Source organism: Lathyrus oleraceus, chromosome 2 (assembly GCF_024323335.1).
Source record: "Lathyrus oleraceus cultivar Zhongwan6 chromosome 2, CAAS_Psat_ZW6_1.0, whole genome shotgun sequence".
Taxonomy (NCBI): domain Eukaryota; kingdom Viridiplantae; phylum Streptophyta; class Magnoliopsida; order Fabales; family Fabaceae; genus Lathyrus; species Lathyrus oleraceus.
Window position 1 is genome coordinate 121,117,236 of NC_066580.1, and position 72,089 is coordinate 121,189,324.

A 72,089-nucleotide genomic window follows, 5' to 3' on the forward strand; every position below is an offset into this window, starting at 1 on the left:
ACAAAAACCTAAAAGTTTTATCAAATCAAAAACTAGTAAAAATGTCAGAGATCTGGGTAAGGGGGTTGGTTATGCAATGGGAAGGTTTTAAGCACCCAAAACATCCTAGGTACTCCTAGGGAGCCCTTTTCATACTTGTTGTAAGGTTGGTATTTGGTGAAAATTTGTTTGTGCAAACATGATTGAAGAGATGAGAAGAGAAGATACAAGTTTATTTACATTTTGTGTTTGGATGGATAAACCCATTGCCTACGTACCATCTTAAAAAAGATTAGGATCAAAACCTCGTAGTTCGGGGTAAAAATCTCAAAATGAGTTGGTGAATTGATTGGTCCAAAAGCCTTAAGGTCTTTTGTTATCCAAGGGAGAAAACTCAACCTAAAACCACAAATCCACCATGTGAGGATAGCTTCAACATGCTAGTGAGGGGTTAACCCTATAATAAGCATGGAAGACTCATTGTCCATCACTAAGGATACAGATGAGTATTACATCTACCTCAAGGATAACTCAAACCTAATAGCTAAAGGTTATGAAAAAGTTTTAATTGAGAGAGTGGCCATTGAAACCACAAAATACATTTGAATGGGTTATATTTACCAATAGGAAGTATTTACAGAATATGGTCAAAGTTGATTTAAAAGTTCAATTCAAAATAAGTGTTAAGAAAAGAAAGTTTGAAAAATCAAAAGCATAAGGCTTAGGTTTCTAATGTTTGAAAAGAATGTTAAATGTTTGCACAAAAGTTTTGGCTTGGGTTAGAGTGGAGGGAAGAAGAAGAAAGGCTAAAGTCCTAATCATACAAGAGGTAAGAGATAAGAAACAAAACCACAAATGGAGTTCCTCTCTTGAGATCATATTGATGATCCAAGTAGCTCCCATCCTTTGGAATATGCAAGTAAAATAATAGTAAGCTCAAGCAATCAACAATCAATTTAGCTCTTAGAAAGTTCCTCAATGGCTCTTAGATCTCTCTCTTCTTGGAAGCTCATGGCAATGGTTCCTCACTTAGGCTCAATGTTGGAATCCCTAGCACAAGAACACACACATTAAAAAGTTCCATAATGCAATCAAAGAATGGACAAGAGTGAGTTTAGAGGTTTAGTCCTTTTAATCCATCTTCACATTAAGATCCTTTTACTCCAATTTGCATAGGGAAAGTCCTAGAAACTAAGTCCATTTGTCCATTTCTTTGCATTTTGGTCCACAACAAACAAAACAAAAGCACAAGCACAATAATATATACACAATTATGTGCTCAAGTGAGCAAAAGGCAAATTGCATTAACATAAACATGTGCTCAAGTGAGCAAAGGGCAAATTGCATTAACATAAACATGTGCTCAAGTGAGCAAAGGAAAAAGCAAACGAATAATATGTACAAGAATAGTAAATTGCATGAAAGTAAAGACCAAAAAGTAAATGTTAATAGTTAATGGTTAATGTTAGTAGTTAGTGTGCCATAAGGCAAATTTAGCGCTATGTTAAGCAATCGTAATTGGTTTATGTAGAAGTCACAACTATTTGAGGCCGGTCAATAATAATGTAGGCAACAACACAAGTTAGAAGTCTTGATTAGTGAACCAAGTTCCAACAACTTGCCATGCCAAAAAAGAAGAAGAGAAATGATCTTGTATTGGTTTAAGTCCTTTGCATGATTTAGAAGGCAACCTATCCTTAATGCAAAGCCATTCACTTGATCATTTGATCAAGATGAATTAGATTTGAATCAAGGAATATTAAACCTCCCTAATCAATGTTAACTTATCAACCTTTAACTCATGGATCCAAAAGAAAAGAAGAAGAAGGAGAAGAAGATGGATAATGGAAATGAAGAACATAAGGTGCATTAAGTAAAATGGAATGTACCAATCAACAAGTGTTGACCAATGACATTGAGGATCATGGTCAAACTATCAAAAACATAAGTGGGATGAAGATTGGAAGTCAAGAAATGAACAAAATATTTTTTGGCATTTTAATATTTGAAAATGAAATTGAATTAATATATTAAAGAAAGGTCAAACTTCAAATTCACTTCAAATCAACTTTAAAAAGTCCAAGTGAATTATCCCAAGTTCAACAAGGTCAAACAAAGTTTGACAAAAAATTTCAGCATTTTTAAAAGTTAGAAACTATTTTTAATCAATAAAAAATGAATAAAAATGACCTAATTGAACTAAAATCTCAAATAAATCTCAAATCAATTAAAAAATTGATGAGAATATTTTTCATAGATCTATCATCATTCAAATAGGTTAAGAAAATATTTTTGTATTTTTTGAATATCAAAAACTATTTAAAATGAATTAAAAATAACCAGAAAAGAGAAAATTCACAAAAAATATCAAATGATAAAATAAAAAATATTAAAAATCATTTTTAGAAACTAGAATTAACAAGAGAAATAATGCAATTGGTCCCATATTTTTTGAAATTAAAATGAGAGAGTTATGAATTTTTGAAGTTAAATGAAATAAAAGAAATAAAATGGAAATTATAAAAATCAGAAAAAACTACAGCGCTTGGATGGAACCTCATTAATTGACGTGTCCAATCTGATGGTCATGAAACGCGCGCGTACCAAAGGCTCAAGTCAATGCAACCACACACTGAATTAAAATAAGTCATATCATTGGAGGGTGGAGATTAGTTCTGGGAATCAAATCCAAGGGCTCACATGCAATCTGGCAATGAGACGGTGGCCAGCGCCACCGTCTTCTCCGATGAGCTTCGGCGAAGGTCAAAAAACACAGAGTTTCAAATGCTAACTAAAATGAGCGATCTAGGCACCGTTCGAAAGAGGAAGTGATGTACATCACTCCTGTACCACTCACTTCCACTCTAGATTCCTATTAAGAGAGAAATCAGAGATGGAAGCTTGGTGGTGTTCATCATGAACTTGCTCGATTTCAAAAATTAAACATACAGCAATGATGCCTCTATAGAGAGGACTTCAGACAACACAATATCAAGGCCAATAGATCAAAGAATAAAGAGATTCAAAGCAAAAACCACTTGATCCACACCTTTGGATTGTGGAGCTTTGAGTCCTTTTCCTTGGTTCCTTTTGCAAAACAGAACTTCAATGCATCAAATGATGAAGGTTTATGAACTTTAGATCTGAAAATTCAACCAAATGCAATTGAATTTCATATCTGAATTTTTGGAGAAAATTGAACTTAGTTCCTTTGGTATGGTTGAGGATTCACTCTTGCAGCATTTCAGGCGCCCTTAGGTTGGTTAATTATGAAGCATATCACATGTATTTATAGCTGGAATTGGCTGAGCAAGTGAGTTTACTCGTGTGCATGGCAAATGGATTTCTTCTTGCATGGGCTTATGTGATCATATAGAAGGCCCAATGAAGATTGGAATGACCTGCTGAGCTCATATGAATTGCAAATGGTCGTGTACAAGAAGTGTAAACAGCTCATGCATGGCAATTTGAATGGAATTTCACAAAATGCACTTAATCTTCATGCCTTCGAAAACAGTGCTTCCAAACTCCAAATGCTACCTCATGAGTAATGGTTAGAAAGCTCATTTTATAAGGAACAAATGATATGTTGATCAAAATTTCAATTGGACCTTGGAAATTAGTGAATTTTGAGTTTAAAGTGTAAGGTGCATAAGTGAAGTTTCCAAAATTGGCCAATGTTCAAACCCTTATGTCTCAATGATGCAAGCTCCAAATGGAAACACCTCCAACATGAAAGTTGTAGATATTTTCAAGACAATCAAGTTGGACTTACATTTTGCATCATTTTGATTTTTTATGAAGAAGTTATGGGCACTTGAAGTTGGACTTTTTTCCATTTTAATGCATTTGGTCCAAAGTGACCTATAATGTTTTGCATTATCACATGTATTTCTTTTGAGATTTTGAAATTTTGCTCAACATAACATTTGAAGTAGACACAATACGATTTCCAATTCATTTGGTTACACCTCAAAATCATTAAAAATGAATGAGTTATGTTCTTGGGAAGTTGACCCAAAATTAGGGTTTCAGTCAAAATGACCTATAATGTCTTGGAATGTATGATGACCTTCCAAGCTTCAAATAACTTTTGATGAACTTAAACGTTGTTCATATTGTCCCTAAGAATATTTTTGCTCTTGGGATCATCTCCATTTGACCAACACATAAAAAGTTAGGTCTCAGTGTATTTCAAATTAGTCAGATGAATTGACTGATCAACTTCTCAAGTCCACAACTCATATCTTGATGATTGAGGGCACTCAAATAAGTTCAAATATGCATGGAATGATGAATTTAAGAACTTCCCTTGATTGTATTTGACCATGGGCTAAGGTTGCTTCAAGAGCAAGGTATAGTTGATGAATAGATGAATTAGGGTTTCCTTGGGAAACAAGCCTCAAACCCCTTGACTTGCTTTGATCAAAATGATGAATTGAGATACTAGGGAGACATATTTGATGGATGAGGGATTTGGGAACCTTTGCCATGCTTGCTTTCATCTTCTTTTGACTTTATCATTGCACAAAGGATCTCCTAGAAGCTTTGGACCTTGTGATTGCTCAAGCTACAAACAAAAGATGTTAGTGGCATATTTTTGTGCTTTTGATTAGTAAGAAATGAGAAAAAGCAATGATATACAATTCAAGCATGCTTGGTGAGCCCAAACCACTCACAAGAGGTCCCAACTCAAAGGCAAAGGGAACCAAGATGCTTAAGATCCTTGAGGCTATGCAAATGCAATGTTATGATGCCATGAGGGATCTTAGGGTCAAAATTAGGGTCTTACAGATGCGCCTATTTAAGGTCATTCTAGCCGGAGAAGTGAAGGTTAAAATCTTTATCTCGACGAGGTAGAATGGACTTAAATAATAACAAAGAGACGAATTTTGGTCCCTAAGAGACCTCATGATGAAAATGCATGCAAAAAGGGTAATACTTCGTGGGGATATGTGTCCACAAAGAGAAAAGAAACCCGGAGAAAATGACAATCCATATGAGTGACACACTCCATGGGACAGAGACACTGGGACTCTTATGGGGATAGAAAAGGGGATAAATTGCATGAGCAGGGCACGACTCAAAGCTTGGCGAGCAGAATTCCAAAAGAATAAAATCAATGGAGAGACCCGAGCTGACTCAAAGGCGCATGTAATGGGGAATATGCCAATACAACGGAATTATCCACAAAGGGATACTTCGGACGAAAATCCGGGCTCAGATGGGGAGAATCTACTAAAGGATCTCGCTGGGGAACATCCAAACAGGATTCCTCTGGGGAAGCGACAGAATGAGGTATTACCGGATACTGGGTAATAAGCTCAAGGAGACATGTGATCAAAACACCGGTATAAGGGTAAGAGAACAACATGCTCGGGGAGAATGACTATCTAAGACCGATATAAGGGTGAGAGATATCAAACATCTCACAATCATCTGAGGAAAACCTAAAGGTATATTTCAACTCAGGAAAATCTGACTCCACAGGGGGACAAAAGTCATAATAGGGAGCAGAGAGGAAGGAACACCAGGGATACCGATTACTGGGTATATAATAGGTGACCGACCAGGGTGTGAATTGAGGAATATTTCCAATACACTCATCATCCAAAAGGGGGTTAACAGCAAACTCGACTACAGGATGGGCATTCGATTCCATAAAGGGGATACGAATCTTACTCGACTGGGGAAGATCAAGGACTTCCACCGAAGAGTGCATGAGATATATTATCTATTACCGTCAGAACGTAGATAACATACCCGCATGGAGGATTATCCTCAACCGGCTACTGGGTTAATAAAGGATAAATCGACCGAAAAGAAAGGACATTGGGATACCGCGAACTAGGTACAAAAATGATGACCATTCGAAGGGAGAAACGATCATTACCGACAAACGGTGCATGAAAGATGACTCACTGAGGATACATTAACGAAGGTAATGATCCGGGAGATATACTCAAAAAAAGGGAAAGGGCTATCAATACCGAATATTGGATAATAATGACCGTCAAGGAGGGGATTACACCTACCAGATACTGGGTAAGAAACCACGGAAAAGTAGCCGTCATCGGTTAGGATGAATAAAAGGCTAACCCTGCCAAAGGGATAAAAATAGGGTTTACAACTACCGGTATGAGGGTAGAAAACCAAAGAAATGGGACTTATAACTACTGGTATGAGGGTAGAAGGCCACAGACTCCGCCGGGGAAGGGATGGAAAATTACTGGTTAATGAGCAACTATTCATCTAAGCTACGGGGGAGCGCGGGGAGCGGACACAAGAAACCAATCTGGGATCAAACCAGAGAAGCAATGATGAAACAAGACTTGTCCCTATGAGAATATAACTCAATAGGAAGTTCCATCCCAAGATATGTGTTGGGGAGGAAGACAAAAACAACCATCATCCACGAGGACATAACTCGGTGGGGAATATGGAAGAAAGGATAAACATTTTCTGCTTATGGGGCTGACTCTACATGGGGAGATCAGACACAGACATCTGCTTGGGAGTATATTTCCAACTAGCAGAAGATAACAGACAAATGTATATGGCAAAGGATGCAACATGAATATCTGAATGTTAAAAATTATGCATGTATGTATGGTTCATGTATGATGAATGCTGACAAACAGACATTTCTAACACGACCAAATCCACCGAACGATTGAGTACCCATCCGGTACTACGTCTCAGGAGAGAAAGCCAGGCTCAAAGGAGAACATCCTATCTGCTAGGGATCAAGAACAAAAAAATCTCTGCAGGGGACTGATCAACAACCAATCCAACTAGGAACGGGATTACTGCACAGACGAATTCCATTCGGGAAGCTACTCCACCGGGGAAAATATCAAAGGGGATGATGGATCTTCGTGGGAAAAAACACCAATCAAAAGCTTCCATGGGTCGACCGAACCAAGAGCTTACGCCTGCTGAGGAGGAAGGAGGCGAAACTACCTTTATTACGCATCCTGCTTGAGGGGGGAAAGCCACAAAAGGTTCCGGAGGAAGAGGATATAAACACGCCGAGAATATGAACAAATGTCTTACCCTGTTGAGAATCATACCATCTTTGGGGGAGCACTGAAGACATCCCCAGTGTCCTTTCGTCATTGTGAATGTTCACTTTGTTTAAAAACAAGTTATGAAAGGTTTGTTTATTTAAAAACAATGATATTCCCCAATTAAAACATGCAAAACATTTGTTGAATAGAAACAAATAAGAGTGTAAATAATTGGATAAAGGCTCAAATTTATTTGATGGAATGGTAGTCTGCAAATGGCAAGACTCCATGGATCTTTACAAATTTGAAATTGGTGATATATATTGGAAAAGGGCTACATTGAACATAATGACCATTTCTCCACCAATTCTGAATTCGATGTATTTGAAGCTTCAGTTGATGATGACTGAGCGAGAATCTCGGACAGATGACAGTTTGTAGAACAGTGTCTTGTCAGGACGCAGTTACTTGCCAAATCCCTTATTTTTGCCTAGATTTCCCCAGGACGAGGTACTCAATCCAGCGGGATACATATTCATTTTTTATGTCTCTAAATTTTGCCTGGATCGCCCTTTTAGGTTTTCAATCCACCGAGACGCTCATTTTTTGCCTAAGTCGCCCTTTCGGGTTTTCAACTTAGCAAGCTATTCTGTTTTTATCTTAGGCGAAGTATTTCTTGACTGCATCTGAATTCACAGGACGAGTGAAATCATCCCCATCCATAGTTGTAAGTATCAAAGCACCGCCTGAAAAGGCTCTCTTGACAACATATGGACCTTCATAGTTCGGAGTCCACTTGCCCCTGGAATCGGGCGCGAAAGACAAGACTTTTTTGAGCACAAGGTCACCCTCTCGGAACACACGAGGCTTGACCTTCTTATCAAAGGCTTTCTTCATCCTTTGTTGATATAACTGACCATGGCACATGGCCGTCAATCTCTTCTCTTCAATCAAGTTCAGCTGGTCAACTTGGCCTCCATCAAGACTCTCATTGATGGGATCTCCACCTCTACTAGGAGCACAACCTCCATGCCGTAAACAAGAGAAAAAGGGGTTGCCCCTTTTGAAGTGCGGACGGATGTACGATATCCATGTAAAGCAAATGGCAGCATCTCATGCTAATCTTTGTACGTAACAACCATCTTCTGGATAATTTTCTTGATATTCTTATTAGCAGCTTCAACAGCCCCATTCATCTTGGGCCTGTAAGGAGAAGAATTATGATGTGCAATCTTGAACTCGCTACACAGCTCTTTCATCATCTTGTTGTTCAAGTTAGATCCATTATCAGTAATGATCTTATCTGGCACACCATACCGGCATATGAGTTGATTCTTGATAAATTTCACGACCACTTTCCTGGTCACGTTTGCATATGATGCCGCTTCCACCCATTTGGTGAAGTAATCAATTGCTACGAGAATATATCTGTGACCGTTGGACGCTTTCGGTTCTATCATGCCGATCATGTCGATTCCCCACATGGAGAAGGGCCATGGTGATGAGATCATATTCATAAGCGTCGGGGGAATATGAATCTTATCCGCATAAGTCTGACACTTATGGCATTTCTTCACATATTTGCAGTAGTCAGACTCCATTGTCAGCCAATAGTAGCCGGCTGTCAACATCTTTCTAGCCATGGCATGTCCATTGGAATGAGTACCAAATGAACCCTCATGGATCTCAGTCATTAACAAGTCTGCTCCGTGTCTATCCACGCATCTGAGCAGCACCATGTCAAAGTTTCTCTTATAGAGCACATCGCCATTGAGGTAGAAACTGCCTGACAATCTCCTCAAAGTCTTCCTATCTTTCACAGATGCCCCAGGCGGGTAAATCTGGCCTTGAAGGAAACACTTGATATCATAATACCACGGCTTATCATCTTGCACCTCCTCTACTGCAAATACATGGGCCGGTCTGTCCAAACGCATCACAGTGATATTGGGAACTTCATTCCAAAGTCTGACCATAATCATTGAAGCCAGTGTAGCGAGAGCGTCTGCCATCCGATTCTCATCTCGAGGAATATGATGGAAGTCAACCTCAGTAAAGAACGTTGAAATCCTCCTCACATAATCTCTATATAGAATGAGGCCAGGCTGATTCGTTTCCCATTCACCCTTAATCTGATTAACAACGAGGGCCAAATCACCATAAACATCAAGATGCTTGATCCTTAGATCAATGCATTCTTCCAATCCCATAATACAGGCCTCATACTCAGCCATATTATTCGTGCATTTGAAGGTTAGCCTTGCTGTAAAAGGAAAATGTGTGCCCTGAGGAGTGATAATCACTGCCCCAATACCATTTCCATACTGGTTTACAGCGCCATCAAACACCATACTCCATCTGGAACCAGGCTCTGGCCCTTCATCGAGCGTAGGCTCATCGCAATCTTTCATTTTCAAATACAAAATCTCCTCATCTGGGAAGTCAAACTGAACTGACTGATAATCTTCGATTGGTTGATGTGCCAAGTGGTCAGCCAAGATACTACCTTTTATCGCCTTCTGAGCTCGATACTCGATGTCATACTCAGATAACAACATCTGCCAACGGGCAATCCTCCCAGTTAAAGCAGGCTTCTCAAAGATATACTTGATTGGATCCATTTTGGATATCAACCAAGTCGTATGATTCAATATATACTGGCGTAAGCGCTTAGCAGCCCAAGCCAAAGCACAACATGTCTTCTCAAGCATTGAGTATCGAGACTCACAATCAGTAAACTTCTTACTCAAGTAGTAAATACATATTCTTTCTTCCCAGATTCATCTTGCTGACGAAGGACGCAACCCATTGAGTCTTCGAGGACTGTCAGATACATAATCAACGGTCTTCCTTCCACAGGCGGAGACAAAATCGGAGGCTCAGACAAATACTCTTTAATGCTATCAAAAGCTTTTTGGCAATCCTCGGTCCAATCATGAGACTGATCTTTCCGGAGGAGCTTGAATATTGGCGCACATGTGGCAGTCATGTGGGAAATGAATCTGGAGATATAATTCAAGCGGCCAAGAAAACCTCGGACTTGTTTCTCAGTTTTGGGCGCAGGCATCTCTTGTATTGCTCTGACCTTTGCAGGATCAACCTCAATACCTCTTTCACTGACGATAAAGCCCAATAACTTGCCGGAACGGACTCCAAATGTACACTTATTGGGATTCAGACGAAGCTTATATTTTCTCAAATGCTGAAAAAGCTTCAACAGGTGCTCTACATGTTCAACTTCCGTTCTTGACTTTGCAATCATATCATCAACATATACCTCGATCTCCTTGTGCATCATATCATGAAACAAGGTGGTCATAGCTCATTGATACGTGGCTCCGGCGTTCTTCAAACCGAAAGGCATCACTCGATAACAGAATGTTCCCCAAGGTGTGATGAATGTTGTCTTCTCCATATCCTCGGGTGCCATCTTAATCTGATTATATCCGGAAAATCCGTCCATAAATGAGAAGACATTGAATTTAGCTGTATTGTCTACCAACATATCAATATGTGGTAGAGGGAAATCATCTTTCGGACTAGCTTTATTCAAGTCTCTATAGTCCACACACATTCGGACTTTTCCATCTTTCTTAGGCACATGCACAATATTGGCCACCCATTGAGGATATGTAGAAGTCACCAGAAACCCCGCATCAATTTGCTTCTGAACTTCTTCCTTGATCTTTACTGCCATGTCGGGATGAGTTCTTTTGAGCTTCTGTTTCACAGGCACGCACTCAGGCTTCAAAGGAAGGAAATGTTGCACAATATATGTATCTAGACCAGGCATGTCTTCATATGACCAGGCAAAGACGTCAACATATTCTCGTAGCAACTCAATCAACCCCTTCTTAACGGATTCTTCCAGGAGTGCCCCAATCTTTACTTCTCGCACACAATCTTCAGACCCCAAGTTGACTGTTTCCAGATTCTCGAGATGCGGCTGAATGACCTTCTCTTCATGCTCAAGTAGACGGGTAATCTCATCAGGAATCTCTTCAACATCATCTTCTTCCGCCTCAAATACATGGTATTCAAAGTTGGGAGATGGTGTTGGATCATTATGTTCAATGGGTTTGATTAACCTGCATAATGATTTTGGATATAAAAGAAATTTTAGAACTCAAGCAAAGCCAATCATTATGCAGATGAAAAGATTGATTTTGTTCTTATTTTTAGGGTTTTATGTCATCACCAATTTCATGCAAAAGTGAAAAGGGAAAATAATTGGAAAAACAAACATTTAACATGAATTTATTGAATGAAAATATCATTGTATTTATGCGCCAACAATGTCATCACTTCTCCTTTTGGCATGGGAGAAGGGTTTTTAAACACAATGAACATTACTTTGACTTATGGATAACTGTCGGGATGTCAACAGCGACCCAATTATTGCAGATCCCTCCATGGATGATGAAATTGCCAGAATCCTCTTCCTCTTCTTCCAGAATGGCAGCAGCCTCTTCGTCTTGACCGGTGTGGATGAAACCACCACTCTTGAACAGTCCTTGCTTGTTGAAGACCCCAGAAGAATAGCCTATGCCAGCCCGAGATTTATTGTCTTCCAACTCAATCATTTTCCCCAAACCAGCAGTTGCACCCTGCTCAACGGCCAACTTTGCATCTTTATAGGAAGCAAATGAAGGAGTTATCTTCTCAATAGATTCAACAATAGATAAAGCCTGAAACGGAGTTCCAACTTCATCCTCAGCATCTATGTAAGAGAAGGAAGACAAATGGCTTACCAGGATAGCCTTTTCTCCCCCTACCACCACCAGCTTCTTATTCTTCACAAATTTCAATTTCTGGTGTAGGGTGGATGTCACGGCGCCAACCTCGTGAATCCATGGTCTGCCTAGGAGACAGCTATACGATGGGTGAATATCCATAACCTGGAAGGTAATCTGGAAATCACTTGGTCCGATTTTGACTGGGAGATCAACCTCACCAATAACAGTTTTGCGAGACCCATCGAAAGCCTTCACAACTACTCCACTTTGCCTCATGGGAGGTCCCTGATATGACAACTTCGTAAGAGTGGACTTCGGCAATACATTCAATGATGATCCAGTGTACACCAACACATTGGACATGGCGTCATCTTTGCAGCTCATAGATATGTGTAATGCCAAGTTGTGGTCTCTTCCCTCCTCGGGGAGATCAGCGTCACAAAAACTTAAATTGTTACAAGCGGTGATATTTGCAACAATACTGTCAAATTGCTCTATCGTGACGTCGTGATCTACGTACGCCACATCCAACACCTTTTGCAGAGCTTCTCGGTGTGGTTCCGAATTCAATAGCAATGATAACACAGATATTTTGGATGGCATTTGTAGAAGCTGATCTACAACGTTGTACTCGCTTCTTTTGATGAGCCTCAGCATCTCATCACAGTCTTCTCTCGCATTGCCACTTGGGCCAGCAGAAGCAGGAGTTCTCAACATAGAGGTGGGTTTAACAGCAAGTGCCGGATTCAGAGCGTTCACAACATTCCCAATCGGGCTTTCAACATAATCAGCATTGTCATTCCTTCGAGCGTCAGCTTATGGTTTCGGCGGGGCCGAAAAAACACTGCTCAAAAAGGAAAATGGTTATGCGAAGGGAAGGTGTTAGCACCCCTACGCATCCGTCGTACTCGACGGGATCCACGCACAAAAGGAAGGAAAATGGTTGCTAAAACACTGCTCAAAAACATAAACACACTGGCTGAAAGAGACACAAGAAAACAAAAGAAACTGACTCGGCAAGATATCGCATCCTGGGCCTACGTAGTCTATCAGGCATAGACATCAGAGTCGACGTAGTTCGGACCGGGGGAAAACATGCTCGCTAGGATGTCGCATCCTATGCATACGTATCTTCTTGGACTAAAGAAGAATCAGAGCACTCGTAGCTCGGCTAACGCACGCAAGACAAAACAACACAGGAAATCGACTGCCAATCGCTGGGCTTACGTCAAACTCCTACACAAAACAGGCAAACATGGAAACCGAATGCCAATCGCTGGACTTACATCAGACTCCGAACCAAACAAACACACACTGGAAACCAAATGCCAATCGCTGGACTTACATCGGACTCCAAGCATACAACAAGAGGATACGGAATGCCAATCGCTGGTCTTACATCCATCTCCTAACACACACAAAGACAAAACAAAAAGGGCACCCGGAGAGATCAGCTCATCTCCTGCCTACGTACCTCATCTGGTATGAGGATCAGGGCGACGTAGTTCCCCTACGCAGGGACACAGGACTAACCTAACCAGATAACAAAGGGAGACACAACTAGGGAGACTACGACTCGAGCCTAGATGTTATCATGCAAATCATCCCTAAGTTAAGGTTGCTATCTAACTTGCACAGGGAGCAAGCTATCCTAAGTAGCACAACAGTCATACAAAAGCATACCAGCAAGCACACACACTATATACAAACAGAGGGGCTCAAACAAGGTTAGGCTTTAGTCAAGGGGTCATGTCAACCTCGACAAACAAGCCACTGTATCAGGGTGATGTTAGCTCTTAACCCTAACATTGAGAGTTAGGGTGAAGCAGATAAAATAGGAAGTGAGGGGTGTGCCTCACAGCTCTTATCCCTGGCCTGGGAGAGCTTCAGACAAAAGAATGTGTGGGTTCAGAAAGTAGGAACCCTTCTACACATATGACTGACTCAACTGTACAACTGTACAAGGATCTTGGGTTAATATCCACAATGCATCAACACCAGTTGTGTGAGCAAAGGGATGACTCAACTGAATAGCAGGAGATGGATTGCACATCTCTTGTATCTGCCAATTGCCTTATCAAAGGGCTTTGATATGTACAGGGACAAATATAAACAAACACAAGCATTGCCTCTTAAGGAGGACTTCAGACAGGTGCCTGGCCAAGTAACAGGCCAGGTCTTCCAGACTACATGGAGTTAGAGTCATTATACCTCAATGCTCAAGCTATCAAGCAAAGCAAAAAGCAAGTTCACAAAGGAACTATAGCAACTAAGGTACCTGAAAACAATCCAACATAATCAGTATACCAGACGAACAAAAGTCAAACAGACAGTGGTCAACAGTCAACTATACAACTGTACACAACAATCAAGCAAAGCAAGGCACAAAGGTGCAAGCCACAAGGCCTAGGCTTAAGTTTCAAAACCTACAAAACAAACTCAAAGTTAGTCATCAACAATCAATGGACCAACTCTAATTGAGTGAGCATCATCAAGTATGGCAATTGTGCCCTTTGACCTGAAACAAAGCTCAAACATTAAGCACTAACCACTAGAACATGGCCTAGGGTCAAAATGGGAGCAATAAACCAAAACAGAACATGAAAATTGGTAAGAGTCAAGTTTAATCTAATAAGAAACAAATCCAAGTGGTCTCATATTCATATCATCAACCAATTTCATTTCATACATCAATCATGGTCAAACATGCAAGTTCAAAGCTCATAGAGGCAAACAGAAAGATCCAATTCAAATCAACTCAAGAACAATTCAATAATTCTCAAGAAAAATCATGGCTAAACAGCATTCATCATAGGATCATCACACCAAAATTCAGGTCATTTGGACAAGTGGAAGCATGTCAAATAAAATCCATAAGGCAAGGTATGCACATACAAGCTCAATGGAAGCACAAAATCATACATCAACTTCAAGCAAGCATAAAACAGAATTGGTACAAGATAAATGCATCAAACCAAAGCCATGGCAAACTTCAAGATGTCTAGAATACATGTGCAAAATTTCAGGTCCATCCAATAAACATCAAGAATTTCACAAATCATATAAGATCATGACTCACAAAAAGTCCACAAATGGTCAAACAGAGGAGAAATTATCAAACAAATTGGAAATGCATTCAAAAAAACCACAAAAAATCATACTCAAATCTAACATCCGGAAATTCAACATGCAAAAATTTACATCAATTCAAGTTCATATGGCATGGTAATGAAAATCCACAAGTTGGACAAGAAATGGTGTGACACACATTGTCACACCTTCATTCATCATAGCATATCTCATCAACCAAGCATGATAAAATCACAAACTCTATACCAAAAAATCCCTAAAGGTGTCTAGATTAAGCATGCAAATTTTCAGCTCCATTGAATTAAGCATCATCATTTCATAATCAAAATGGCAAGCAAGGTGCAACAAAACACATGTATGAACATTCCCTAGCCAAAATAAAAATCCACACGTGCACCTGTCGCATCACGCGAAAAACCGGCGGGAAAACAAGAACAACAGAGCCGCCACCGTGCGTTATTTATCCCAAAAGAGGGAAAGGAAACGCTCAGAGTAAACCTGGAAAGAACATGGTCTCGCGACCAAAGAGAATGGGTTCGGGAGTCGGTTATGCGAAGGGAAGGTATTAGCACCCCTACGCATCCGTAGTACTCTACGGGATCCACGCACAATAGAAAGGAAAATTGGTTGCTAAACACTGCTTAAATACTCACACACACTGGCTGAAAGAGACAAAAGAAACTGACTGAAACTGACTCGGCAGGACATCGTATCCTGGGCCTACTTAGTCTATCAGGCATAGACATCAGAGTCGAAGTAGTTCGGACTGGGGAAACGACACATGCTCGCTAGGATGTCGCATCCTATGCATACGTATCTTCCCGGACGAGAGAAGAATCAGAGCATTCGTAGCTCGGCTGACACGCGCACAAACAAACAGACAAAGGCAAACGTGGAGCCCGAATGCCAATCACTGGACTTACATCAACATCCGAACCAAAACACACACAAGAAGGCAAACATGGAGCCCGAATGCCAATCACTGGACTTACATCAGCATCCGAACCAAAACACACACAAGAAAACAAGTTAGTAGGGAGTCGGGGACTCGAGCCTATAACTGTCAAGCACACACTCAAACAGACAGACAACAAATTGCTAAGGAGTCAGGCACTCGAGCCTAGCAACTGTCAAACAACACACACAAAAGAAAAAAAAGGGCGCCCGGAGAGATCAGCTCAATCTCCTGCCTACATACTTCATCTGGTATGAAGATCAGGGCGATGTAGTTCCCCTACGCAGGGATAAAGGATTAGCCTAACCAGATAACAGAGGGAGACACAACACTAGGGAGACTACGACTCGAGCCTAGATGTTATCATGCAAAATCATCCCTAAGTTAAGGTTTCTAGCTAACTGGCACAGGGAGCCAGCCTATCCTAGTCATGACTCGCACAAGAAGCAAGCCACACACACACTTAACTTGCACAGGAAGCAAGCCAAGCAAAACCTAACTTGCACAGGAAGCAAGTCTAAACTAATCCTAACTTGCACAGGAAGCAAGTCAAACAATCCTACATGCACAGATAGCACACACTATACACAAGCAAGTGGCTCAAACAAGGGTTAGGTTTTAGTCAAGGGGTCATATCAACCTCAACAAACAAACCTCTGGAACTGGGTGAGTGTGCTCTTAACCTTGCCATTGAGGGGCTAAGGTGAAGCAGATGAAAGGTGAGTGAAGATAAGACTTCACAGCTCTTATCCCTGGCCTGGGAGAGCTCAAGACAAGAATGTGTGGGTTCAGAAAGTGGGAACCCTTCTACACATTTAAAACTGACTCAACTGTACAGTTGTACAAGATCTTGGGTTTGTATCTGCAATGCATCAACACAGTGGTGTGAGCAAAGCAGATGACACACTGAATAGCAGGGGATAGGTTGCATATCCCTTGGTTCTGCCAATTGCCTCTTCACTTAGGAGGACTTTGACTCTATGCAAGGACAAAAATAAACAATCACAAACATTGCCTCTTAAGGAGGACTTCAGACAGTTGCCTGGCCAAGTAACAGGCCAGGTCTTCCAGACTACATGAAGTAAAAGGGACATACCCCAATGCAAATTGCTTATACAAGCAAAGCAAAGCAAAGAGTTCACAAGGAACTAAGCAACTAATGGTACCTGAAATAGTCAAGCTAATCAGTACACAGTTCAACAGTCAAAACCAAAGGAAATGGAAAACAACAGCCAAAACAGATAATCAACTGTGCCAAACACAAGACTCAAATCTCATGAGTCAAGCCACCTACAAAACCAAGAGGTTAGACAATAATAAACAGATAAACCCAACCAACTTGCAAAAGTTTCTTTGAAGCACTTGTGGCTTAACCTGAAACAATGAACTCAAACATAAGCCAGGAGACCCCCAGGACAAGCCTAGGGTCAAAAGTGAATGAGAAAGTCAAAACAGCAAAGGAAAGTTAATCAAAATCAAGTTTAAACATTTAAGAAACAAACCCAATTGGTTTCACATTCATATCGATCATCATCATCATTTCATGAACAAATTAGGTTAAAACATGGCATTTAGAAGCTCATAAAAGTCAACAGCAAGACTTAACTCAAAACCAATCATAATCAATTCCAAAAATCATCAAATAAATCATGATCAATCCTAACACATAGCACGGTAAGCATGTCAAATTTCATCTCATTTGGACAAGTGGAAGGCAGTCAATAAAAATCAGAAAGTCAAAGCAATTTTGAACATGCTCAATGAAGTCAACCAAACATACATCAACTTAGGAAAATCATAAGTCAGAGATGGTGTGTGATAAATGAATGGGACTAAAACCATGGCAAAGATGAGGATGTCTAGTTATCTCATGTAAAATTTCATGTCCATCTAATAAAGTATGAGAATTTCACAAATGAAATGGGAACAAGTGTCACAAAAAGTCAACATATGACCAAGCAGGGGAGAAAATCTCAAACAATTAGGAAATGCCACAAATAAATCCACAAAAAATCACATGTAAACTAGACATACAAGAGTAGGTTCATGCAAAAAATCAGATCAATTGGAGGTCAAGAAGCATGGTAATGAAAATCATGAAGTTGGACATCAATGGTGTGACACAAATTGTCACACCCTAATTCAAAAAATCATAACTCACAAACCACAAATGATAAATTCACAAACTCTACACCAAAATCACCACGAATGTGTCTAATTTAAGCACAAAAAATTTGGGAGCCATTGGATAAAGTATCACCATTTCACAAATGTTTTGGCAAAGTGTACAAAATATGCATACATGAACAAAACCCTAATGCCATTTAAAATTCACATGTGCACTATTTGAATAAAAATGCTCATAAAAAACTAGATGAAGAGTGGAGACCAATGTAAAAAATCCCATCTCAATTGGATCAACCTTTAATTACTTATGAATTTTTGAACATTGTAAAAAAAATGAAATAAATAACAAAAAAGAAACAAATGAAATAAAGATTATTGAATATTTGTTAAATGGGAATGGCACTTTGCTGAATATAAAACTCAGCGCTCCAATTTAATATATATTTTATAGAACGCGCTTAAATAAATGAATTGGCATTGCGTCCCAGTGGTAGAACACTTGGTATTGAAGCTTTGAGGCAAAGGTCTGGGGTTCGAATCCCCCTCGCCCCAGGCCTTTTGGCATTTATTTGGCTTACGGCTTGGCTACAGTAAAAAAGCAAAAATCCAGCATTTGCAGAAAATATATGTAAAATATACTTCATCATATCTTAATATCCATTGAGACTATATGTAACATGGTTGTCAAAACAATGTAATCAAAACAGTATGTAAAACACACTTCACTGAAACAGCTTCTGCATAATTAACAAAAAAACAACAGTACACAAAACTGTGAAACAACTTCTGCATAATTTTTTTGAAGAAGTTAATTTATTTATAAACAGCACAAGATGTGCATAAGATACAAACTCCAAAACACAAACCAGAAACCAAAAAAAATTGAGAATCAAACAGTGCCAACAAAAACAAAACCCAGCCCCCTAAAAGCCACACTCCTACTGTATTACAACTCAACTACTGAACAATATCACAATACCAGATAAAATCCTACTGGCTTGGCTACAGTAACGAAAGAAGTGCCCAGTATGCAAAATTCCCAGCAAAAACAAAAAGTTCCAGAAACGAAAATTACAAAATGCACCGTGTAGATCCATCATCAAGCATCAACAAACAACAATCAATCCATCAAATAACAACATATCAAGCACAAATCGAGCAACTTTCATCATGAACATGAAACTTCAAAACCCTCGTTCTCTCTCATTTCTTGATGTTTTTTCACGATTTAAATTTCATGGTGATCAGCATGGCATATTCTATCTAAAGCATGGAATAGTTTTAAGAATAGTGGAGGTCGAAAACTCACCAAGATTTAAGGACAGTCGTGATTTAGGGGTTTTTTGCTTGCAAATGGCCAAAACAGTTGTTCATGGAGCTTCTAAAAGGTGGATGGAGGAAGAACTTGGGCCTGAAACGACTTGGAACCACTTCACTCGACCTTTGCCATGGATGATGCTCCTTGAAAACAGTGATAGAAAAGGGACTTCCAGCTGGGGAAATATGATTGAAACAGGTTCAAATTGATGCTTCGATGGTGTTTCAGGCCAGACAAGGTTTAGTTCTTTTTAAGTTTTGGGCCAGATTTTGGAAAATGCATAAAATGTGTTTTTTTGAGCAGAAGTGAGAGAGTGAGTTCTGTTGGGTTGTTTCTGCTGTAGGATGGTGGTGGAAAAAAGGTTCAAAGTGGTGAAAAAAATAGTGAAACAGCAATGCAAGGTTTTGTTCTTTGGGAAGCTTTGGACAGACTTTGGAAAAATGGCCAAAAGCAAGGTTTTTAGCATGAGTGAGTTAACCAAGGTCTCTTGCTGTATGATGTGTTTGATGCTGCTGCTGGTTTCATTTTTTGACAGAAAAATGAAGTTATCATTTTCTGTTTTGATGTTGTTTCTGTTTGTGAACAGAATTTGCCATTTGGGTGAAGAAATCCAATGAGAGAGTGAGGATTTTAGCATGAGTGAGTTGGTTTGTGATCTGTTGGTTAGGTTGGCTGCTGTTGGTTTAAACATGATGAAGAGATGTGGAAACAACAAAATGCCATGCTTCAGTTCTTTTGGTTTTGGGACAGACTTTAGACAAATGCCAAGATGAGATGATGTTTAGAAAATGAATGAAGTTTTGATGGTCTGCTATGTTATGTTTTGACAGAAAATGAGGTTTGATTCTTGTCACAAGCAAGGCCAGGTTAGGTTGCTTTTGTGTTTGGACTGAGAGTTGGAAATGGCCAAGCCAAGTCAATTCTTGAGGAAGTGAGTGAAGGTGGCTTTTGCTGGTTTGGAGGGTTGCTAGCAAGGTTTGAAATCACAGTGCCAGGTTCAGGTTTGGTTCATGGTGAATTTTGGAAAATGCAAGTGAGAGGGGTTTTGGTTGGTCTGCTGCTGCTCTTTCATGACAGCAAGTGAGGTTTGAGGTTCTCAAGCTAGGCCATGCTGTTGGACATTTCTATGTGGTGAGGTAGGGTTTGGTCCCTTTATGCTTTTGACAGAAAAATTTGGAATGCAAAACAGCAAGGTGAGGTTTGAGAGAGTGCTGTGTGCAGTTGGTTATGTTGGCTAGCTCTTCCAAAATGATGAAAAAAATGTCTGTGTTAAGCCAACCCAAACTCAATTCATTATGAGTTTTTTTTTGACAGCCCCCTGAAATGTAACAGCAAGGTCAGATTTTTAGAGAGTGAGCCATGCTTTCTTCTGCTGTCAAATGTGGTTTTTTCTTCTGCTACTAGGGACTAGCCATGACAGAAAATCATGCTCAAAGTTTGCTGGACAGTACCAGGCATGGTTGTGGGATGTGGTGGTTGGAAAATGGTACTTTCTTCCAATTTTCAAGCAAGCTAGCATGGGCTGTATGTACTTCATGGGAATGGGCTCCCAACAAGTTTTAAATAACATTTCTGAACATATTCCAATGGCCAAATGGTTAAAAGATGATTAAATCAAAAAGTCAACTCTTGGTCAAACTTGAATTTAAATGAGACAAGTCAAAAAATGCCATTTTGATTGGCAAGGTTTTGGCTCATGAAATTTATATTTTTGGAAAGAGGAGATCAAATGTGACTTGTAGGAAAAAACCCCACCCAAATTGGCCAAACGGTTTGAGAGATATGGCCTTTTGAAGTTCAAGAATTTCTGAAATCGATTCGATCATAACTTGCCAACCACACATGGGAATTGAGAGTTCTTGGACTTTTTGGAAATGGGAGAACAAGATCTTCAACTTTCATGTTGGGCAAAAATTCATTTGAAGCTTGTATCATGATGTAAGTTTGAGGATCAAGACTTTCCATTTTTGGTAAGTTTCAGTTACAGGCCCAGTTTCCATTTTTGGAAATTTTTGCTCTGGCTTCAAATTCTTCCATGATGGTGTTTGACATGATATATGAGGACTATTTGGCCATGAATGAGCTCTCACAAACCAATTCCAGTCATCAAATCACTGATTAAATGGACAGTTGACCAACAGTTGACTTTTAGGGTTTCTGGCTGACTGCGCATTGATTGATGACTTCCAAACCCTAATTCCTTGAGAACTTGACTTCAAATGATGTCCCAAGTTGTATGAACTCTTGATTATTGATCATGGTGCCCAAATCCCACAAGAATGGCCACCATCCACTGCTTTGACTGACTGTTGACTGTCTAGGGTTTTTGACTGTCTGTGTGTGAACTGATGACCTCTGAGCCTTCAACCCTTGACTTGAACACTTCAAATGGACCCCCAAGTCATGTGATCTTGTTGGACAAACCCTAGGGCCTTGGCTCCTTGAGAAATGCACTTGCTTGCTTGGTTGACTGATCTCCTGATCAGTTTGACCTAATTCCTTGATCGGCTTGCACTTGAGGCAAAAGAGGCAATGCAATGCTATGCAATGGACCATGATATGCTATGACCTAATATGAAAATGTATGTACAATGATAGGTGCAAATTTGAGGTGCTACAGCACCAATTCTGGAAAAATCACCATAAAATACTAGAGATCAAGAGGAACAAAGTGCAAAAAATCCCACATCAATTGGACAAATATTGAATGACTTATGATTTTTGTAAGATTGGCATATGAAGTGAAATAAAAATTGAAATAGAAAATGATTAAACGAATTAAATGGAATAATGGCAAAACGGTAAATATTTTGAAATCTGGCGCCTGGTCAAAACGATGCGTTTCACTTAAGTGAAACGCAGGCCAATCCGGTGGCGACACATGGACCAACACATGCTTACAAACAGCTAAACGCATGCAGAACGCGTTTGAATGGATCAAAATATTTCTGGACGACGAAACCCTAGTGTTCATCATCAGTTCATACGCGTTCATCACTCAAGAACAATTTCGTCCAGAAATTAACAAACAATACACCATTGGCTTCATCTTCTAACGTACATCAACAATATAACATCAATTTAACCTAAATCTCAATATCCAACACGGATCGAGCCAAAGAAGTTTCATCAATCAATCTTAAAATCCAGATATCTCTCTTAATACTTGATGAAATTTAAAACTACAAGGTTCAGCATGCTCGTGGATACAAGATCTACAAAAACCATAGCATAATTTCATGAATCGTGAGGATCGATTCCTGACCTGAGTTGGAATGCAGAGCTGGATTTGTGATTTTCTGGCCTTGTGAGGTTGAAACAGAAGCTCTATAGTGCTGAGGAAGATGAATGGATGATGGATCGTGGCTCAATTGTTCTGGATCTTGCTCCAATTTCCAACTGCCATTGGTGATGCTTGCTTTAACAGTCCAAGAAACAACACGAAAATGGAGGATTCTGGCTTCAATCTTCTTCAGAAATGGTGGTGGATGATGATTCAGTGAAGATCAATGCAAGTTCTATGAGAAAAAATTGCAGAAAAATGGAGAGAAAAAGTTGAGAGGAAAATGGAAATGGATCTAGATCTGGTTTGAATGAAGTGTTAATGATGAATTCAGTTAGGATTAGTAATATATAGCACCTGTTAATCATGACCTTAATCTAATTAGCCAAATGCCAATGAATTTAAGTGAAGTGCAAGTGTGATGCAAAATTGCTAATCCACCTCATGTGCATGAAACCTGTTGCTACAGTGCACGTTTTATGAACCAAACACACTCCAAATATCATGTAGTAGCCAAATGTGAAGCTTGGAAGTGTGAAAAATGCTTAGTTCTCAAAATGGACTTTTTCCCTCCAAATTCAAATTCAAATCAAGTGAAAAATGCCATTTTTGTGTGATGATTTTTGATGAAATGTAATGAATGATTATGATAGAGCATGTTAGACCAAGATTGTAGCAAAAAACCCCACTCCATTTGGCCAATTGGTGTGAAAGTTATGCAAGCTTGAACTTCAAATTTCCTTGACAATGATTGGATCATAACTTGCCAACCACACATGAGAAATGGATGTTATTGGACTTTTTGGAAAGGTGAGAGCAAGATCTTCAACTTTCATTTTGGACAAAATTTCATTTGAAGCTTGTATGATGATGTAAATTTGAGGAGAAGATCTTTCCATTTTTGGCAGTTTGAAATTACAGGTCACTTACTATTTTTGGAAACTTTTCACTTGACCTCAAATTCTTCAATGTTGATCTTTGACATGTCAAATGAGACTTGTATGGACATGAATGAGGCCTCTCAAACCATCTCTCACCTTCAAATCCATGATTTCAGGCACAGTTGACCACAGTTGACTTTCTAGGGTTTCAGATGAAATTCAGCTTGACTGTTGAGCTTTGATCATCCAATCCTTGGACAAACCACTTCAAAATGATCCCTAGATCATATGAACTTGATGAGTCAACCCTAGGGCTTTGCTTCAATAGGATATGCATTTGCTTGCTTCCACAACTGATCCTCCTAACCAGTCTTGACTGATGACTTGCACTTGGGCAAATGGACAATGCAATGCTATGCAGTGGACAATGTAATGTTAATGACCTAATCATGAAAATGTATGTACAAAAAGGTAGGTGCAAATTTGAGGTGCTACAGGGGTTAGCAGGTACAGCGAGAGGGTCTCGCGGAGTGATTAACTTTCTATCAATCAACGATGGATAAAGTTCATCATAAGTCATTGGAATCGGATCAAAGGTGATCCTCTTCCTCTCGTAGCTGGTGCTGGCATTGTTGTTATTGCGAGGCTGGTAGGCTTGTTGTTGCGGACGCTGCTGTTGTTGCTGATATTGCTGAGATGGTTGTTATTGATAATGTTGGGCTTCTCTGAAAACAGGTGCTATATGAGCCACCTGATGCTGGTTGTTATTGGGGCGGGTGATCCTCCTCTTCACAGAGGGTCTTCTCTTGACATGGGAAGACACAGCATGTGCCTCTCCCTCCTTCTTCTTTGTAAAGCTTCCATATCTCTTTGCTGAAGAGCCTTCATCTCGAGTTAAACGTCCTTCACGGACCCCCTCTTCCAATCTCATTCCCATATTCACCATCTCGGTGAAGTCTGAGGGAGCACTGGCTATCATCTTCTCATAGTAAAATGAACTCAAGGTCTTTAAAAAGATCTTGGTCATCTCCTTCTCTTCAAGGGGTGGCACTATCTGAGCTGCCAACTCGCGCCATCTCTGGGCATATTCTTTGAAGGTCTCTTTCTCTTTCTGAGACATTGCCCTTAGCCGGTCCCTATCAGGAGCCATATCCATATTATATTTATATTGCTTGACGAAGGCCTGCCAAGATCGTTGAAAGAGCGGATGTTCGAGCTTTCCAGACCCATTTACCACCGGAGAGCGGCAGCGGACAGACTGTCCTAGAAATAGTGGATGAGCAATTGGTCATTATCGGTTTGCTCGACATCTTGCGAGCATACATCACAAGATGGATGAGAGGACATGTTTTTCCCTTATACTTCTCAAATTCAGGTACTTTGAATTTAATTGGGATCTTCACGTTGGGCACAAGGCACAACTCAGCAGCACTTTTACCAAAGAGGTCTTTCCCCCTCAGAGTTTTCAGTTCCTTGCGAAGCTCAAGGAATTGGTCTTTCATATCATCCATCTTCTCATAAACATCTGGACCTTCAGATGGCTCAGAGTGGTAGGTGGTATCTTCAACTCTTGGTAATATGTGCACGACGGGAGGTGGCACTGATAGGACCGGGCTAGATGCCGACAAAGAAACAAGAGTGGGAGCAAAACCTTCTGGCATGAAATTGGCAGGCATTCCCCAAGGGAACCCGACCGACATAGATGGCGCAAAATGGGCTGTTGCAGCAGGCACAATAGAAGTCACGATCTCATAAATGACCGTCCTCTGGGGAGGAGTTGCAGGTGTTGGAGAAGACTGGCTCTGAGCGGCCAAGAATGACTCCATCAGGGCAGTCAATCTGGCTACTTCTTCCTTCAGCTCGCGGTTCTCTTGTTCCAAATGATCCATCAGTCTCGAAGTGTTGGCTCTGGTGTAGTACCGGTGAGTCAGCTTGTCTTCAAAATAAATGAAGAACACAGAGTTAGACCATAGGACCAGAAGCCGGGAACAAAACCTGCTTATGCACATGATGCATGCAATGCTTGTGCATATGATTTGTTTTTATTTGTCAAGGGAACTTTTAGAGTTCTATTTGCAAACATTGGAAATATTAAACATTTATGGAAATATTTCGTCAATAATATCTGAGAAAAAGGTTTACATCAAAGAAGTACATCACGAGTAGCTAAAAAAGTACAGGAGAGAAGGAAAATGATTATCCTATGGATCCCTAAAAACAATCATGTAAAGCTCGGGACACAGGAAGATAAGATGCACGAAGCCTCTTAACCTCCTCCTCATAGGCTGTCTACATATCTGCCTTCTCCTTGGCGAGTCAATCGTACTTCCTCTTCCAAAACTTGGAAGACTGAGGAAGTAGAGAAGTCCATGCATCATTAGGATCATCAATAACCTGATGCTCGAGAAACTCAATCAAAGCATCCTTCTCCTTGATTTACTGAAGCAACTCTTCTCGTTCACGGATCCAAGCACGTGAACGGTCTTCGTCTCTCAACTCCTCTACTCCTTGGTCAGGGAGGGTTGAAGGCCCAACCGCAACCAAAGGTGTAGGTCTCGGATACTTGTAAGGCATGAGGTATTCAGAAGCTCTCCTCCTAACCCAAGCAGTGTAAGGCTCCAAAGCGACACAGTTCTTCAGACCTAGCTCCTTCCTTCCTTTCCTATGGATCTTGCGCCAAGTACGGACCATCCTGCCCTTCAAACCCTGGGGATCTTTACCCTCCTGAAAGAATACACCCTCTAACAGAATGTTATTGGGTTTATCCTTTAGGGGGAACCCAAGCTGACGATGTGCCAAAACGGGGTTGTAGCTAATCCCACCACATGTACCAAGAAGAGGCACATTGGAGAATTCAACACAAGAGTCAATAATCTGCACACCATCATACACATGGTTGTACCAAAAGATATCATCATTAGTGAGAGACATAAGTCTTGTGGACCACCGTAGACATCCTTTGTTCTCCTTGAAGGCGACCGTCTGCAGTAAGTGAGAAATAAACCATTTATACAACAGAGGCAAACAACACACAATGGCACCACCACCCTTTGCATTCCTCATATGCAAAGAGAAATAAGCGTCCCCTAACAGAGTCGGAACGAGATTAAGGGTAGAGAAAATCCTAATAGCGTTCACGTCCACAAACTTGTCGATGTTGGGGAATAGTACTAGCCCATAGATGAGAAGTACAAATATGGCCTCAAAGGCATCCTCACTCGTGGCCTTCCCATACATGGTAGCTTGAGCAATGAGGAACTCAGAAGGAAGACCTCGAATTCCACCTTTGGTAGTCATATGAGCACCAACCAGAGTTTCATCTATATGCAACATATCAGCGATCTCTCGAGAAGTAGGAATACTCTCCAAGCCACTGAACGGTAGCTGGTCTAGAATAGGTATACCCACAAGGTAGGCATACTCCTCAAGTGTAGGCAAAAGCTGAAAATCCGGAAATGTGAAGCAACGGTACAAAGGATCATAAAACTGCAGCAATACACTCATCAATCCTTCGTCCACTTGAGTAGTCAGAAGAGAAAGAAGCTTCCCAAAACGAGCCTTGAAACCCAAGGGATCTAGCACATAGGATGTCAAATTCCTTAACTCTTTCAAGTCGGGTTGTCTGAAACTGTACTTCTTTGTATTCCTTCTTTTTCTTTCCATGTCTGAAAATTTGCAAATAAACCTCTTAAGTTCCTTGAAAATTTGCTTATTATTGATGATATGGATGCAAATGAGTGCGTGAATGCATGGATGCAACAATCACACTCAAGGATCAAGCAAATCACACCAAACAAAGGTCATGGGATGGATCATGTCATCCTTAATATCAGTCATCCATTTTGGTGGATTATGGTTTACACCTTATCAACATCCAAGTTCCATTGATATTAAGGATACATGAACGGATCAACCATGAATCAAGGGTTTGTTGCAAGTCACGAGCATGGAGTCTCGGTTAAGAACCACCCAAAGGGAGTGTACTAGGGTTTAAACCTGCCAAACATGTTCTACAAAAGGTTCCCATAGTCATCATCCCATCTTTCGGATATTATCAGAGAAACGACTACTCGTATCCCAAAAATATTCTCAAGAGAGACTCTTATGAGTGTAGTATCGCGTAACAATCGTATCAAATCTTACACTTGAACGACTTTCGCACTACATCCTAAGAATAGGCCAAGAGGGGCTTGGTAAACTAAGGTCCTTGGCTTCTAAGGTCTATATTGGAAAGAGTAATGTCTAACCACAACTACTTGTGTGACATTATTGATCCCAACATGACCTCCACCAAGTGAATGGGATTGCAAGTCAACTTGCTAAGGAATAACTCCACACAAGTCAACAAGACTATGCCATTCTCCTATCCTAAGTGCACTCGAGTTCGGGTATAGAACTCATCTCACAAGGATCACCAAGCATACAGGGAATTAATATTCAAGCAATTCAATCATTACATACAATACAGTAATCCCAAATTACACAAAAATATGTCACCAAACAATATACAATACAATACAACAAATATGAAAAGTAGGCAAAACCCACTAGGCAATACTTTTGTTCCCTAGCAGAGTCACCACTTTTCTGTAGCGGGGTATTCGTTACCATTAGAGATATTGACTAAATCCAAGGTAAATCATACAAGTCGAGTCGCCACCGCACTTCTATTTATCCAAAGGAATGGTTAGAAAGCGAACAAAAACCTAAAAGTTTTATCAAATCAAAAACTAGTAAAAATGTCAGAGATCTGGGTAAGGGGGTTGGTTATGCAATGGGAAGGTTTTAAGCACCCAAAACATCCTAGGTACTCCTAGGGAGCCCTTTTCATACTTGTTGTAAGGTTGGTATTTGGTGAAAATTTGTTTGTGCAAACATGATTGAAGAGATGAGAAGAGAAGATACAAGTTTATTTACATTTTGTGTTTGGATGGATAAACCCATTGCCTACGTACCATCTTAAAAAAGATTAGGATCAAAACCTCGTAGTTCGGGGTAAAAATCTCAAAATGAGTTGGTGAATTGATTGGTCCAAAAGCCTTAAGGTCTTTTGTTATCCAAGGGAGAAAACTCAACCTAAAACCACAAATCCACCATGTGAGGATAGCTTCAACATGCTAGTGAGGGGTTAACCCTATAATAAGCATGGAAGGCTCATTGTCCATCACTAAGGATACAGGTGAGTATTACATCTACCTCAAGGATAACTCAAACCTAATAGCTAAAGGTTATGAAAATTTTTTAATTAAGAGAGTGGCCATTGAAACCACAAAAGTCATTTGAATGGGTTATACTTACCAATAGGAAGTATTTACAAAATATGTTCAAAGTTGATTTAAAAGTTCAATTCAAAATAAGTGTTAAGAAAAGAAAGTTTGAAAAATCAAAAGCATAAGGCTTAGGTTTCTAATGTTTGAAAAGAATGTTAAATGTTTGCACAAAAGTTTTGGCTTGGGTTAGAGTGGAGGAAAGAAGAAGAAAGGCTAAAGTCCTAATCATACAAGAGGTAAGAGATAAGAAACAAAACCACAAATGGAGTTCCTCTCTTGAGATCATATTGATGATCCAAGTAGCTCCCATCCTTTGGAATATGCAAGTAAAATAATAGTAAGCTCAAGCAATCAACAATCAATTTAGCTCTTAGAAAGTTCCTCAATGGCTCTTAGATCTCTCTCTTCTTGGAAGCTCATGGCAATGGTTCCTCACTTAGGCTCAATGTTGGAATCCCTAGCACAAGAACACACACATTAAAAAGTTCCGTAATGCAATCAAAGAATGGACAAGAGTGAGTTTAAAGGTTTAGTCCTTTTAATCCATCTTCACATTAAGATCCTTTTACTCCAATTTGCATAAGGAAAGTCCTAGAAACTAAGTCCATTTGTCCATTTCTTTGCATTTTGGTCCACAACAAACAAAACAAAAGCACAAGCACAATAATATATACACAATTATATGCTCAAGTGAGCAAAAGGCAAATTGCATTAATATAAACATGTGCTCAAGTGAGCAAAGGGCAAATTGCATTAACATAAACATGTGCTCAAGTGAGCAAAGGAAAAAGCAAATGAATAATATGTACAAGAATAGTAAATTGCATAAAAGTAAAGAGAAAAAAGTAAATGTTAATAGTTAATGGTTAATGTTAGTAGTTAGTGTGCCATAAGGCAAATTTAGCGCTATGTTAAGCAATCGTAATTGGACTTATGTAGAAGTCACAACTATCTGAGGCCGGTCAATAATAATGTAGGCAACAACACAAGTTAGAAGTCTTGATTAGTGAACCAAGTTCCAACAACTTGCCATGCCAAAAAAGAAGAAGAGGAATGTGTAAGACCCCAATTTTGTCCCTAAGATCCCTCATGGCATCATACCATATCATATCATTGCCTCAAGGATCTTTGTGCACCTTTGCTTCCCTCCTAGTGGGTGGGACCTTTTGTGAGTGTGGTTCTTGATCACCAGGCATGTATTGTATTTGTATATCATTGCTTTTCATATGTTTACTAACCAAAAGTACAAAAATATTGTCAGCTAACCTTGTTACTTGCAGATGAAGCAAACTAGGTCAAGACAGTTAAATCAGTCATTGAGCAATGGATAGTGACCATTCTTGAAGAATTTGGGCACCATGATTATTCATAAGAGATTCATTTAAGTTGTGATATCATTTTGGATCAAGATCTCATGTGAAAGAGGCTTGGAATTCATCAGAACATGGCTCAGTCAACCAAAACCCTAGCAAAGTCAACTGTGGTCAACTGTGCATTTAATCAGGGATTTGAAGGTGTGAGATGGTTAGAAAGACCTCATTCATGTCCATATAAGCCTCATTTGGCATTTCAAAGATCAAGGTTGAAGGATTTGAGGTCAAACAAAAAGTTTCCAAAAATAGAAATGACCTGTAATTTTCACCTGCCAAAAATGGAAAGTTCTTCTCCTCAAACTTTCATGTCCAAGAATGCTTCAAATGAAATTTTGCCCAACATGAAAGTTGAAGATCTTGCTCTCACCTTTCCAAAAAGTCCAAGAACACTCATTTCCCATGTGTGGTTGGCAAGTTATGATCAAATCATTTTCAGAAAAAGTTGAAATTCAAAGTGCCATAACTTTTGAATGGAAAGGCCAAATTGGTTGATTCTTTTTTGAGCAAAACACATTTGATGTGTACTATCCAAATCCATCATCACATTTTATTAAAAACCATCACATAAAAAGGTCATTTTTCAAGTGAACCATTTAAAATTTGGTGGGAAAAATAGTGATTTTCAAAAATACATGGGATTTTCATACTAAACCAATTCAATTCACTTCTAAACATGATTTGTGACTTGCTTCAAAGGAGAATTGACTGTTCCATTGGTTCTAAGTGCAAAAGGGCAATTTGGCCAAAATGCATAACATGTGCAACTTGCTAATCACTTCCAATTTGTGCTAATCATGATTAAGGCATTGGATTAACAAGACTATAAGAGCCTAATCATAACAGAAAGTTCAGATCCACATTCACAATCTCAGATCAAACTCACAAATTTCTCAAATTCTCTCAATTCTCTCAATTTTCACTCACACTTTTTCACTGTGATTCCTCAAAATTCTTCATCATTTGTACTGGTTCTTGTAGTAATCTTCATCTGCAGGTGGATTTGAAGATCTATTTGAAGCTATCATTGGAAGAATCGTGAAGAATCCTAACTGTTGCATCTTGAGCTTGCACATGGCAGTTGAAGATCCAAGCTGATCCAGGAGGTTTTGAGCTAAAGCATCGATTCCTTTCATCTTCCCTTGCATCAATCAGCATTTGTTTTGGCAATTGGAGTCTTGAAACAAGCTGAATCAAGAACTGCATATTCATAAGGTCAGATTTCGAATTCTCTAATTGCTAGAATTGGCATGTGGTTTAGGTAGATCGTGGAACATAGAGCTCACTGCAACTTAGATCTTAGATTTTCATTAGGTATTGATGAAGATATGTGGATCTGAACATTTGGATGTGAAACTTTCTTGGCTCGATCCGTGAAGCATGAGTAGATTTAGGTTAAATGCTTGTTAGATTAATGATCTACATGATGTGATGATTCGATTGGTATATCGCTTGCCTGTTTTTGTGATGATTTGTTCATGAGCATGATGGTTGAGCAAGAACACGATGAACACTTTGAATTTTCGTTCCAGAATGCGTGTAGATCTTCATTGCCTGGCCTTGTTTCAAATTTCATGTTTCCCGCGTGCCTTGGCCATTTGCGCGCTGACACCTCACTAAATGAAACGCAGCGTTTCATTTAGTGAGCGCTGTATTTACGAATTTGCCACTGCATCATTTATTTTTCATTTTATGTTTAAGTGTTTATTTCATTTTGTGATTGCAACTTCAAAAAATCATAAAAACCTCATGGATGATCCAAATTGTATGGGGATTTTTGCATTGATCTCCATTTTTCCTCTAGTTTTTTTATGAGCATGATATCACAAGTTGTGCACGACTGTGTTTTATTTTGGTCTAATATCTTTGTTCATGTATGTTTCTTGCATATGCTTTGCCATTTCATTCATGAAATCTTGATGCTTGCTCCAAAATGTGTGAAATTTTACATGTGCATTCTAGACTCATTCCTGGTGATTTTGGTATATGGTTTGCTAATTTCTCATTTCTGGATTAGGAGATATGATGTGATCTTCATGAGTGTGACAATGTATGTCACACTATGCTTTGTTCATGTTCTTGATTTTAATTTCTATACTTGTGCTATGCTAATTGAGATGGATTTTTGCATGATTGATCTTATGAATGTTGAGAATACATGTGAATTTTTCTGGAATTTTTAGATGCATTTTCAATTTGTTTGATATTTTCCTTTGCTGTTTGGTCATTTGTGAACTATTGTTGAGTGCTGAACTTCCATGTTTTGTGAAATCCTTGTGCCTTATCACATGAGCTTGAAATTTTATACAGTGCTCCCTAACATGTTGAAGTGTATCATGGCTTTGGTCTCATCCATTTATCATTTGTCCTCACTGTTTTACACTTGATTGAAGTTGATGCTCAATTTGATACCATGTATGAGCTTGTTTCTATATGCTTTGATTTGTTGATTTTCATTGACTTGGTTCCCATTATCCAAATGCCATGAAATTTGATATGATGCTCACTGAATGTGTCCTGTTTGGACTTGAATTTTCTTGGAATTTATTGAGCTATTTTGATATTGGTTTGAGTGTGATCATTCTGTTAGCTCCAATGTGATTCCAAAATGCATAGTTTGACATGTTTTGTGTATGGAATGGATTTGGTGTATAGTTTTGATATGAAACCAATGGGATCCTATTCTTGATTGATAAACCTTAATTTTGACCTATTTTCACTTGCTGTTTTGAATTTTTGACCTCCTCTTGACCCTAGGCTTGTCCTAGTGGTCTTACTTCTCATGTTTGAGTTTGACTTTTCAGGTTAAGAAGCAAATGCTTTAAGGAGATCAATTCAAGTTGATTGATGTTGGGTTATTTGATTGTTATGAACTAACTTGTTTTATTTTGTAGGATGCTTAGCTCATTTGCCTTGAGCTTTGTGCTTTGCACATATGAATAATTGTGTTGACTGTTGGTTCTTATCTGTTTGTTTTGACTTTATAATTGGGATACTGATTATATTTGATTGATTTCAGGTACCATAGTTGCTAATAGTTCTTTGAGAACTTGCATTGCTTTGCTTGATAGCATTTGCATTGAGGTAGAATCTCTTGTCTCCATGTAGTTTGGAAGACCTGGCTTGTTATTTAGCCAGGCACCTGTCTGAAGTCCTCCTTAAGAGGCAATGTCTCTGTGTGTTTACATTTGTCCCCAAGCAGGTGAAGTCCTTTTAATAAGGCAATTGGTAGACAAAAGAGATATGTAGCCTATCTCCTACTATTCTGTGAGTCACTCACCTTGCTCACACTACTTGTGTTGATGCATAGTGAGTAAAAGCCCAAGATCTATCGAGTCTTTGACTTGTGGAGAGAGTTCCCCCTTTCTGAACTCCCACACCTTCTGATATTCAATACTCTCTCTGACCAGAGATAAGAGTGATTAGGCACACCCCTCATATCCTTTCATCTGCTTCACCTTGGCTCTCAATGTCAAGGTTAAGAGCACCATTTACCCCATTCCAGTTGACTTTAATGTCTAACCCTTTGCTTGAGCCTGATTGCTTGGTTATAGTGTGTGATAAATGACCTTGTTTGATTATTTGCTTGATTCATATGTACATGTTTGCTTGCATGCTGTTGTGCATTTGTCATCATTGATTGTTCATTATTGCATGATCATCATTGCATATCTTTGTGACACATTTGTGTTCGCCCATTGAGGACAATTGTAAGACCATGTTCTTTGGCCATTGTTCCTATGATTTGGAAGGGATAGAGTGTAAGACCATTCCATTGGTCACTCATATCCTCTTAGTCTTGTGCTTCTGTTTGTTTGTTGTATGTGAGGATGCAATTATAAGTCCATGTTGTTGGCATTTGTATTCCTATGATCATTTTTGTGGAGGTTGGAATAAGCCCAGATAGATTGGCATCTGACATCCATATTTTGTTTTGTTTGTGAGATTGGAGTAAGTCCATTTATTGGCATCCGGTATCATTGTTTTATTTTAGGAGATTGGTGTAAATCCGTTTATTGGTATCCGGTATCCGCCTTTGTTTGTGAGATTGGAGTCAGACCATTTATTGGCATCCGGTATCATTGTTTTGTTTTTAGGAGATTGGTGTAAATTCATTTATTGGTATCCGGTATCCGCCTTTGTTTGTGAGATTGGAGTAAGACCATTGAGTGGCATCCGGTATCACCTTGTCTTTTATTTGCTAACTTGCTTTGTTGCTTCATTCCAAAGGACACACTTGAATCATCTTCTATATGATTTCAAGAGGTGAACTTCTAGGAAGTTTTACACTCCATCATCCATACCCTTTTTGTTTCAAAAATCCCTTCTCACTTGTTGACTTTTCAAACTTTGACATAGTTGTGCAAACATTCTCACCTCTTTCAAATTAGAAACCTGGACCCTAAGTCCTTGACTTTTCAAACTTCACTTTTGTTAATACTTTTTTGAATCAATTTTAATCATACTTTGACCATATTTTGTAAATACTCATAATCAATTAACTTCACCCATTCAATTGTTTTGTGGCTTTGTCCATTGTTAACATGTTTTCATACATTAGCCATAGGTTTCAATTCTCATAGTGGTTGATGTAAATCTCACCGCATCCTTAGTAAGTTGATTGTAAGTCTTCCATACTTATTATAGGGTTAAACCCTCACTAGTATGTTGAAGCTATCCTTGCATGGTGGATTGTTGGTATTGGTTGAGTTTTCTCCCGTTGAGAATGAAAAGCCTTAGTGCTCTTGTTTTAAAATTGAACCCACTGACAATTTGGTAATCTTTTAGCCGAACTACGGCGTTTTGATCTTTACCTTTGATGGAAGGTACGTAGGCAACGGGTTCATCCGTTCGAACACAAAAATAATTAACTTGTATATTCTTTTCTCATCATCCCATTCATGTTTGCACAATATGTCAAAAACAAATAAACATTTTTCATTCAACAAGTGTGAAAAGGGCTCCCTAGGAGTACCTAGGACGTGATGGGTGCCTAACACCTTCCCATTGCGTAATTTACCCCTTACCCAGACTCTCTGATCTTTCCATTAGTTTTCTACGTGTAAAACTTCTTAGGCTTTTGTTCGCTTTTTAGCCAGTCCTTTGGATAAATAAAAGTGCGGTGGCGACTCTATTTCTTTGTATACTTTGCTTATGGTTTAATCAATAAATCATATAGCGACGAATACACCGCTACAGATCTTGTATTGGTTTAAGTCCTTTGCATGATTTAGAAGGCAACCTATCCTTAATGCAAAGCCATTCACTTGATCATTTGATCAAGATGAATTAGATTTGAATCAAGGAAGATTAAACCTCCCTAATCAATGCTAACTTATCAACCTTTAACTCATGGATCCAAAAGAAAAGAAGAAGAAGGAGAAGAAGATGGATAATGGAAATGAAGAACATAAGGTGCATTAAGTAAAATGGAATGTACCAATCAACAAGTGTTGACCAATGACATTGAGGATCATGGTCAAACTATCAAAAACAGAAGTGGGATGAAGATTGGAAGTCAAGAAATGAACAAAATATTTTTTGGCATTTTAATATTTGAAAATGAAATTAAATTAAAATATTAAAGAAAGGTCAAACTTCAAATTCACTTCAAATCAACTTTAAAAAGTCCAAGTGAATTATCCCAAGTTCAACAAGGTCAAACAAAGTTTGACAAAAAATTTCAGCATTTTTAAAAGTCAGAAACTATTTTTAATCAATAAAAAATGAATAAAAATGACCTAATTGAACTAAAATCTCAAATAAATCTCAAATCAATTAAAAAATTGATGAGAATCTTTTTTCATAGATCTATCATCATTCAAATAGGTTAAGAAAATATTTTTGTATTTTTTGAATATAAAAAACTATTTAAAATGAATTAAAAATAACCAGAAAAGAGAAAATTCACAAAAAATATCAAATGACAAAATAAAAAATATTAAAAATCATTATTAGAAACTAGAATTAACAAGAGAAATAATGCAATTGGTCCCATATTTTTTGGAATTAAAATGAGAGAGTTATGAATTTTTGAAGTTAAATGAAATAAAAGAAATAAAATGGAAATTATAAAAATCAGAAAAAACTACAGCGCTTGGATGGAACCTCATTAATTGACATGTCCAATCTGATGGTCATGAAGCGTGCGCGTACCAAAGGCTCAAGTCAATGCAACCACACACTGAATTAAAATAAGTCATATCATTGGAGGGTGGAGATTAGATCTGGGAATCAGATCCAAGGGCTCACATGCAATCTGGCAATGAGACGATGGCCAGCGCCACCGTCTTCTCCGGTGAGCTCCGGCGAAGGTCAAAAAACACAGAGTTTCAAATGCTAACTAAAATGAGCGATCTAGGCACCGTTCGAAAGAGGAAGTGATGTACATCACTCCTGTACCACTCACTTCCACTCTAGATTCCTATTAAGAGAGAAATCAGAGATGGAAGCTTGATGGTGTTCATCATGAACTTGCTCGATTTCAAAAATTAAGCATACAGGAATGATGCCTCTATAGAGAGGACTTCAGACAACACAATATCAAGGCCAATAGATCAAAGAACAAAGAGATTCGAAGCAAAAACCAGTTGATCCACACCTTTGGATTGTGGAGCTTTGAGTCCTTTTCCTTGGTTCCTTTTGCAAAACAGAACTTCAATGGATCAAATGATGAAGGTTTAGGAACTTTAGATCTGAAAATTCAACCAAATGCAATTGAATTTCAGATCTGAATTTTTGGAGAAAATTGAACTTAGTTCCTTTGGTATGGTTGAGGATTCACTCTTGCAGCATTTCAGGCGCCCTTAGGTTGGTTAATTATGAAGCATAACACATGTATTTATAGCTGGAATTGGCTGAGCAAGTGAGTTTACTCGTGTGCATGGCAAATGGATTTCTTCTTGCATGGGCTTATGTGATCATATAGAAGGCCCAATGAAGATTGGAATGACCTGCTGAGCTCATATGAATTGCAAATGGTCGTGTACAAGAAGTGTAAACAGCTCATGCATGGCAATTTGAATGGAATTTCACAAAATGCACTTAATCTTCATGCCTTCGAAAACAGTGCTTCCAAACTCCAAATGCTACCTCATGAGTAATGGTTAGAATGCTCATTGCATAAAGAACAAATGATATGTTGATCAAAATTTCAATTGGACCTTGGAAATTAGTGAATTTTGAGTTTAAAGTGTAAGGTGCATAAGTAAAGTTTCCAAATTTGGCCAATGTTCAAACCCTTTTGTCTCAATGATGCAAGCTCCAAATTGAAAAACCCCATACATGAAAGTTGTAGATATTTTCAAGACAATGAAATTGGACTTAAATTTTGCATCATTTGGATTTTTGATGAAGAAGTGATGGGCACTTGAAGTTGGACTTTTTTCCATTTCAATGCATTTGGTCCAAAGTGACCTATAATGTTTTGCATTATCACATGTATTTCTTTTGAGATTTTGAAATTTTGCTCAACATAAAATTTGAATTAGACACAATAATATTTCCAATGCATTTTGTTCCACCTCAAAATCATAAAAAATGAATGAGTTATGTTCTTGGGAAGTTGACCCAAAATTAGGGTTTCAGTCAAAATGACCTATAATGTCTTGGAATGGATGATGACATTCCAAGCTTCAAATGAACTTTTGATGAACATTAAAGTTGTTCATATTGTCCTTAAGAATATTTTTTCTCTTGGGATCATCTCCATTTGACCAACACATAAAACGTTAGGTCTCAGTGTATTTCAAATTAGTCAGATGAATTGACTGATCAACTTCTCAAGTCCACAACTTATATCTTGATGAATTGATGATTGAGGGCACTCAAATAAGTTCAAATATGCATGGAATTATGAATTTAAGAACTTCCCTTGATTTTATTTGACCATGGGCTGAGGTTGCTTCAAGAGCAAGGTATAGTTGATGAATAGATGAATTAGGGTTTCCTTGGGAAACAAGCCTCAAACCCCTTGAATTGCTTTGATCAAAATGATGAATTGAGATACTAGGGAGACATATTTGATGGATGAGGGCTTTGGGAACCATTGCCATGCTTGCTTTCATCTTCTTTTGACTTTATCATTGCACAAAGGATCTCCTAGAAGCTTTGGACCTTGTGATTGCTCAAGCTACAAACAAAAGATGTTAGTGGCATATTTTTGTGCTTTTGATTAGTAAGAAATGAGAAAAAGCAATGATATACAATTCAAGCATGCTTGGTGAGCCCAAACCACTCACAAGAGGTCCCAACTCAAAGGCAAAGGGAACCAAGATGCTTAAGATTCTTGAGGCTATGCAAATGCAATGTTATGATGCCATGAGGGATCTTAGGGTCAAAATTAGGGTCTTACAGATATTATAGATTAGGATGACTGACTCATCAATCCATAATATTCTCAAGAGAAACTCGTTTTCGTGTAGTATCGCATAACAACTGTTATCAAGTCTACACCTGAACAGTCTTCGCACTACGTCCTAAATAGTCCAAGAGGGGTTAAATGTTCTACGGTCTTCAGCTTCTTGGACCCCAATTTAGAGATAGTAATGCCTAACCATAAATACTTGTGTGACATTTCCAAATCCAAAAGGGTCTCCACTGATTAGATGGATCTCAAGCCAACTTGTTAAGGACTACTCCACACAAGTCGAATATGACTATACCATCCTCCTATCTTAATTGCACTCAAGTTCGGGTTAGAACTTATCTCACCACTCAGAGATCACCAAACACAACAAGCAGATTATATCACACAAACAAATATACATACATCAAATACACAATTATATACACACAAAAAAGTAGGCTAAACCCACTCGAGACTACTCCCCAGTAGAGTTGCCACTTAATTTCTATAGCGGTAAATTCATGATCATCAAGCTTTGGATAAGCAAGACATCAAATAACAAGAGTCGCCACCGCGCTTTTATTGTTTCCAAGGGAAAAGGGAAAAGTACAAAAAAAACCCATAAATAAGAAGTTTTAAAATCAAAACTAATAAAATGCCAGAGATTACAGGTAAGGGGGTTGGTTACATAGAGGGAATGTGTTAGCACCCAAAGTGTCCTAGGTACTCCTAGGGAGCCCTTTCTTGTGTGCATATGTGTTTTTGTACAAATGATGTTTGCAAGCAAATAGAATTGGGGGATGAGAAAAGAATTCATTAATTATATTTTTGTGTTTGACAAGACCTTCGGACTTGTACCTACGTACCAACATAAAAATCAGGGATAAAAACCTCGTAGTTCGTGGTATAAATTTCAAAGTGGATGCTTTGCTTTTAACAAAAATTAGGTTTGAAAGGCACAAAGGCCTAAAATGGTTTGAATGAGTGTTAGTTCTTTTTGGCTTTTGAAAATTTTAAGTCAAGTATAGTTAAGTCTATTTACAAGTTTGATTAAGAAAAGAAGTTTAAAAATGCAATGACATAGGCCCAAAGTTTTTAGTTTGCAATATGGTATAGGTTTAGAAAACACAAACACAAGCGAATAAGTTTTTTTTTAAAGGAGGGAGAGATTTTGAAGTTTAAGAAGTGGAGAGAATATGAAGAGACTAATCCTAAGCGTAAATTTAAAAGTTAAGAGTTGAAAAGATCTGACCAATGGGCTGCAATCCAATAGACAAGAATGTCATATAGAAACCCAAATTCCCTTGGACATTAGAATCAAGAAACAAACAATGCACAATATATCAACTTGAAGAGCAAGGCATCAAATAAAGATAGCCACATCCAAGCTTAGAAACTTCATGATCTTCTTCAAATTTGCCCAAGTAGCAGGTGAATCTCAAGATGCCATAAGTCACAGGTTCAGAATAACAGCTTCACAATGATCATGTTGCAGATGAAGTCAAATGGATCTTCAATGGTGTATCAGATGAAGTTTCAAATCACAAGCACTTGGTTACATAAAATTTGGCATTGGCCAAGTCCTTTGCATAGGGAGTGTTGCCTAAATTCTAAGTCCAATTGTCTCAGACCAAACCAACGGTCCACACAAGATAGTTTTTTAGGGTTTTTTGTTCTTATTATGTACATTAATGGTCAAAGACCACATAAACAAACACAAACAAAATATATCACAAAATATGGTCCAAGTGGACAAAGTGAAAAATGACATTAACATAAACAATTAGAATGGTATGAATAATGGAAAACGAATAAGGCTTAAAAATAAACTGCATTAAAAGTAAGTGACTTGAAATTAAATGTTAGTTGTTAATGAGTTAGAAGTTAGTATTGCTTTTGCTTTTCTTTTTAAGTCATTCTTTGGAGAACAATCAACCCACTTATCACAAGTATGGATCCTTGAACCAAGACATCTTCCAAAGGAAGGAAAAAATGCAAAGTTTCCACACAATACCATGAAAGAGGGGAGACTTACAATCTCACTAACTAGAATGTTATGCCTTTTGTGTCAAAAATTTAGCGCAATGTTAAGCAATCGTAATTGGACTTATGTAAAAGTCACAACTATTTGAGGTCGGGCAATAGAATTTTGGTGTTAATGCATGTTAGAGACATAGTATAATGAACTATGATCATGAAACATACCACACACAAAAAGAATATGCAAAAGTGGGGGCCTAATCTCATCCATACTTATGTTGATTTTGCAATCAACTAGCCTTAGGATATTGAGATATCATAGGTTCATGACATAAATGCATAAAGAATGGGAATAAGATGAATAGGGATGGGAAATGGATCAAATTCAAATTGGACAAAGGAGGACTTTTACCAAATTAAGATCATTCATTCATTTTGGAAAATGGAATGTACATTCCATCAATCCCCTAAATCCAATGATATTAACTTAACAAAGTCAAATCAACCTTGACTAAGGCCCAACAACACAAGTCAAACTTACAAAGTCAATCAAAATGGCTCTACACAATTTATTTGGCATTTATTCAATTAAAAATACTAAAAATAATACATTAAATTAAATACGGTTGGTCAAAGAAATGACCATGGGATTTATCATAGGTCAAACACGGTAAAAGGACCTTGGAGAAAGTTTTTCAGAATTTTTGGAAACTTAAAAGTATTTTTAAACAATTAAAAATATTCACAAAATCAATTAAATCATGAAAAATATTAATAATGATCCAAAAAATAATTTTAATTCAAAATATGAAAGAGGATTTTATTTAAATTTTTTTGGTGAAATTCTCATATTTTTTGGATCAATATTGAAGTTAATATGAATTAATGAAAATCAAAGGAATAAAAACTAAAATCAAAAAATCAAAAAAACGTGGAACACTTGATCACTCTCATTAATTGAGGTGGCAGATCAAGTGGTCTGAAACACGCAATCCACGATGGTCCTTAGTCTGCGCGTCACAACAATGGTTATCTAAACCAACGCATATGATTAAAACATTTTAAACCAAATCAATGGTTCTGAATCGTGCCACATCACTGCCAGAGCTAAAGGTCGGTCATCTTCTCCGATGACCTTGGCCGGACTGGTTCAATTATCACCATGACTTAAATGAAAAAAGAGGACATGATCTGAAAGATAAAATGGCGTAGATCACGAATATCACCTCAATTTTAACTAACTCCAAATATATAGAGATATGTGGAGTTGAATTTTGAGGTGTGTCAACTGAGTTGCTTCGATTTGACCTCAAAGTAACTCAATCTTCTTGCCTACATTGGTAGAACTTCAGACAACCAAAGATCCAAGAGAATTGATGAGAATTGAGTAAGAATCGAAGAGAAGAAAAAATCTGGAAAATACCTTCAATGCTGTGCAGAACTTGATCTCTCTTGCTTCAATTCGTGTTTGATCTTGCTCCAATAGTTTGCAGAAGTGGCTTAGGATTGGTACAAAGCTTTGGATCCTGGAGTTTTTTAATCTCCAAACAGTGAGATTCAAACTCAATTTTCAAATGAAAATTCTCAGGTTTTCCTTTCAAATGTGAGGGTTTGAAGAGTGGAGGCAAAGCTGGCGCACAAGGGTCCTTTGAAATGAGCACAGAGGCCCTCTATTTATAGCAAAATGGAATGTTATTTGCACACTTGAAATTTTATCCAAATTTAGCAATGCCACGTTCATGCTTGCATGGGCGTGTACAGGCCTATGAAGCAATGCAATTAAGTCCAAAATCAACTGTACTGAGGTTTTAAACAAGCTTGAATGGCAAGGCAAGGTTATGTGATCATTTGAAGATTTAATTTTGCCAACTAATGCAGGCCTGTTAACACCATGCGCAAACCTATCAAACCTTGTCAAAAATGAATGAATTAGGACTCTTTCGAAAGCTTAGATCAAGAGGAACAAGCCTTATGTTGAACACTTTTAAATTTGGAACTTGTATCATCGTGAATTTTGAGGTGGAAGTTTGGAAATTTCAACATGTTGAAAATGTTTCTAAGTGTCAAGTCCCATACTTCATTATTCCACCTTTCTTAACTTTTTATGTGAGCTCCAAATGAGAAAAGTGTATTCATCAAAGTTGTAGATTCATGAAATACCTTCAAAATGGTCACCAATTTGACATTATTTGGATTTAGAATTAGTGAGTTATTCATTTTTGAAGTTGAGGAAAATCACTTGTTCAATGGTATTGGTTCAAAATGACCTATAATGTATCCTCATATCACATGCTCATAAAAGTTTATTTAGCTATCACTCCAAACATAAACGTTAAAGTAGACACCTTGAATTTGATTGTGAAACTTGGAAATATGTCATATCATAAAAAATGAGCAAGTTATGGCCTTGGGAAGTTGACTTTCAAATTAGGGTTAAGACAAAATGACCTATAATGTTTCAACATAGAAAATGACTTTCCAAGCAAAATTAGCTCTAGACCTTAACATGGACGTTATTTGGAATGTCATTTAGAGTAACTTTTCTCTTTAAATCATTTTCATATGATGAAAATTGTAGGAGATAGGGTCTAGGGAGACCCAGTTTTGATCATATGAATTCATCTGACCAACCACCATCAACCAACTTGCTAACATGCAATTCTATTGACTTTTTAGGCTCATGGTAGATCATATATGCATAGGATGATGAATTTTGAAGTATCCCTTGAGAAATTTTATCAATTGGTGAAGAAGCTTGTTGAAGAAGTTACTCAAGATACCCAGATGAACTAAGGTTTCCAAGGAAAACCAACTCCAAATTCTTGAAGAAATATTGATCAAAATAACATGTAAAGATCATTGAGACTCATATATGATGCTTAGAGACATTTTGGATAATTCCTTGGTTAGTGCTCTTAGCCATGAGGGTCTTAAACCCTAGATGTGAACTTGATAAATCAATGGTGATTATGCCCTACCTACAAAAGAGTTAGGCAAATGCAAAGATATATTTTTGGTATTTTGGTTAGTAAAAAAATGATAATATACAAGTATGATATAATCACATGGTGCTTGGTGATCTCCCCCAAAACAAACCCAATGAAAGCGGGATAAGGAGGATGCCAAGGTATGATCCCAAAGCTAATGCTTATGATGAAATTGCGTGAGGGATCTTAGGGTCAAAATTGTGGTCTTACATACTTCTACCAGTTAGGAGTTATCTGAATCAGAAATCCTCAGGATCCAATCTTTTGGTATTCCTGAAGATCAGATAGATCAACACGTGAGGTATCATGCTTCTGACTTTGGATCTTCTAGACAGTTATCTAGCAGAAATCAAGAGACAGACCCTTGAGATCTCCTCGAGCAGTATGTTGATTTGGGGATTAGACCTCCATCATGGGCTGTAATCATTTCTCCCCTATGCGTGTAAACTTGGTTAATATGCATCATTAATTTCATAACTTCTCAACTGCCTCTAACGCTGTCATTTTGCATGCATTTCGTGGTGTATTTATACTTTTCACTTATCACAATCTCACACTTTTACACTCACGCCCTACACAAACCCCCTGCTCTCTCTCTCTCTCTCAAGTTTATCATCTTCATCATCTTCAAGCAAAGTTCTTCATTCTTCAACAAAGTTCATCAGTTTTCTTCATGGATGCTCAACAATAATCCGTCTACAACTACTCTCAGCAGATGGAATCAATTGATCAAACACCCATTTCTACTCAACAAACAACTGCAACTACTGGTGTCGTTTCTACCCCAATCTACAAAGAACCACACATTCTAGAACGTGAACCTCACATTCATCTTTCCACGCCCTTTGACAAGCTTGAGGTACTGTCCGAATCACTGGTAGACTTCGACAACATGAAACGCAATGGCATAGACCTCACCGAGGAACTAAGAATGCAGGGGTGGGAAACCTACTTCCAGAGACTCTACGGTCCTGTGTATACCTATCTGATAAAGGAGTTCTGGCACTTCGCAGACTCAGATGATCACTATATCGTCTCTCACGTTCTGGGAGTCAAAATAGTCATCACTAAGAAGTCTATAGCCTCCCTTATGAACATGGAGACTATAGGGGGAAGAAGAATCTACAACATCAATCCTAGGGCAAAGTACTTATCCCAAGAAATAGCCCTTACCATCTTTCAACAGAACGCTGAAGGCAAACACTCCAAGAACAAAGAACTTCATCAGAATCTCCGTGTATGGATGAAGATCATCCTGGGCACCACCCATCACCTCCCTACATCAAACTTCTCTGACTACATCAACACGGATCAGAAGTGCATCCTCTACTACATTCACAAAGGGCTGAAACTGAACCTGCCAGCGCTGCTCTTCAAGTATATCAGAGATTCTGTCAAGGATACCAGAAACAATATGAAGCCTAGAACTCACATTCCTCTGAGGAGACTCATCTCCAATGTTCTGATCGAGAGTGGGCTGGTGGATCACCTGATCCATAACAATCTGATGGAAGATGTCACTATTGACATTGGAAGACCTCTAAATGCTCAGAATCTAAAGAGTATGGGGGTGATTGAGCAAGTCAGAACTAAACCAACTCTAGACACTTCCTGGGAAGCACTCAAGGATCAGAGGAAGATTCCCAACGGTCTCTACCTTTTCTCCAAGATTGACCCTCCAGAAGTGGTGGCTCACTATCTGCAAGACCTTGCAAGCCAAGGGGTGGATATTTGTGAGTTCTCTGTGGACTGGCTACCTGAGCGTCCACCTAATTTCATGAAGAGCGGGAGCCATATGGGAAGTCCAAGAAGGAAAAGAAGGCAAAGTTGGGAGAAACTTCTGGGTCAAGACCTCCAGTCCCTTTGGCTGATTCTCCAAGTAAGTCTCTGCCTCCTTCTCGCTCTGTTAAATTAAAGTCAATTGCTTCTTCTCTTCCCCAAACCACTCCCACCTACACCCAATCAGAAACACCACCCTCCACCACCAGACCCTCTAACCCACCATCTCTGAAATTTAAACTCGCAACCACTACCCTACTCGTTTCTGAAACAGAAATGCTGAACGAAACCACCTCACCATCATATTCCACACCTTCATCGCCACCATACTACATTCTCTCATCCGACAACGAACCTCTAACCCTCAATCCCCCACACTAGCTTAACTTTAGGCACATGCTTTGGCCTCACAACAACCACCACAACCTGAACCTGAAGTCACCTGTCCACCCTTTGAACAAAAAAATCCACCTCCATCTGACCAACCTCAAACACCACCCTCTGAACAACAAACAAATCCACCACCTGAACAAACAACACCACCTCCCTCTTATATTCCCTTGCTATCAACCTCTGAAGATATCATCATCCCTACTCAAAATCCCGCTACCAACATCTGAAGACATCATCATCCCTACACAAAATCCCGCTGACACCAACCCAACACCACCATCTTCCCCACCCTCCAACCCTGAACTAGAAACTACCTTCCCCATATTAGAAGAAGCAATAACTTTATTTGCAGAGTCTTCAGTGCAGAAGATCAAGTCTCTGTCTGTCAACTTTGGCATCAGTGATGATCCCTCTGCAGTGAGGATCCACTAGAACATAATGATCAGATGGATGACCTCTGAAGCCTCCAAACTGAAAGGCCTCTCTAAACAAGTCCGTACCGACTTTGTCAGAGATGCTGGAGTAAGGCTACAGGCTCGCTTGGTCAGAGAGGCTGAGGAAAAGGCCAGGAAAGACGCATAAGAGAAAGCTTTCCTGGAAGAAGAGCAACGACTCAGAGAAGCTGAAGAGAAGGATGTTGCTGAAGTTGCTACTGCTACGGCTGAGGCAAAAGCAAAAGCCGAAGCTGAGGAGGCAACACACATTGCTGCAGAGGAAGCTGCAAAGGCCAGTGCCGATGCTCTGACTCAAGGGGAGCAATCTAACTCTAGTTTTACCCCTTTGGTCTTGAAAACTCTGGAGGAACTGCAAAAGGAACAACAAGTTGTGAGACCAAGGTTGGATCACCAAGACTCCGTTAACAACAAAATTCAAAACCTGTTGACTCAACTTTTCCAAAGGATGCCTCTGCCCCCAATCCCTTAGGAACTTAGGCTATTTACTTGTTGTTTTCTTCTTATGTTTTTTTATGCTTTCTGATATATGCCTTCCTTGCTGCCTATCTGTACCAGCTTTTCTCTGATATACGAATATCCATTTCTTGCCTTAATTTCTGTGTCTTTTTAGTCTGACAAAAAGGGGGAGAACTAAAACAACTCTGATGAAAATACATATCTAAACCTCTTAATACACTGCGAACATTAATATCTTAATGATTTATGAGAAATAAAGTTATGCAGGATAACAGCTAAGGTACAAAACCAACTACCACACAAGGAAGGTCTGGTAAGAACTTCTGATAAATCTGATGATTTAACTCAGGGGGAGTCCCTTGTTCTTATCTGACTCTGAGATATTATTTACTGTTTCATCATCACTCTGACTTGTTTTGTCATCATCAAAAAGGGGGAGATTGTAAGAACAAATTTAGTTCTATAATGTATCTCTAAGATTTTGATGATAACAAAGGATGAAACAAAAATGGTACCCTAACGAAATATTTCTAAGTATGCATGACTCTAATCAAAACAGTCAGATAGACATTCATCCGATATAGAATTAAGCTCTAAGATACCACTTAGAAGATATGCAAACAGAAGCTCTGACTCTGATCAAACGCAAGCGCAAGCTAAACTAAAGAAGTCAGACACTCTGAAGTGAAAGAATGAATCTAGAATCTGAAGACGTACGCTCTGATGAAATCAAGTAAAGAGAAACTCTGAAGACAATAAGCAACATGCATCTTCTCAAGTTGCAATCGCTTTATGAAGGCTCTGATATTGGGATCCTCTGATTCAGAAAGCTTAACCTTGAAGAAACTCGCTTATGGAAAGAAGCTATTTTAGGAAGGATTTTTTGGCGCTCCAAATATTGCTTTGGAAAGAACACAAAGATTAATGACATTAATCATCCATCATTGCCTAAGATTCTGACATTAACATCACTCAACGGTCTTATCACTACTCCTATATAAAGGATGGAATGCCACCCAGAGAAGACACCTGAAACACACGAGAATTCAATACTTCCACTATTCATTACTCATTCTCTCACGAGCTGCTGCTCTAACGTGTGAATATTTCTTGCTCTTACCTTGTGTAATTTCTGATTATTTTAGAAGCACTATTCATTAATGTAATCATGCTATATTGCTAAGAAATTTCCTCAAGTGACTTGTGAAGTATGTACACTTGAGAGGGCTAAGGGATCTCTATTCTCTTAGACGATTGGTTGTGTAATCTTTCAAGATTAGTGGATTAAGTCATGTTTAAGAGGGAAATCACCTTGGCCAGATGGACTGGAGTAGCTTTGAATTTCAAGAAAAGCAGTATAAAATTCTATGTTGAATTCTTTTGTTTCTGCGTGTGTCTAATTTCTAAAAAGTTTTTATTCTCTTAAAAAAATTCAAACTCCCCTTTCTTGTTTTTATCTACCTTCAGGCTTATACAAGACTGACAAAGCAAAGATGGTGAGGTTACAAACTCACAAACGACAACTCGAATTTATTCAAATGAAGGAAAAGGAGACAATCAATGATTTTGCAGCGACAATCACTCACTTGGTGAACCGAGTGAAGGCATGTGGAGAAACCTTTACGGAGCAGCATGTTGTTACTGAGATCCTGCATTCTTTAATGCCAAGATTCGATAACATAGTTGTTACGATTGAGGATTTGAAGGATATGGCGACAATGAGCAAATATGAGCTGCAAAGTTCTCTTCAGGCTCATGAGCAAAGGATGGAAGAGAGGAACAACGATAAGGCAAAGGTGGAGATAGCTTTGCAGGCTCGTTTCAATGAGAAGGATAAGAGATAGAAATGAAAATGTCCCTTGAAGAAAAAAGGGTATTTTCGAGAATTTTGGTGGAAAGGAGTCCAAAAATTCAAAGAATTAGACGAGTCAAATGGGTGAGAGAAGCTACAACAAACATGGTGGTCATGGAAACTTTAGAGGCGAAAGAAAGAGATTCGACAAGAGCAAGTAACAATGCTACAAGTGTCAACGACTCGGTCATTTTTGTGAAAGAATGCAATACAACAAGAAGGAATCTCAAGGGGATGGAGCCAAGGTTTCAAGGCAAGAGTTTGATGAAGAGAATACATTATTGGTCATGATCATGGAAGTAAATTGTAGCAATTTACAGTTGCGGGACAAAAGTTGCAGCAGCTCAAAGAATGCAAAAAAAAATGGGTTGCAATTGATTGAATGATATGGTTGATTAGTTGCATGAAGAAGAAGACGCCATGATGAGTATGAAGGGAGTTCAATGAAGTGAGGAATGGTATTTGGACTCGGGTTGTTCAACTCATATGACGGGAAGAAAGGATTGGTTTGTAAAAATCAATCGTGCCATGAAGAACAAAGTAAAGTTTATGGATGACACCACTCTAATGGTCGACGGTATCAGTGATGTTTTGATCATGAGAAGGGATGAAGGACATTAATTGATCAAAGATGCCTTGTTTATTTCGGGAATTATATGTAACCTTCTAAGCATTGGCCAATTGCTTGAGAAGGGGTACAAAATTCATATGGAAAAGAAGGGGCTGCGTGTTTTGGATGAAATGGGAGTTTTGGTACTTAAAGCGCCTATGGATGCAAATAGAACCTTCAAGGTTGAGTTGAAGGTTATGGAGCGTAGATGTCTTACCACTACAACAAGTAGAGAAGAGTGAATGTGGCACTATCATCCTGGGAATCTCAATTTTAGAGATCTCAAGAATTTGTAAAAGAATATTATGGTAACGGGGCTTCCATCTATCAACATACCCGCTAAAATGTGTGAAGAATGTATGAAAGCTAAGTAACATAAATGAAAATTTAGCAACGATGCAGACCGGAGAACCAAGAACTACCTTGAGGTGGTGTATTCAGATGTTTGTGGACATACCTAATCAAGAGAAAGGATGAGGTATTCAAAGTGTTCAAGAAATTCAAGTCCATGGTGGAGAGGCAAAGTGGTCACAAGCTCAAAGTCCTCAAAATGGATGGTGGAGGCGAATATGTCTCAAATTATTTTTGGAATTTTTGAAATCAAGAAGGCATTATATGTGAGGTAGTACCATGCTATACACCACAAAAATATGGTGTAGCTGAAAGGAAGAACCGTTTGATTAGGAACATGGTGAGAATCATGTTGAAGAGGAAGAACTTTCCGAATGAGCTATGGGGGGAAGTGAAATCAACAACTGCCTATTTGTTGAATAGGTGCCCTACTAAGAAGCTAGAAAATGTAACAAATAGGTGCCCTACTAAGAAGCTAGAAAATTTACAAAGAGAAGGTATAGACTTTGAGGAGGTATTTGCACCGGTTTCTAGGATTGAAACCATTAAGCTTGTTGTTGGTATTGCTCATAACCACAATTGGCCTATTCACCAAATGGATGTCAAATCCGTGTTTTTTAATGGACCACTTGAGGAGGAGGTATATGTAGGACAACCCCCTGGTTTTGTTATGAAAGACTAAGATATGAAATTCTACAAGTTGAAGAAAGCTCTATATGGTTTGAAGCAAGCTCCAAGAGCTTGGAATAAAAGAATGAAATGTTTCCTAAATGACGTTGGCTTCAAGAATTAAAGGCAATTTATGTGAAATGTGTGTTCAAAGTAAATGAATGATAGTGAAGGAGTAATCTTTTTTTGTCTATATGTGGATGATTTATTGATCACGGGCAGCAATGGTGAGTGCATTTCAAAGTTCAAGAGTTAACTTATGCATGAATTTGAGATGACGGACCTTGGTCTCATGACTTATTTTCTGGGCATTGAGTTCCACAAGTCCAAAACGGGGTTTCTCATGCATCAAAGAAGATATGCTCTTGATTTATTGAAAAAGTGTGAAATGGAGCATTGCAATGTTGTTGTTTCTCCATCTGAACAAAGGTTGCAATTGTCTAAAAATTAAGATGAGGAAGATGTTGATCCAACTCGATATAGGAGGTTGATTGGATCTTTGCGTTACTTGTGCAATACGTGATCGAACTTAGCATTTAGTTTCGGTATTGTGAGTAGATTCATGGAGAGACCAAAGGTGTCTCATATGGCAACAGTCAAGAGGATTATGCATTATATCAAATGTTTTGTTGGCTGCGGAATACTCTTTCCCGCAACGGATACGGGCAGAAAATGCAATTTTCTCAATTTTACTGATTCTAACTGGTGCGGAGATAAAGATGATTGGAAGTCTACAATTGGATACATCTTTATGTTTGGTGCAACATAAATCTCTTAGTGTTCGAAGAAGGATCCGGTAGTTGCACTCTCATCTTGTGAGGCCAAGTACATTGTTGCTTCTTTATGCATGTGCCAAGTCGTATGACTTATGAATCTATTAGAGGAGCTGGGCAGCAGAGAGGGTGAGGCTGTCACACTCTTAGTTGACAATGTTTCCGCGATTAATCTTGCTAAAAACCCAATTGCACATGGGAGGAGCAAGCACATAGAGATGAGGTTCCACTATTTGAGGAAACCAGTTGGTGAAGGGAGGTTACGATTGGGATACTGCAGAAGCGAGGACCAAGTTGTTTATTTGTTAACAAAGGGAGTCATAAATGATGTTTTTAAAAGGTTGAAGATGAGAATGGGGATGGTAGACTTGCAACACTTGAATTAAGGTGGTGTGTTGAAGTTTGGTTGATAATTCAAGTGCAAGTATGCAGTTCAATAGCAGAGTGGTCTGTTTTTAGAAGGCGTAACTGGTTACCAAGATTGGCGTAACTGGTTACCACTAGGACTAAATTAATTCTTGAATTATTTAGCTTCAAGTGTAATCGGTTACCCACTTTGGCGTAACCAGTTACGAATCCCAGTTTTTTATTTTTCTGCTATTGTACTTGATCAAATTCAATTCCAATCATTGTGTAATCTATATATAAATGTCCAGGGTTCACTCTCACCTTAACTAATGAAATTACTCTCTCTCTCTCTCTCTCTCTCTCTCTCTCTCTCTCTCTCTCTCTCTCTCTCTCTCTCTCTCTCTCTCCACATCCAAGTTTGCTCATTCCAAATTTCACCAACCTTATATTTTGTTTGTTCTAACAATTGTTGCATGATTGTTTACAGTTAAAGTGGAGTTGTATTAACTTATTGTGTTGCCGTTATTGCATTGGTATATGTCATGCATCATACAGTCAAGGTCGGGCCAACACATTTCGAGGCCTAAGACAAAATTTAAAATTAGACACTTTTTATATAGTAAAAATATTTTTTAAAACTCAATGCATTTTCTTTTAGAATGTAAAATCATTATATTATTAATATCAATTTAATTTAATATTTTCTTTTTAATTGATAATAAAATTAACTCATCTAAAGTGGGGGTTCGGGTTTCAGAAAAGAAACTCAATTCGTATGAAGGACCATTTGTTGAATCGGTACCGCATATATATAAAGTTGAATCACGATTTCCATTCAGAGAGAAAACCGTGACGAACATGAGTTAAGTCGAAGTTGTATTGCATTAATAACGATTGTGCGGTTGGAGAATCACTTCCCTGAGTTTTATTGAGACCATATGGCGGGGACATGAATGAAAGCTGAATTAATATCATGATAAAACCACTACGGTCCAATCCACATGCTGTTAGTGCAGTGTCCTCCATAACTAATGAGCTTTTTCAGTTAAGCTATTTTATATATTGATTATTTTTCTTTATCTTGTTATACTGTATAGAATACAAAACCATACCATGGAAAATTTACCGAGATAACCCACTTTTTCGAAGAAATTCCCAAAATAACCCACTTTTCAGGAAAATTCCCAATCTACCCCACTTTTAGGAGGAGGCGCCAATTGGATTGGCGACCCCTCTTAAAAATTACAAGGAGGCGCCAATTGGATTGGCTAGGGCACCTGCCCTAGCCAATCCAATTGGCGCCTATGTGTATTTTTTAAGAGGGGTCGCCAATCCAATTGGCGAATCCCTTAAAAACGCCTCAAATGAAAAAACCTTCAACATGAAAGTTGTAGATCTTTTCAAGAAAATGAATTTGGATATAAATTTTGCATCATTTGGATTTTTTATGAGAAAGTTATGGGCAGTTGAAGTTGGACTTCTGAGTTTTTCAACTGTAATCTGACCTATAATGTCTTGCATTATTTCATGTGTTTCTTTTAGAGTTATGAAATTTTGTCCAACATAACATTTTAAGTAGACATATTAAATTTTCCAATGCACTTGGTCCCACCTCAAAATAATTAAAAATGAGTGAGTTAGGTTCCTGCGAAGTTGACCTAAAATTAGGGTTTCAACTGTAATCTGACCTATAATGTCTTGCATTATTTCATGTGTTTCTTTTAGAGTTATGAAATTTTGTCCAACATAACATTTGAAGTAGACATCTTAAATTTTCTAATGCACTTGGTCCCACCTAAAAATAATTAAAAATGAGTGAGTTAGGTCCCTGCGAAGTTGACCTAAAATTAGGGTTTCTGTCAAAATGATCTATAATGTTTTGAAATGAATGATGAGCTTCCAAGTTTCAAATGGATTTTTGATGAACATGAAAGTTGTTCATATGGCGACTGTTGTTAAAACTTGAATGGAGGCGCCAATTGGATTGGCTAGGGCAGGTGCCCTAGGCTAGGGTAGGTGCCCTAGCCAATCCAATTGGCGCCTATGTGTATGTTTTAAAAGGAGGCGCCAACTCAATTGGCGAGTCCCTCACAAAATGCCTTTTTTGTCTTATAAATAGATGCGTTGTGTGACCTATTGTTCCACAACTCATATAATCATTTGGCTATCATGTTTGGTGTTCGTCGCCGATACGGTAAGGTGATTTATGCGAGAGACAAACCTCAATTGCTGATGCTGTTTTGGAACATCACCACGTTAGATCAACTGAAGAGGGAGCTGGTTCGATGGTTAGACGGGAAAATACCAGAAGGGGAAAAAATCAGAAGTATTGAGAGACTTGACAGTATCTTTGGTTGGGTGCGAATGAAGACTGATAAGGATGCTAGAGAAATGATGTTTGGTCGAGACGACATTAATTTGATTGTTGTAATCAGTTAGAATTATTTATGTTTTCAGATGTTTTGTACTGATGTTGGTTATGAAACTCGTTGTAACAAGAACTTAATGATATATATTGATTGATTGTTACAGAAATACAATGTTACAAAAAGCATAAGATCAAGATAAAATGTTACAAAAAGCTTAAGGTCTAGATAAAATGTTACAAAAATCTTAAGACCTAGATGATGCTCCTTGATTGGGACAGTTGTTTTTGTTGTGTCCTGGTTGACGACAGATACTACATAATCTTATCATTTTATCTGTGGAATCCATCTCTGTTCTGATACGTGTGCTGTTTGGCCTTCCTTTCTTCTTTCTACGCATCTCTTCATTGTGCCAAACAATATCTCCTTCATATGGAGGCCAGTAATCCTCCATTGGTAGTACTGAAAAGCTTTGACTATATACATTCATGATGGTGTTTGCCTTGTACACATCAGATAAATGGGTGTAAGCGTCTTGACGAGTATAAGCGCATGCTGCAATGACATGGGAGCAAGGTATGCGGAAGGCCTGAAATTTTCCACAATCGCACCAACCTTTGTGTAGTTTAACCGCGTAGGCTAAGTTTGGTCTCCCGTCGCTGTTGCCCATTGTTTCCTGGACGCTGAAATTTTGTCTTTGACGGTCAAACACTGTTACAGCGTGTGTCGTAGCTTTGATGCTCTCCTCTTTCATGACCTTCATGCAACACTCACTGAATACTTGTCCAGACATTAACACTGCACTCCATCTTTCACCTCTGGTTGCGAACATAGAAGCCAACCTATAATAAGTATTAATGTGAGTGAAGATGAATGTGAGTGAAGATGAAAAGGATTTTGCAAGTGCAGATGAATGTGATAGTAAGACACTTAAATAGATGGTATCAATGTCTCACATTGAAGCTAGTCTGAGATACCGTGTCAAGCATGCAAGTAATTTCAGAGATGAGGTGTCTGTCATGCAAGACAGTGTGACCTGATCTGTCAAGCATGCTAGCTAGTCAAGAGTTGATGTGTCTGTCATGCAAGACAGTGTGAGTTGATGTGTCAAGCATGCTAGCTAGTCAAGACTTGATGTGTCTGTCATGCAAGACAAAAGTGAGTATTCAGCATGCAGGATACTAGAGAGCCACGTGTCTGAGATGATGTGTCAATCCTGCAAGACAGTGTGAGTTGATGTGTCAGCCAGGCAAGCTATCAAGAAGGTAGTCATCAGCATACAGGAGACAAGACAGACACGTGTCGGACACCTAAGATGGTCAGAGATGATGTGTCAATCATGCAAGCCATCCATAAGTGTTTTGTTCAGCATGCAGGAGACAACAATGCCACGTGTCAGACATGCAGAAGGTGGCGCCAATTGGTTTGGCGCCTACCTTTAAGGGTTGTACATGGTCGCCAATTTGAATGGCGCCCCCATGTAGTCAGTCCTCGAAACCAAGCATTCAGAACTAGCCTTGCATGCATGTACCCTATGGTGTCGCCAATTTGAATGGCGCCCCCTCCTTAATGTTGAACATGGTCACCAAATGAGGTGGAGACACCATGCAAACACAATTTTCCATGCACTCCTCCATTTGCCTATAAATTGATCCACTCCTTCAACAATTCTTCCACACCAACATTCTCACTATCTCATCTACATTTCTCACTACTTCATCTACATTACTTCTTTTACAATTTCATCTTCAACAAAATCTTCCATTTTCATCTACACCAACTCCCCAACAATATGTCTTTACTCACAATGGGCGAAGCACACAGAGGAACAGTTGCAAACATCGCGACATACGTAAGTTTTTTCTTATAATTCTTTTTTATGTTTCATCTCCACCAACCCCATTTTATTTTGAAATACCGACTTAGTCAAGTGTTACATTATTTCTATTATAGGATGTCTCAAGGTTTCGCACTCGAGTCCACGAATTTGTCCCAATGGACCCGATGATTCAACCTTATATTGAACTCGCCGGTTTTGGTCACCTTAGCAAAATTATGTCTTGGTCTATAGATAACAAGTTCATTCTAGCCTTATGCGAAAGATGGAGGCCAGAGACACACACATTTTGGTTTCCAACCTGTGAGTGTACCGTGACGTTAGAAGACGTCTACATGCTTTTAGGACTACGAATTGAAGGCAAAGCTGTTAATGGTAAGACCAACTTTCCAAATTCAATTTGCATGGAGCTTTTAAACACTGATTTGTTAGATGATAATGCTAGGGGACAAGGTATACTACTTTCACGCCTAAAGTCATATTATAATAGTTTTTATTTAGATGAGCATTCTACCGAAGATGCTCGAATCATCAAAACTAGGTGTTACATTATGTTGTTACTAGGATCCTTTTTATTTCCCGAAGGTAGTGGTTCTAGCATGCATATTATGTACTTACCTTTACTTAGACATATAGATAGAATAGGTAGTTATAGTTGGGGATCCGCATGTCTAGCCTATCTCTATAGTTCTTTGTGCAAAAACTCCCACAAAGATACTTCTACATTTTCTGGATGTGCTGTTGTGCTACAAGCATGGGGATGGTCAAGACTACCGTCTCTAGCACCGGTCAATAACAACCCCTTCACTTTTCCATATGCAAAAAAGTAAGTTGTTTAAATTGCTATATCTTTACTTCCTTCCTTACAGTTTATTACCCATAACTAATTTATTTTAACTTTTTGGTGTAGATGGTCGGCACGCGGTATGAATTACAAAAGATGTCTGAGACACTGTATTACTCAATATCGCAACCTGTTGGATCACCTTCGACCGGCAGACGTAAGCAAAATAATTACATTATTTCTTCATATTATGTTGACTTTTTCTACATTCATTTAAATCCTATTGTCTTTAACATTTCAGTTCATTTGGCGTCCATACCTTAATATGGATCATGAGCATCAGATCAACCCTGAAGACGCAGCCGTATGGACAACATGCACACCGATAATACGGTTCACAACAGTGGAGCTGCACAACACCGATCGTGTGAAGCTGCAGTTTGGTATGGTCCAAAATATCCCAGATCCCCCAGCTAGCCTAGGAGAATGGCATATGCGTAAAGTGAACGACCAATGGAACTACAACCCTTGGCAAACCTTCGCAAGATCAGAGTGTCGCAAGTGGAAGCACCGTCATGACCATGTCTTAACTGACGCAATCATGCCAAATGAGGTAAAACCAAGTCGTACTTATATGGCATGGTATAAATCAGTTGGATTTCAATTCATCGCCGATGATATGTACCTCTACGACCCACGCCAGACAAGTTACACACAAGAAGGCTCAACATCTAACCCCCAACAACATTCTCAGCCCGGTTACTCACAACCACCTATCCGACAAACTTTCCGTTCCACAAACACACAAACATACAACCAAAACATGCCATTCACCCAACCCCAAAACCAAGAACATCCCCCATACCACCACCAACAAATGGACCATCAACCTTCGACCGAACATCGCTTCGCACCCACACCATCACCCTACCAAAGTCGCCTTACCCAAAACACTAACCGCCCCATCACCTACCGTAGCCAAGAACCCCAAACATCACAATACCAAAACATCCCACAACCATATCTCTTCCAAACACCCCAACAACCTTTCCAACCTTTCCTAGACCCATCATTGTCACCCATGTCCCCCTTCAACCGTCTTGGTCGCCCATCCATGAGTCAACCACACCCCAACTTCTCTGGCATGGGTCATGAGCTCAGCTACGCCGGTACACCATCATTGAATACTGAAGACTATGCTGAGTTGGCTGAATACCTCAACGGATCTTCTCCTGTAGGAGGTAATGACGCTCCTGGACCATCAGATGAACAACCACCGGTGCAGAACCGTCAACGTGGGTTAGGGCCAAGGGTTAGGGTAGCTAGGGGATGTGGGACCGGAGGTCGGTTAGGTGATCCCGGTCATCACCATTAGGATTCATTGTGTAAAATCCAAATTTTATTAATATCAATTCGTATTATGTCAAATTTATCTTTGTGTAAACTCCAAACATTAGGTTTCTTTCATAATTCTAAAATAAACACATATCATAATACAAAAATTTATAGGTCAGAAACCCTAATTCAAGGACTTGTTATTGTTATGTTGAAGGGCTTGAAGTTGGTCCCTTTTGGCAAAATTCACATACACTTGTTTTGACAGAAACCCTAATTTTGGGTCAAGCTCGCAGGGACATAACTCACTCATTTTTAATTATTTTGAGGTGGGACCAAGTGCAATGGAAAATTAAAGATGTCTACTTCACTTGTTATGTTGGACAAAAATTCATAACTCTAACACAAACACATGCAATAATACAAAACATTATAGGTCAGATAACAGATAAAATGTCAAAGAGTCCAAGTTCAGGTGCCCATACCTTTCTCATAAAAATTGCAAACGATGCAAAACTTTAGTCCAAATTCATTATCTTGAAAATATCTACAACTTTTATGTTGAAGGTTTTGTCATTTGAGGCTTTTATCATTCAAACTAAAGGGCTTGAAGTTGGTCCCTTTTGGCAAAATTCACATACACTTGTTTTGACAGAAACCCTAATTTTGGGTCAAGTTCGCAGGGACATAACTCACTCATTTTTAATTATTTTGAGGTGGGACGAAGTGAAATGGAAAATTTAAGATGTCTACTTCACTTGTTATGTTGGACAAAAATTCATAACTCTAACACAAACACATGCAATAATACAAAACATTATAGGTCAGATAACAGATAAAATGTCAAAGAGTCCAAGTTCAGGTGCCCATACCTTTCTCATAAAAATTGCAAACGATGCAAAACTTTAGTCCAAATTCATTATCTTGAAAAGATCTACAACTTTTATGTTGAAGGTTTTGTCATTTGAGGCTTTTATCATTCAAACTAAAGGGCTTGAAGTTGGTCCCTTTTGGCAAAATTCACATACACTTGTTTTGACAGAAACCCTAATTTTGGGTCAAGTTCGCAGGGACCTAACTCAGTCATTTTTAATTATTTTGAGGTGGGACCAAGTGCAATGGAAAATTTAAGATGTCTACTTCACTTGTTATGTTGGACAAAAATTCATAACTCTAACACAAACACATGCAATAATACAAAACATTATAGGTCAGATAACAGATAAAATGTCAAAGAGTCCAAGTTCAGGTGCCCATACCTTTCTCATAAAAATTGCAAACGATGCAAAACTTTAGTCCAAATTCATTATCTTGAAAAGATCTACAACTTTTATGTTGAAGGTTTTGTCATTTGATGCTTTTATCATTCAAACTAAAGGGCTTGAAGTTGGTCCCTTTTGGCAAAATTCACATACACTTGTTTTGACAGAAACCCTAATTTTGGGTCAAGTTCGCAGGGACCTAACTCAGTCATTTTTAATTATTTTGAGGTGGGACCAAGTGCAATGGAAAATTTAAGATGTCTAATTCAAATGTTATGTTGGACAAAAATTCATATTCCTAAAAGAAACACATGCAATAATACAAAACATTATGACTCAGATAACAGTTAAAAAACTCAGAAGTCCAACTTCAACTGCCCATAACTTTCTCATAAAAAATCCAAATAATGCAAAATTTATATCCAAATTCATTGTCTTGAAAAGATCTACAACTTTCATGTTGGAAGTTTTTTCATTTGAGGCTTTTTTAAGGGAGGCGCCAATTGGATTGGCGCCCCCTCTTAAAAATTACACATAGGCGCCAATTGGATTGGCTAGGGCAGGTGCCCTAGCCAATCCAATTGGCGCCTCCTTGCAATTTTTAAGAGGGGGCGCCAATCCAATTGGCGCCTCCCTCTAAAAGTGGGGTATATTGGGAAATATTTTGAAAACTGGGTTATTTTGGGAATTTATTTGAAAAAGTGGGGTATATTGGTAAAAAATCCCCATACCATCATCAACCTTATTCATTAGCCCATCAAATTAAAGTTTCTCTGATGAATCTTAGCGATTGCAAAAGCTTTATGAGACAATTCAACCACATCGCACTTGCATTTTCAACACTATCAATCATACCAAGCATGTTACATGTGTAGATTAAGCATTGCATAATAATAAATTTTATTTTGCCAAAATAAAATGTTGTCTAACATATGCATTATGTATTACTTTATCATATATATATATATATATATATATATATATATATATATATATATATATATATATATATATATATATATATATATATATATATATATATATATATATATTAAGCACTGACTCTGACACAGACATCAGGACACGACATAGACATTTCAACACCGATAATATTAAAACATATGACATCGACATCACTATGTATAAGAGAGTATTTCAACTTTATTTATCCATTTATGATAAAAAAAAATTCTAATCAAAATTAATATTTTTAATTATTTATTAATAACATTGTTTAAATACACTTTTAAGAATTTTAAATTTGTGTGAGATTTGTCCAATATATATATAAAAGTGTGTTGAAGGAAAGAAAAAAAATAAAATTTTGTTTGAAACACTTGTCTGAATTGTCTAACGTATGTGTCATGAGTGTCATTCGGGTATCAACCATTGATTCGAAGAGTATCGAAACAAAGAAAAAAAATATATTTTTTAGTGGACACTTGTCTGACTTTTCTGACACTTCTTTAACTTTTTCGACATGTGTCGTATGAGTGTCATACAAGTGTTGGATACCGACGCGTGTCAAACACTGCGACACACTACTCCTAGAGATGTATGTGCTTCATAGATTTAAATATGATTCAACTTTCTATTACTATTATCCAAGTTATAAATAGTATTTTTTTATAATAGAGAAATATATATATATATATATATATATATATATATATATATATATATATATATATATATATATATATATATATATATATATATATATATATATATATATAATTATCCTTATCATAATTAATTGAATATTTTACTTTTGATTAGTTAATTGTACATGCAAAATATTGTGTGTTCTTTTCTCTATCTTTGTTTGGATACATCATGTGTATAGATTCTGAACTTATTTCAGAGTCATTTAATATATTTTCAAAAAAAAGTTATAACCAATTAAAATATGGTCAGATATTCCGTCTCAGCTTATTTTAAACTCTTCGGGGTAAGAGTCAGATGTTCATGATGTCGTTCAGATCTTGATCAGGTCTAAAGAGGTTAAGTTAAGAGAGATTGATGGGTTATTTTGTAGTTCTTTGTGGGGTAATGCTTTATGAGGTTAGAGAATTTCTCTAGCAGTAGAGGTTAGTGGGAGTCTTCTTTCTATTTGGTGTTGTGCGAAGGGGAAGACTATTTTCTCATTTTTAGTGTCAGGTTATCTTAGAGTTTATTTAGAGTGGGTGTGAATACTAGTCAGTGTTTTGTTGTGAATATTTATGCTAATTTCTCCTTGGCGAATAAGAGGGAGATGTGGTCCCGTTTGGTCAGGGCTCGTGTGCGGTTTTCTGGTGATGCTTGGTGTTTCTTGGGAGACTTCAATGAAGTACTTAGTCCTTCGGAGTGTAAGGGTGAGGGCTCAGGGCTCGCCCTTAGTGGAGTCCCTTGAGTTTAGAGCATTCATTGAGGAAAGGGGGTTGTGGACCTTGTAACATCCTAAACCCGAAATTTTATATCAAAATCATTACTCGACAATTTAAGTTGTCACCAACGACGACCCTTCAAAAACATATCAAATCATTTGAAACTACGCATCAGAAAGACATTTCATATCAACTTCATGATTAAAGTATTAAACTCCAGAAAAAAATCAACATTAACATAAAACATAACAAACTCTATTCCCCGATGTTACACTATCACATCACTAAAAACCACTAATGTATAATAAAGCGATAAATAAAGGAAACGAAGAGTTGTAGCTCCAACAAGCCACCTTCCACACACAACAACAATGCTCACACCTGACTATCTGCAAGATATCCATGGTGGACAATATTAAGCAAAGGGGGTGAGAAACAACATTTAATATAAATAATGTAAAGAATGTTAAGGTAGATGATATACAACAAGCGCACATTCATTACACAATCAACAACAATATGCTCTCACACCCATTCATAACAACATGTACATATTCACAACCAATCAACAAAATTCTCACACTCATTTCATCAACATACACAACAATCGCATATTTGTAATTTACATTATACAATGAGACTCATAACCTCAATTAGAACCATATGCACGTGGTACCATATCATCATCAATTGGTTCACTCAGGAACCGGATTCACCCTACTCGAATCTTGAATCCACCTTGCCCGGATTCGGGACAAGTCATCAATCCATCCTACTCGAATTGAAACTTACCTCTTTTATCAACAACAAAGATATAATGAATGGATGTCATAACACATCAATGCAACAACAACAGAATGTTTAAAGTCCCCTCTGCACAATAAACAAAACATGCATTGACCCAACAATAACAATAATAGCTCCCCTCCCGAACTTTCATCCCACTACAACATACTCACAGTTCAACAACATAATTCATACGCATACAATAGCATTTCATCATCACAATTCACAGAAATTAACACAACATCTTCATATAATTAAATTCAATAATTACATTGTAACTAAAAAAATTATCAATAACTGACCTAATTCTCGAGAAACTCTAAACAACTCTATAATAATTCATGCAACTCTAAGATAACTCTAATATGCTCAACAATGATATACAATCAACTCTTTACCATAAAGATAACAACTCTACAATAATTCATGCAACTCTAATATAACTTTAAGACGCTAAAAAATGTTACAATGTCAACTCTTTCCCATAAAGATAACAACTCTATGAACAACTCTAAATAATAAATATCTTCAACTCAACTCTAAGATATTATAATTTATAATATTAAATTATTATTATTATTATTATTATTATTACTATTATTATTGATTAATTAATCAATAACCTTATTTTATCTCTTTTGCCTTAACATCCTTAAACACAGAAAAATATTACTCAAAAGGTAACCTTATAATGTCAACAGTGCTCCACGTTCAACTCAACTGTATCCTATATTCTGATCTCCAACTCTAAAAAACTCAAAAGCAACTCTAACAATTTTATAAAAACTCTAACAAAAAAAATAGGACTCCTAAACTCTTTAAAAAGGTAATGAAAGATCATCACACTCAAAATTGTTCAAAACTTTGGACTTAACTCTAAAATTGTCTAACTTCAAAATAGCACAAGAAATTATAGACTTGTGATAAAATTATGAAAATTTCCAGTATAAAAAATCTTTAATCCCTCTTTCAAGCTCACTTAACCGTACCTCCAACAGAGTTATAAAACTCTAGTTCTATTCATTTCAAATCAACCATATCACCATAATTGTCGCATAAACTCTAAAACAGGATGTTTGACTTCAAATGAACGAAAAATCATATACTCATGATAAAATTGTGAAATTCTCCAATTTGAAGATCATTAAACCCTTTTTCTAATGAAAATGACAATATCCAAAAGAGACTTACAAAACTCAAGTTATGCCTGAAACATGATAATCAACGCAGAACTCAAATTATCTACGCCTCTGGTATAAAAACCAGCAAACTGCTACTGTTGTAGCGTGCCTAGACCCAATTTCTCTACTTAAAAAGAAATATTATCATCTTAGATTTCCCACACTTTTAACTATGTCTAAATCCGAGTCTTGAAACTCAAGTTATGCTAGAAATAAGGCGACAAATCCCCTCATATATCTACCTGGGATTTTCTACGATTTCCTCCCTATTGAACATATTTCAAAAGACGCCTATTTCTCCTATTTAAGTTCTAACCGCCCCAAAAAACACACCTGTCAAACTTCAAACATTTATATACCACTATTCAATTATTATTAGAAAAATTCGCCCCAAATGGCACAAACACGAATCACCACAAAATTACAAGGCAAGGTAGAAATCCAAAATGAAATAGTCATTCCTAACCTTATACAAAGTGTGCAAGAACATGACATCAATAGGATTATCAAATTAACCTTTCCTCATCAAAAGAATCAACATATGTATCTGTCGCATTACGCGAAAAACCGGCGGGAAAACGAAACAACAGAGCCGCCACCGTGCGTTATTTATCCCAAAGAGGGAAAGGAAACGCTCGAAGTAAACCTGGAAAAGACATGGTCTCACGACCAAAGAGAGATGGGATCGGGAGTCGGTTATGCGAAGGGAAGGTATTAGCACCCCTACGCATCCGTCGTACTCGACGGGATCCACGCATAAAAGGAAGGATAAAGGTTGCTAAAACACTGCTCAAACATCACACACACTGGCTGAAAGAGACACAGGAAAGACAAAAGAAACTAACTCGGCAGGATATCGCATCCTGGTCCTACGTAGTCTGTCAAGCACAGACATCAGAGTTGACGTAGTTCGGGACAAGGGGAACGTGCTCGCTAGGATATCGCATCCTATGCATACGTATCTTCTCGGACTAGAAAAGAATCAGAGCACTCGTAGCTCGGCTAACGCACGCCAAACAAAACACAAACAGGAAACCGACTGCCAATCGCTGGACTTATGTCAGACTCCTACTCACACAAGCAAACATGGAAACCGAATGCCAATCGCTGGACTTACATCATACTCCGAACCAACAAACACACACTGGAAACCAAATGCCAATCGCTGGACTTATATCGGACTCCAAGCACTCAACAACAGGATACGGAATGCCAATCGCTGGTCTTACATCCATCTCCTAACACACACAAGACAAAACAAAAAGGGCGCCCGGAGAGATCAGCTCATCTCCTGCCTACGTACCTCATCTGGTATGAGGATCAGGGTGACGTAGTTCCCCTACGCAGGGAAAAAGGACTAGCCTAACCAGATACAAAGGGAGACACAAACTACTAGGGAGACTACGACTCGAGCCTAGAAGTTGTCATGCATACGATCCCTAAGTTAAGGTTTCTATCTAACTTGCACAGGGAGCAAGCTATTCTAAATAGCACGGGCAAAGCAATCATACACACAATTAGCACACACTATATACAAACAAAGTGGGCTCACACAAGGTTAGGCTGTGGAACACAAGCCAACTGGAATCGGGTGTAATTAGCTCTTAACCCAAACATTGAGAGTTAGGGTGAAGCAGATGAAATGGGAAGTGAGGGTAAGACCTCACAGCTCTTATCCCTGGCCTGGGAGAGCTTCAGACAAATGAGAGTGTGGGAGTCAGAAAGTTGGAACTCTTCTCCACATATGACTGACTCAACAAAGATCTTGGGTTAATATCCACAATGCATCAACACATGGTGTGAGCAAAGTGGATGACACACTGAATAGCAGCAGATGGATTGCACATCTCTTTTATCTGCCAATTGCCTCATAGAGGTCTTTTCCTGCTTGGCACAAAGATAGACAAACACAAGCATTGCCTCTTAAGGAGGGCTTCAGACAGATGCCTGCCCGAGTTACAAAACAGGTCTTCCAGACTACATGAAGTCAGAGAAATTATACCTCAATGCTTAAGCAACCAAGAAAAGAAAAAGCAAGTTCAAAATGAACTTAAGCATCTAATGTACCTGAAAAAATCCAACTCAATCAGTATACCAGTCAAAAGTCAAACAGACAACCAATGGTCAACAGTCAACAGACATAGTCAAACAAACAATGCAACAATGTGCAATGCACAAGCTCAAACTCAAATGAGCTAACATCAACCTACAAAATAAGTCAAGATTAGTCAACGTCACACAATCAACCAACTCAAGCAAATGAATCAATCCCCTCATGGCCATGTGCTTCTTATCCTGAAAACAAAGCTCAAACATAAGCACAAACCACTAGGACAAGGCCTAGGGTCAAAGAGGGAGAAATAATTCAAACAGAACATGAAATTCAACATGAATCAATCTCAATCAATTAAGAACATAATCCAAAAGGTCTCATGTCAATAGCATTCATCAAATTCATTTCATGAATCAATCATGGCAAGGCATGCAAGTTGAAAGCACATTGAGGCAACAGAATGAACAAATGCACATCAATTCAAAAATGATTCAATAAATCTCAAGAAAAATCATGGCTAAACAGAACACACAACATGGTCATCACACAAAAAATTAGAGCAATTGAGCAACATTAGGCATGGCAATCAAGTTCATCAAGTCAAGGCAACCAAAACAAGCTCAAATGAGACACAATTTGATACATCAACTTAGCACAAGCCTAAAACAGAATTGGCAAATGATAAAGACCTCAAACCAAAGCCACAATAAACTTCAATATGTCTAGAAACAATGTGCAAAATTCCACATCCATATGATAAACAACCAGCATTTCACAAATCATTGAAGTTCAAGACTATTCAAAAGTGCACAAATGACCATCCAGAAAGAAAACTCTCAAACAAATCAGAAATGATTCCAAAAATTCCAAAAAAATTCATGATCAATCACAATATGCATAGGAAGCATCATACAAAAAAATCACATCATTTGGAGTTCATTTGGCAAGGCAAAGAAATTCAACAAATTGGACAAGCAAAGGTGTGACACACATTGTCACTCCTACATTAACATGAGCATATCTCAGCAACCATAAATGATAAAATTGCAAACTCAACCCCAAAATGTCCAGCAAGATGTCTAGTTTAAGCATACAAAATTTCATAGGCATTGGATTAAATCTCATCATTTCACAAAGCATATGGCAAGCAAGGTTCAAAAAGCATACATGTTAACATTCCCTAGGCCAAACAATTTTCCAGCCAGGCACAATTTGTGGAAAAATGCTCATAAAAAACTAGAAACAATGAGGAGCATGATGCAAAAAATCCCACATTATTTGGATCAATACTTATTTAGTTATGAATTTTTAAAGTGGAGGAAAAATTAAAAATCATGAAAAACATAGTATGAATGGCATGGAGGGAAAATGTAAAAAAAACAAAAGGCATTTGAATTTGTGGTACAGGCCGGAATTGAACACGGCACAAATTTGAATTAAAGCGCCCAAAGTGAAACGCGCCGTTTCACTTAAGCAGACGTGGCCAGGTTAAGCAATGAGGACCAATCAAAAGGCCACGCAAGCGCTGAGTTGGACCAATACATGTCCATAAACACATAAACACATGCAAAAACGCGCTGGAATGGATCAAACAGAATTCTGGACTTGAAACCCTAGCAACTTCATCGTGTTCTTCATGGATGATGAACAAATTTCTCAGAAATGCAAAATAACCATATCATCGTGTTCATCTTTTAACATACAACATGAATCCAGGCTTACTTTAACCTAATTCCACACATATTCAAAGAATCGAGCAAAAGAATGTTCATACATCAAACTTTAAGTCACAATATCTACTTCAATACTGCATGGAAATCATTGATCTAAAGCTCAGCTTGCTCAGTGTTCAAAGATCTACAATTATCACCTATCAATTTCACGAATTAAGGGAATCGAATTCTGACCTTGTTGAAGATGCAGAAGTGGAATTGGTGATTTCAGGCCTTGAACAGCTCAAACAGATGCTCCAAAGCTCTTATATGATTGAATGGATGAAGGTTTGTGACTTAATCTTGCACGATCTTGCCAGAATTTCCAACTGCCATGGATGAGTGCAAGCTTCGAGCTGCTTCAAATCTGCATGAATTGTGATGGTTCTTGCTTCAAACATGCGCCATAATCCTTCCAGATGATGATTTGATCAATGGATGATGAATTGGTTTGAAGAAAATTGCAAAAGTTTGAGAGAGAAAATGTGAAGAAAATTTTCAGATCTGAAAATGTGATGATGTTAATGCTGAATTCTGTTATGCTTAGGCTTATATATGAGCTCCTAATCAAGCTGTTAATCATGTTTAGCCATGTGGTAAGTGGATTAGTGAGAATGGAGTGTTTATGCCAATTTGCAATTCACCCTATTCATGAGATTACCAATGGAACAGTGCATGAAATTGGCTTTGGAATCACTTGAAATTCTGTTTTGAGCCAAATGCAAGTGATGGAATGTGAAAACAATGCTTCATTTTCAAACTTGAAATTTCCCTCCAAAATTCAAATGAAAAACCAAATATTTTTATGATGGGAATGCATGGCATATGATGCATGTTTTGGATAGTAGAGATCAAGAGAAAAATGTTGCAAAAAGAACCACTCCATTTGGCCTTATGGTTTGAAAGTTATGCATGTTTGAAGTTCAAGTTCACTTGGCCATGTTTGATCCATATCTTTTCAACCACACATGAGAAATTCATGATCTTGGACTTTTTGGAAAGGGGAGAGAAAGATATTCAACTTTCATGTTGGACAAAATTTCATTTGAAGCTTTCTTGATGATGTAATCTTGAGGAGAAAACCTTTCCATTTTTGGCAATTTCAAATTACAGGTCACTTACTATTTTTGGAAACTTTTCATCTGACCTCAAATTCTTCAATGTTGATGTTTGAAATGTCAAATGATACTTGTATGGACATGAATGAGGCCTCTCTAACCATCTCCCACCTTCAAATCCATGATTGAATTGACAGTTGACTTTGGTTGACTTTCTAAGGTTTCAGATGAATTGATCATTGACTGATGAGCTTTGAACCTCCAACCTTTGGCCAAACCACTTCAAAATGATCCCTAGGTCACATGAACTCATTGAACCAACCCTAGGGCTTTGCTTCCATAGGAAATGCACTTGCTTGCTTGCACAACTGATCCTCCTAACCAGTCTTGACTGATGGACTGATGGACTATGCAATGACCTATGCAAATGTTAATGACCTAGAATGAAAATGTATATACAAAATGGGAGGTGCAAATTTGAGGTGCTACAGTATCAAATCAAAATATAAGAATGTACACAAATCACTTAATAGAGCATACACATAAGTCATACAACAATAACATAACAAAATAAAATTTACACAATCTCTAATGAGAGTAAGGGTCTTTCTTCTCTACCCTTTCATGATAAACATCCGTATTGAAAGTCCTTTCTCCCCCTTTACCTTAGGTTTCCTGCAACAATGATGAATTGAACAACTTCTATGGATTCTTCTTCTCAAACCTAGCTCTCCTTCCCAAAAGATTGGTTCTTCTTACCTCTTGTTTTTATGTATTGTCAGATTCTCCAAAACCTGGATTTACCCCAACTTTTAAAATTTATATGGTTCTCCATACTTCCTAAAATTATATTTTTTCCCAACTTATAATTAGCTTCTTCCTCTTGCCATATATTTTCCTAAATTCACATAAATGGCCCAAAACTCACATTTCACCAATTTTTCTTATTTTATTTCCAATCATAATTAAAATTCTAATTATTCTAATTATTTTATAATTTATTCTACCAAATTACTACATTCTCTTCACATCCTACCATTGTCACTACATCCCAATAACATATTGTCATACCCTAAAATTTACCCTCCCTTCTTCTATCTTTTGCTTAGTTTCATTTGCATACATGGAATCATATCATGCATCATCATAACTTTAACATGGATTTTGCATTAGGTCATTGGCTCACAAGAATGACCATATTCTTTGTTTAATCTTAACATTAGTGTTTTTCACTTTGATGCACTTATCAACTAACCAAAGCATCAGTAAGAGTTGGTACTTGTTTTTTTCCTTTGTTCATGTAGGTGATCATGCATCAATTCAAGACAAAACAAATGGTTATTTTGGTCAAGAAAGATGGAAGTGTGGTTCATTGATTCAAGGGTGGTTCATGTGTTTATTTCCAAGTCATTTCATCCAATCTTCAAGTCATCCTCAAGATCATTCCAGCTTTAATCAAGTATTCTTCAAGAGATGCTCATTCCACCATCACTTTTGCTTGGGATGCAAGAGAATTTCAAGTTTGCACAAGATGGCACAAGTTTGGTTGACCTAATTTGCAAGTATGGCTTACTTTTGGTCCAAACCCCATAACTTCTTCAATTTTCAACCAATTGATAAGCTTCTTTGAGACAAATGTCTCTAATAAGATCCTCTATAACTTTTCTTCAAGGCTCGAGCATCAATTCCACCCTTAAGGACCTCAATTTTGGAAAGGGCTAAGTTATCAAAATGGGACAAAACCTTGTCATGACCCCCACTTGGCAGCCATGCCATTTTCAGCTCAAGCACCCTTTTGGTCTCATTCATTTTCCATTTTGTTAAGCTCATAACAAAGTTCATTTGGCCCAAGTTTGGCTCAAGATGCACGAGGGAATCAAAACTTATGGTGTCATGAACTTGGACTCTCAAGATGCCCAAAACATGCCAAGATTATTTGAACAAATGCATGATATAGAAAGCATGTCGTGACCTCAACTTTCAACACTTTCTATTTTCAGATCAAGCCTCCTCTTGATGTAATTATTTTTGCATTCAATTCATTGTAATGAGATGAACAAAACGCACAAAGAAAATCACAAAATGCATGACTGAATTCCATTTGGCCTAGCTTCAAACACATGTCATGAACTCTATTTTGCACGATGCCCAAATTTTGCAATTATAGATCATTTTTCATTTTAGGACCTCTTGCACATGTGAAACTTACTAGTGACACCAAACGTGTGCAAACAAGATGAAAACGACCAGGTTTCATCATCAATTCATGCTTTGCTCACCTGTTTTAACACGAGCACCATTTCACAAAATTTCAACCCTAGCTCACACGATTGGAGATTTTTTTGGCATGTGTCAGCTTCATATTTCATTTCCTATAAATAGAGGATCATTCTATCTTCATTCGCAAGCTTGAATAGCCAGAAAAACTCTGCCTCACTTGAACCCAAAATCACCCTAAAACCAGTTTGTAGTTTCTTCAATTCAAGCTCTTTCAACCTCAAGTATTTGCCCAGAAAGCTTCATCAGCATCATCTAAATCTAACTACATAATTACTTTTCCTTGAAACCTCTTGCATCGTGCCCATATTTTTGCCATTGTTTACCTTCGAAGCTTCAATTGGAAAGGTAGCTACGAGTTAAATCCTTGAGAAAAAAAGTTACTACTCTCTTCGCATTGTTCCACTCATCAAAATCTCTCAATTACCATTCATATATCTTTTGTATTAGTCATTTAATTTTACTTTGACCACTTAGGGTTCTTCATGTTCTTGAGCAAAATTCTCCCTACTCAGAGCTAATCAATGGCTCTGATGCAAGGAGACATGAACGATGATGTGTTGCGAAACTAACTCCATGCTTAAGTGTTGCTAAAAATACGAGTTCATGATTTGTAGAAATCGAATCCAAGGTTGAAGTTGAAGTTGGTTATGCATGCCTTTTGGTACCAAATTTCAAATCCAACCAATCACAGCTAGCCAATGCATATTTTCAAATGTTCTGACCGTTGGTGCCCTTTTTCTATTTTTATTTCTTTTCTTTTCTTTTTTTCCTTTCCAAATTAATTCCTCACTCATTTCTAATCTAATTTGATCCAAAAATTTTACATAGAGTCTCGAAAAATATTTTGCATCACATACATATTTTTCATAATTTTTAAAATCATTTTTGCAACTATAAATATTTTTATTTCATTTTAATTTCCTTTTGAAATTTAATATTTTATATCATTTTCAAACATTTTTGCATCTAACTTTTGACATCTTTTCATTTGTAATATTCTTAACTTCTCATCATTTTCCATCCATTTCTTTTACATTTGGATGATGATTTAGAATTTTCTCTTTAATTTCTCATTTTAAATAATTTTGAGTCCTCTTTATTTTATTTTTAATCCAATTTTGTCATGCCTTTGGCTTTGCTTGAGCTTTTGACTTAGTTAATCAATGCTTCTACATTTCAAGTCATCCATAGATGGTCTCTTATGTTGATTCAATCTTCTCTAATTGAATATGTTGATAGATGATCATTTGATTATATTTTTGACACTTTGAGTTAGTTATAGGGCATATCTAATATGTGTCATATGTTTGGGTCCCTTAACTTGCTTGATAGTGGATCCTAAGTCAAACACTTGAGCTTGCTTTCATTTTTCCTTTTTATTCTCTTCTTTCTTATTTGATTTTTGAATAGTTATGCTTGATACTTTGAGAGTTTGATTTTGTATAAACACTCTAACATGTTTGCCACATAGATTGATTGTCTTATGATCACTAACTTATTACACCTAACCTTATAACATTTACTTTATGCAATTTACTCTTGTGTCTTTACTTTATGCAATTTACTTTTATGTCTCATTATTCATCATCTCACTTCATACACTATTCATCTTGTCTTGTTCATCTTATGTTTCTTATCTTGTGTTTGGTTTGCTTGATAATCTTAATAAATCTAAACATGATAAAATGGATAGACTTGATTCTTAAGACCCGTGCTTGACTTGGAGTGATTTTTAAGACTTTGGACTTAGGATTTAAACATATGCTTGATTTGGAGTGACCTTGGACTCATGGACTTCTTGATCCCTTATACCTTGTTCACCTATTGAAATTTTGAACTTGTGATCTTGTCATATTGTTTATTGTTTATTTCATCTCCTTATCACATTCATCTGTTTAGGTTAGCACACATTAGCACATACATGGCTTTCTCTTGGGCTACCTAACAATGAGATCTAGGCTTAGTACACTTTTGCACCCACATGGCTTACTCTTGGACTACCTAACAATGAGATCTAGACTTAGTATACATTTGCACCCACGTGGCTCAC

The 72,089-nt window shown here is 38.0% G+C and overlaps 1 protein-coding gene across 1 annotated transcript; it reads left to right on the forward strand.

The window, feature by feature from the left end:
- Nucleotides 1-44,048: 44,048 nt before the first annotated feature.
- On the forward strand, nucleotides 44,049-48,260 carry LOC127122190 (uncharacterized). The gene is made up of 2 exons (XM_051052569.1): nucleotides 44,049-45,066; nucleotides 47,884-48,260. Exons 1-2 carry the CDS (start codon nucleotides 44,049-44,051, stop codon nucleotides 48,258-48,260), a joined length of 1,395 nt encoding a protein of 464 aa, XP_050908526.1.
- Nucleotides 48,261-72,089: the final 23,829 nt, after the last annotated feature.

What these genes read in the sequence shown, in the direction of transcription:
- LOC127122190 (XM_051052569.1), top strand. Translation starts at nt 44,049, where the DNA reads ATGGAATCAATTGATCAAACACCCATTTCTACTCAACAAACAACTGCA. An exon ending in AAGCCAAGGGGTGGATATTT is followed by an intron (nt 45,067 to 47,883) that starts GTGAGTTCTCTG and finishes ATCTACCTTCAG; the next exon opens with GCTTATACAAGACTGACAAA.